Source organism: Haliotis rubra, unplaced genomic scaffold (assembly GCF_003918875.1).
Source record: "Haliotis rubra isolate DU_JTF1 unplaced genomic scaffold, ASM391887v1 Scf722, whole genome shotgun sequence".
In the NCBI taxonomy this organism is placed as follows: Eukaryota; Metazoa; Mollusca; class Gastropoda; order Lepetellida; family Haliotidae; genus Haliotis; species Haliotis rubra.
The window spans coordinates 101,644-173,732 of record NW_025767438.1 but is presented as its reverse complement, the minus strand read 5'-3'; the positions used below and the strand labels follow the sequence as shown (position 1 = coordinate 173,732).

The 72,089-nt window shown below is 39.1% G+C and overlaps 2 protein-coding genes and 1 pseudogene across 2 annotated transcripts; all 3 read right to left on the bottom strand.

Annotated features, from left to right (window-relative positions):
* Positions 1-18,060: 18,060 nt before the first annotated feature.
* LOC124259463 lies at positions 18,061-21,215 on the bottom strand (annotated as a pseudogene).
* A 6,817-nt stretch (positions 21,216-28,032) lies between these two features.
* LOC124259462 lies at positions 28,033-37,931 on the bottom strand. The gene is given in 2 exon segments (XM_046693598.1): positions 28,033-28,117; positions 37,186-37,931. Coding segments are annotated over 2 exon segments (804 nt in total). The 5' UTR covers positions 37,905-37,931.
* A 4,286-nt stretch (positions 37,932-42,217) lies between these two features.
* LOC124259461 lies at positions 42,218-44,597 on the bottom strand. The gene is made up of 2 exons (XM_046693597.1): positions 43,294-44,597; positions 42,218-42,243 (listed from the first exon to the last, which is right to left on the bottom strand). Exon 1 carries the CDS (start codon positions 44,569-44,571, stop codon positions 43,867-43,869), a length of 705 nt encoding a protein of 234 aa, XP_046549553.1. The 5' UTR covers positions 44,572-44,597; the 3' UTR covers positions 42,218-42,243; positions 43,294-43,866.
* Positions 44,598-72,089: the final 27,492 nt, after the last annotated feature.

The window sequence follows — 72,089 nt, the reverse complement described above, 5'->3', positions numbered from 1 at the left end:
GCGCTCCTTCACAGGTACCATATATGTCCCTTCCGAGAGTTGTTTGATAACAGAGAAAGTTACCTTGTCCAAAATGCAAATACCTTTCCTGCTGCATTTTACAGATATCAGGAACAACAGGAACACCACGATGTAGCCGCGTGTTTTCATTGTGACAATATCAACGTGGGTTTTCCCGGAGAATGGAATTCAATTCGAGGTTGAAAGATCATAACTGTTATTCCAAAAGTCAAAAGTTTGGATCGCATGATTTTACGAACGTTTCAATTAATATGCATACCACATTATTTACTCGAAATTATCACTTTGGCATAAGCTTACCTTAGACCAATACATTTTAACCTTATTATGTCTACCAATGTCATATAGATCGCCTTGTAACATATTTAATCACGCAAAATATCCAAATGCCAGAAGGGAAATGAGCTAGTACAGATTCTCAATACACTGCATAGACTGTAGGTAATTGTAATTGTATTCATATTTGTATCTTTAAGTCATATCAAGCATGACTTTCAATACAACAATAAAACATTTCACAGGTAGGCTACAACTTTTGATTTCACTGTATATACATGGATGAACATGCAAGTATTTTCAGTCACGTTATCATCCCGCTTATTTAAACGTACATTTCTATTAGGAATTGGAGATTAGAAGCGAAAAATCAAGAACAATCGCAAATTTGGATTATTTCAAAGTAACAGAAATGATACTGTGACAGGACCTACACAACTGTCTCTGGTATTACTCGATTTCATTGGCAGAAATATTAGCTGTGACTTTATTGAAGGGTATCATATATGATTGGAATTGAAATACCCGAATCCCTGGGAAGGATCTTGCATGTCCATTATACCTAAAACTGCAAGATGGATTTACCATTTCCAAATCAAAGATATTTGTGTACATCGACACATTTATACTTAAACAGAAATTTTCACGATTTGGAGTAATATAATACATGTAAATTCATCATGATAAATATGACATTTTCTCTAAAATCAGGAGCGGTGGGGTAGCCTAATGGTTAAAGCGTTGGCTCGTCACGCCTTAGACCCGGGTTCGAATCCCCACATGGGTACAATGTGTAAAGCCCATTTCTGGTGTCCCCCGCCGTGATGTTGCTGGAATATTGCTAAAAGCGGCGTAAAACCAAAACTCACTCAGTCAGTCTCTAAAATCAAGTAATCCCTATGGGATGTCTCAAACATTTTATCATGATTTGTTGCATTTAATCAATGCAATTTGAGGCAAGATTAAAAAAACACACTATTTGTCTGCCTACCACAAAAGTAATAGACAGACAGACAGACAGATTTATTTGTATAAGTGTAAAATAATATGTGTAAACTAATAACAGTGCATTTATGCGCAACATGTAAATACGCGAGTTATAGGAACATCAATAAATCCATAAGCACCCATTCACAATTTACATTTTCTCTCTCAACATAAGTATGTGGTACAACACAAGTACTACCTTAAACAACAAGTCAATATTTTCTGTGGGAAGTAGCATACAGAATTTATCATGCCGCTTGGACTTTGAAGTTGTGAGCGTTTCATCTAAATTTAGTAAGCGTACGCTTAAGTTGTGGTGCAAAAAGTAACTGATACATCAATTCCAAAAAAGGTGAGGTAAGGTGAAATTGGGTTTTACGTCGTGCTTGAGAATATTTCGCTCATATGACGACGTGCACGCGTGTATATGTGTATGTGCGGCTGCTTGTACTAGCCCAGACTGAAGCTGGTTTTAAAGTGCTAGCCCACTGAGATACCATGCCGCAGTGAAGCATGAATACCCCACTCAGACACAGTATACTGACTCAGAGCCGACCAGTCCTTGTTGTACCCATTAATTCCGAGCGCCAGGCAGGGTCCAGCAAGTACCATATTTTAATGTCTGTTGTGGGATAACAAAAGGTCAAAAGGTAAAACCTTGAACGGGACATGATGAATAATACAACCCATCTGACCATTAATATAAAAAATATCTATGAAGAATACAATGATTTCTTTTGATACTGTCGAATAAAGAATATGACGTAAAGTATCTCTATATCATACAATTATCGGCTTTACCTTGATGTTTAATGACCCTATAGATCAGATTTCAGTTAAATTAGAAATGAGGTTAATTTTGACAGAAATATTGCAATATCTTATTTTGAAAGACAATAAAGTGAAGTTACTAAAAAGTTTCAGTCACCAAGACATAAAAACAACAAAAAAGCTTAATTTTACATATTCTGTTAATCTTTTACAAATTGCGTTAAAAATTGGTTTTACATTTTGCGTAAGGTGTTTATGTATTGCGTTAAAGATATAGTTTACATTTGGCGTTAATTTTTTACCCTTGCGTTAGTTTTTACGTTTTGCGTTAAAGGTCACATGCAACGTAAAACACAACTTTGCAGATTCTGATACCTTTCGGTATGGACTAACCGAAACAAAGCGTCAAAAATGCAAATTCAACTTATAAAGCTGAAAAATAACGCGATGAAAAAAAACGCGCGAAATCTGAGTTCAAACGTTTCACTAATTTTCCCCAGACTTTTCTGGGGAATACGGGTTTCAACAGCTGGGCTGCGCTCATAGCACGTGCGCGATGAAATAGGTTCGCGCAACTTGGAATCGGGCTGTCTGGTGAATACTCGGTGAAGGCTTTGGTGTGAGCTATTTTCATAATGTTTTGTTGATATCTCACAGGCGCGAGCTTTTTATATGTTATGACAGTAAATAAACTGTTTTTATAATTTCATTTGTCTATTTCACCACACGTTCTTCTTACCGAGTCACTTTCTCAGTTCGATACTTAAAAGCAATGTCATTATTTAGAGTTGACACAATTTCTAACTGTGATATAGATATGTCGCTGTCACAGACAAAACTCAATGTTTAGTTTTATTGACACCTGTGTGTCTGCCACCCTGTCTGCTAATGACAATATTCAATACACAACTGCGATCACTGACCACATGCAATTTGAACTTAACACCAATCAGGCTATACACCATAAACAAAACGCATTGATTTATGGCCCGAGTTCGGTCTCTGTCATATTATGTAATTACACAGACAGGCAGGTGTGATACTTGAACACATTACATGTTATGATGTCTGTTGATTTCAAAATGTTATACACAAAAAATGAGCATGTATTTACAAAACCCAACTTTCTATATATACGCACACAATGAGCCGTGAAGGCGGCATCTGCTAATGAACCAGCCGTTACACTTGAGTGCACACCCGCCCGCTCTGACTGGGTTCGGTATCCCGGCTGCTTCGTTTCGTGGGCGGTAAACCCAAGTACAAAATATTGCACTTTTGATTTGCGATTATACGCTTATAATTTTGTTTATTTGTTTTTTCATAATCAGCAATGCATATTAAATGTCATGCAGAAGTGATAATTGTGTTTTAATTATGTTTGATTTTTTGGTTGCATGTGACCTTTAAGCTTTTACATATTGCGTTAGTTTTTACATATTGTCTTGATTTTACATATTGGGGTCGTACAGGGCTTGGCATGACCAGCCGATTGATTGAACCGGGTCCATTCTACCAGCAGTCAAAGTGAAGACAGGGTCGATGTGGTTTACTCGGCAAAGGAACACTATTCCTGGATCCACTGTCCTTAACCACTAGAATCCCATCCTGCACCGACACATGACCGCAACCCATGGCACACGGGTTGCCCAATCTGGTCGCATTTTACGACCAGCAATGGGGTGCTGTGGACGTATTCTGCCCCGGATCAAGACTGGGGAAGAGCTATTAGCGTTACCCAGCCCTCACCACATTGAGGTTGCTCTACACATGGCGAAGAAAACAATGCGTAAAACCCAAGCCACCCAGCAAACAGTTCATCAAACCATTCCCATCACCCATTCCCGTCAGCATTCCATACCAAGGTCTGCTCACCAGAGTGAGTGAGTTTAGTTTTATGCTGCACACAGTAATATTCCAGTTATATGGCGGCGGTCTGTAAATAATCTAACCTGGACCAGATACTCCAGTGATCAACAGCATGAACTTCAATATACGCATTTGGGTTATAATGACATTTATCTTACCTTCTTGTAAAATACTTTAATTTCATTGGTCAATGACGCTTTAACAAGTTTCCGTGTCACCCCTCCTCGGAGGGTAACAACTGGAAAAAAATTACCCGGCGCCACGCTAACCGCCAAGCTCTCCTCGAGAAGATGAACAATCGTATGACGTCATAATATGACGCATGCCGTGCCCGGAGTTCGAAAACCGTTCGATCAGCTGTTTTTGTGTTCACTTTGTACAGATTTATTTCACTGACTTTCACTGCTTTATTGAAGCTATTTTATACATTGAGTGGTTTGCACACTCAACTTAAACATAATTAACCATTTTTATAGCAGTTTTGAGCTTCTCAGAATATGTTTCACTGATTTTAAAAATCCAGTCGAGAGGCAGACGCCATTTCGTTTACATGTCATATAGTCCGTCGCGATCTTTAACATGAAATACCTACCGGGTCGGGTGACACTGCTACAAAGAGGCGTACATCAGACTGTTTTACCCTCGAGAGAAGCATACAACTTATGGTGTCAACCAAATCAGCGAGCCTGACCACCCAACCCCATTAGCAGCTTCACTGAAGTATTTACATATATTTTCAACTACATTAAATTTTCCTTTGTAAAATATAGAACAACAACTGAACTGGGCTAATGATGTTCTGACTGACTAAATGCTAATACAATAGGAGTAGTTTTCTTTCACACACACACACACCCGCCCACACACACACACACCTAAACTATTGTTCTACTCTATTGCTGTACGACTTGTGGTGTAAATTTGTTTTCCAGGTTTTCCACTGGAACACGATACACCAGGTTATAACCACTTGACGATACACTTATCGCGGTTTGGCGTCGGACTGCAGTATTGCCAGAGCTTAGTGTATCAGGTGAAAGGTTGTATGGATCATGGACTGACACTTCAAGACAAAAATGGAAAAGCCCTGGTTAAATATAACATCGGAGGATGGTTCAATTCTCACTCAATGTTCATGTTTAAAAATCCAGACAGGAAGTTCAATAAAAAGTATACTCCGAACATCCTGCATTGTAGCCAATACAGGTAGGTATACAAAAGCATCCGTTCACATTGATTACATATTCAATGTAGTTGTGACGTTCAGAAAATATACTAGGGCTGCGCAATATAACCGGTTTACCAGCATTTACCGGTTCAGACATGAAAACGGTACGTATTGCGATACGCTGATCGAAAACCGGTATTTTGACATGCATTCGGAAAACTTCGTAACACTCGGAAATCTTCGGATATTTCCGTTTTTTTAATTGTTCTTTTCCCTGTTTCACTAGTGCCAAATGTTACTTACATTTTATTTTGTCATGATTAAAGTTTTTATAAAAGGTTAATACATCATAGTGATTTTGTTGTGTTTTTGCTTTATAATCAAGCATTAACTCAATTATAAGCAGTTTTTGTTTTAAAAAATAATCCTTGCAATATATTGCAATACATATCGCAATATATGCTTCCGCATCGCAATATATCGCAATCTGAGATTTCTCAGCAATACCCACCCTTAAACTGTACAGATGGTAAAATGTTGAATAACACCTATATTCTGACGTCGGTAGCCGTTCTGACCTCGCATAGCACAGTATTTTAATATACACCTGCTCGGTTTGGTCATTGCAAATCTGTTCACTACCTTTCAGTTATGGAGACTTTCCCTGCGAAATTGCTCACCAACACCAGCCTCAATTAAACGAGTAGTGAGTGGTTTGACCTGTGTCCGGTCAAACCAGCTCTTTGGCAAATGACACTGTAGCAGCTAGCCTGTGGCGGGCTGTTGTATGACCACTGTACGTCGCCCATTGGTTTTCGTAATGGTCGCAGGTGGAAGGTTCACCGGCTTTTAATTTTTATGTAATTATTTTTGTTTTGTATGGGGTATGGGTGGGGGGTGTAAATATTTTTCAAAGAGTCTTAACCAAACACCATCCAGGCTTGTAAACGTTCCCATAAAGCCCTCATAGATTCTACTGTACATTTCCGATGCTGTACGTCACTAATTGGTTTTCGTAATGGTTGCAAGTAGAAGGGGTCACTGTCACACATGATCCCCACTTTCATGCACTGTTTAAGGTGGCCCCCCTGATTGGATTTAGATAAGACGTCCTCAGTATAGATCAGAGCACGTCCGTGTTGATCAGAAGATAACGTAAACTCAGAAATCCTTCCAGAGGGCGAAATTAATCCCAACTAAGTAGAAAATGGCATCCAATAACTGCTTAGGGTTATCACTCTTAAGAACACATTTTGTCCATAGAAATTCCTCTTTCTCTGGAGTGATCACTTCAGCTTGAATCGGTGGCTGACTTGATGGATCCCTAGCGTGACGTTGCATCACGTTATCCAGGGTATTTGTAAAAAGGCGTCTTCAGTTTGGAACTTGAAGGATTTGCCAATACTGTCCATATGTAATTGGAGACAGATCACAAGTCCATATGACGTGTCTGACGGGAAATCAGTGCCGTCCGTCTTCTTTGCGATTCTCTGAATAAAGTTATAGCCCGTTTCATTTTTGATACTGTGCTGTCGGCAAACCTGAAAAGTCAAATCATCAGATACAGAGTATATCATACCCTAAACAACTACAGACCAAATTTCAACTTTTAAATACTCAAAAGTGTTTGAAACTGACGACAGACAGTAAACTGAGAACAGTCATACATTTTAAACACAAACGCCGACAGAATTAACAAAACGAATCTAGTCAGGTCGTTGTGACATCACTGAAACTTTCTAAGAGACGAGACGATTTAGATTTAACCATAGAAATAGAGAAGAACGGGGATGCCAACACTTGCGAGATTTGCGTGACACCAATGCAAATAGGTACCGTACGCGATACTTGTCCGGGAGTTTGGGTTCTTCACTTCCGGTTATCCGCTTAACACAGTGCGACAATGACGGAGTCCCAAGCTTCTTTTTCCATGGATATGCTCGACGTAAGTGAATATATAGAAAACACCAATATCTATTTTCAATGAAATTTAAATAATTTGAATAAAGAGGAGTAATAACGCATATATCTTGTGTACGAACGGACAAGTAACACGAGACGTAATTTCCAGACTTTGTTTTTTTCGTGTTGTATGAATTATGTTTGTGAATTGAGTTTTGTTTGGATCGTCGTTAAACTTTGCAGGTTGAAATCATTTCAGAATGAAGTACATACACATAATGATACACATTATAATTATTCTACGAATTTTTCAACTAATGACATCCTTCGCCTGTCTGAAGCAGTGATGTTTACATTGATCTGAAAAGAACATTTAACATGTTCATTTTATGTCTTTTCAAGGAATAAGAACCCAAAATAAAACATAATTATGTGAATGTATCTGAGTTAATTCCTCAAACACGTGAGAATTCACAAGTATTTATGGTACGTTAAATTAACATGTACATGTAAAAGTCTGTGGAAATTACGGCAAGTGACGAATACTTATTCCCAATGACCGAAGTCTGTAGATCTACCTTTGGTATAGCCTAGTAGGCCAACATTTTTACTATACGGCCTGTTTGCTGTCACTCTGCATCCCGTCAGTAATTATTGTGCCTTAACCAGTATTAATTCTGTAAGTTCATTTTCAGTAGTTTACTTCACAGTAGTCACTAATATGTGATAAATAAATGAAACGAATTATTAAGAGATATGATTGAAAAGAGATTATGATAATGGAGACTCACTCATCTATCAAAGTCTTTTATTTACTACTTTCTAACAACACATGATGATTACTGTTGATGTCTAAATGTTTGTTCAATTTCAAATGTACAGCCAGAAATGGACGAGATTTTGAATAATCTGATGGACGAATTCGAGGAGAGTGTACACATTGAGTTAGAAGTTGATACATCAACTGAGGTGAGGCTTCTGAGTAAAGAAACTGAATAAAATACATATTTGATATAACAGAAATGTCACTTAATTCAAAATGACACCCACAGAAATGAACGTACAGATATGATCAGTATTTGTCAGGTCATGATTTTCTTTAATACTAGTATTTAAGGTGTTCAGTATTATATAACAATAATAATGTGTTCATTATGTACCATTAATTGAAAGTTGCACAAATAAAAAAATGTACAGGTAAAATCTTTTACAGGTATCGACTGTCCAGGACTGGTTACACTCTGAACTGAAGAATATAACACCTGCATTTTCCTTTTACCAGGCAGCAAAGACATTAGAAGAGAGCACTGAGAATGGTACAAATGTATTCATTACAGCAAAATGTTTCAGTGTCTGCAAGTAGCAGTTAAGCTATGAGTCATGTGTAAAAACAACCATTGACGAACTATCGCATGTTATATTACATCATCTGTATTGTTAAATCCACTGAAATTCAATTTCATTACTTAAAAAAATAATTTTAATTTTCAAAGTCAGCAGCCTATTGCTGCGTGATTTTGAAAAGTGCCTTTCCCAAGAATTCAAAAATCAGTGGAGTGAACCTAGAAAAGACAATGGCAAACTTCTACAAAGTGGCATTTGGTAAGAGGGTTCGAAACAGTTTCCAGAGTTCCCTAGCCAGTTGAGCTAGCTCTGCGTGAAAGTTACTAGACCACTCAATAATTCTCTTACTTGAAGTGTGAATGTACAATGAAAACAAAAGATTACAAAATGGCTTAATACCATAAAGAACAACTAACTAAACACTCATCTATTCCATTACGTTCACTCTTGCATGATTTAAAACTGTTCAATTTCTTTTACAGTGCATATATTTCTTCATGCATTTTAATATTTTTCACAAATTATTCATAACCTAGGAAATCTGTATAGGTGCAAGTTGCTGTGCATAGTCTGTCTTGTTTATAGCCCCGCATGGCAAGCGCAGTAGTAGGCAATTAGCAAACGCATCCACGCCAACCTTAAACTAATTAATCAAAGATGCAGCTAGCGAGCTGTGTCGGCTCTGGCCTTTCTTCTCGGGTACATCCCTTGGTGAAGCAAAGATAAGTTGTCCCATCCCAGCAGGAGCATGTCTACCACCAACTAAGTCGTAATCGAAAATCAACTTTTGTTGAACAAGATCGAGATTACCATCATGCTATCCCCTTCATCCTGCCGTAAATGCCATGGTCAAGCGCTGACAGATATTTTGTTAAGCAGCTGGCTCAAGCTGACGGTGGCTACACCATAAAGAAAATCAAACCTTGTTAGGTAATCATCTTCTTACCACCTACCTCGTCTAGTATACTTTGTCAGCATAGGGTAGATAACGCATATGGAAACTTCAACTGTACAGAAACTTGATAATGACAAACGAGTAGAGCTGTGGGGTATAAAATCCTGGGTTCTTCCATCTCCAGGCACACTTGCTTGAATAAACCCAGGAACTCACAGCTCTGTCTCCTTTCTTGTTTCAAGGTTTCAAGGCTCGCTCCCAATAGCTAATTCCCCAAATCGAGGCCTGACAGCACCTTTAGCACATCTAGCACTAAAGGTCGTCCTAACGGACACAAGGAAAAGCTGTCTTATTACTTTAACAAGTCGGAGAAAGTGGAATATTACAAAAGGACACTGTGACTAACTCCAAAGATTTGCTGGCCTGACTAGCCTTTTACTTGTCACAGGCCAGGGGGCCGGGCACTGTTTCGAACATTGCATATACATCAACTTCATGACATTTAATTTGTAACTGAATGCATCATTGATAAACTGGTTTATTACAATATATGATCAAAATTGAAATCACATGTGAACTTGTTGGGTTTTTTTTCATTCTCATTTGCATTCAATAACACAATCTTCAAAAGAAATACGTACCCTCAATCTGAAAATGTCAAGTTTGTGTTCAGATTTTAATAATTTCATCAAATGCAACTCATATAGGTAAGGATAAATTGCACTTCACTACATGCAAAATGCAAAATACAAAAATACACCATTGGTGAGATATTCAGTTACACATGTACATTGCAAAATATGAGGATAAACCGTTTACCTCCTGAGGCCTACCAACCCAAATCAGCCCTGATCTATTTCCCTTCCGTAGCTCTATTATTGACTCTTTGCTCAATAAACCTATAAAAATGTCTGAATTTCAACATAATGATTGCAAAATAAGAAACAAAAAATATAATAGAAAGCCTACCTGCCCATATTTAAACAAGAGTCAATGACAAATCCCCCATACCCGAAAAAGTTCATAAAGGGTCTTTTATATGCAGACAAAACAAGATCCATCGAATTTGGTCAAGCTAGCATACATAATTTCAGAGAAAAAGTGAGGTAAAACTGACTTGCTCAAATTTAAAGTTAAGTCAAGGTTTCCATGGAAAATGCATAAATTAAAGTTCCTATATAATTCCATTCCCCCCAAAAGGCACATCTAGGGATCATGTTGACATGTGTATCCAGTTTTTTTCAAGCTAGCATGTATCGTTTATGAGATATTGTGATGACCAAATATGATTACGGACAGATGGAAGGACAAGCCGATTCTTATATACCCCTTATTCACAACCAAACAGTTTTGATGCTATAATCACTATAACATAACTATTACATCTTCATTGACCAATGTAATTGTGTTAACTCATGTTAAACCTGTACGAAATATAGGTACCGGGCAATGTTTCCCCAAGACATCAATGTTATCTTATAATCTAAAATTTTGAACTGAATGCATTGAACAAAGAGAAGTAAAAAGGTATGGGGGAGCCCCTAATTGTTCTTACCTATCATATTCTTTAATTTGCATCACAACTTATTTTTGCCTTTAGGTGGATTACTTGAAGCCAAGACTATCACTCAGGATCACAAGCTGACCCAGTGGCTGGCACTTCAAATCTTCAGGCAGTATGTAGATCAACAATCCGGTCATTGTCAGACAAAAGTTATCAGTCCCATCACAGAAGAGGAAAAATACACTGCTCATTATATTGGTGGTTGCATCATTAAGAAACTAAATAGAAAACAAAAATTAAACAGTGATATTCTGTCGACATTTATAGATACATCTTCTCAAGAACCAAACACCAATATAAGCATTGAAGCCAGGCGATGTTTGAAGAAATGGAGCAAGTGTTTAGAGATAGTTTCCTAGACCTGACCTCAAAATCCACAAATGAAATGGAGTATCAGCATGCATGTCTGAAAGAACAGATCATTCAAAACATGTTTCTTTAACATAACATATAATTCTGATTGACATGATGCCCAAAATGAAATGGTGTTTACTGAAAAATACATTTGTATTTCAAAATCCGTGTCCATCATAGATGTAAAATCATTTTGGATGGAGTCCGAGCTAAGACAAGAGTATCAAGTAAGGACAGATATTTGCGTTCTAAACTATCAAAGTAATTCCGACATTTGAAAATTGTGTAGATAAGTAATCAGTTTGAAGCTAGTGGAAAGCCTAAAAAGTACCATTATTAAGTATTGCATTGAAACCAGGAGTCAGTGACTAGTACTGGTGAAGATAATGATAATGTCATATTTAACTCACATTTACATTGAAGGGTTAATCTGGAATTAACATGATCCTTGATGTATGTTGCCTAGTATATCAACACTTATACATGCATGACTGATAAAGTGTTATCACACAGAAGTTAATGTTTTCTCTTTATTTTGGACAAGGGAGTATCATCTACTTCAACATGATGAGCCCTCTTCTGGTGGCGAACTTTTCCCTGTGGCTGAATGGCAAGGGCAAGGTTTCGTTGTATTCTTAGTTTATTTTCTTGATAGCTGTATTGAAAAGACAATTTTCGTCATAAAATACTGTGGCAACATTTGACACAAATGGCTTACCAACATATAAGGGCAAAGGTGACTGTATTAATGTAAGAGTCATTTGATAGAGCAAATACCTCCTTCAAACAGGTCTGAAGTATTAAATAAACACTCATATGAAACAAGTCTGAAATAACTTTTTCTAAGGTACCCAAATGTCCACAGGGTTGGATTCTCAGCCCGTATTACCATGCACCGATGTCTTCCAAAGTGACTCCAGTGGATCCTGGCAGAATTTGTTTGTTAAAAACCATAGGGAGACCACACTGCAGAAGGAATCGGATTGCCTCAATCATGGAGTTGACTGAAACAAAAAATTGGGTATAAATTAATTTTGAATTGTTTTCTTATGTTTTATTAGGAAGGACCTGGCTTTTGTTTAAAATAGTAACCTGTTGTTTTGAGTCCCTCGTAGGTCTGATGAGTCAGGAACATTTTATTCTTTGCTGACTTTAAAAATCCTTCCCTTGTCATGACCGATGCTTGCCACTTTTCAATATACCCCAGGTGCCCAACCTTTAATAATAAAGTAGTCACAATACGAGTGAAAACCAAACAATAACTTTATCTAGATTCAAACAAAATTCGATTTGGATTTGACGATGTTCTCATGACATACTTGGGGAATCAGATAAAGGGTCTCAAATATTCAGTGTTGAGCTCATTAGCATCCCAGTAACAAACGACAAAGGCTCAACAGGCTGTATAGCGACACCAGTGCTCGATATTCTACAAGTTTGCGTGAAATAAAACGATTCATACGTACTCACCGTTGGAATGACAGATTCAAGACTGCTGGACTAAGTGCTGGCTGTCAAATGACAAACGGAAGTAAACAACCCAAACTCATGGACGTGCATGCTCGCCTCAACCTGGCCCGCGAAATTTGAAGTTGGCGTTCCCCTTCTTCTCTATTTCTATGGATTTAACGTAATAATAATCATCACTCAATCATTGTCTCAATACCAATTCCGTTTCAAGGTCGGAGAAAGCGGACAAAACCAATTAAGTACAAATGTCAAAATTCGACATTTGTCGTTACTTTTCAATGAAATTCTCGAATTATCATTGTAAAGTAAACACCCGAAATGAACGTTCACTTACTATTTGGTTTGCAGTTCATTTAGTATGTTGTCAGGAACGGGTCGTGAAAACGACTCCCACTGTGGGTAACGTTTTCCCTCCCTTCTTGCTAGTTTCATATGTAGTTTCATGCGCTGATTGCTTGTTGGCGACTATACAAGATGCCACTCGTCATCCGACTAAGTGCTTTTGTCATCAAACCCCTCCAAAACGTCACCAACAAGAACTTCATCAGCAATTTCATCTGAACATATGTCCAATTATTGCATTCTGTATGTTGACAGTAAAAAAACATGCCATTATCTGAGCTAGCGATGTCCATCCGTACCACTGGATTCTAACACGTGGTTCAAAATTTCGCGTTTTCGCGCACAAAATCACGTTCATTTTATACTATTATAAAGTAATTGAGATATACGCGTCTACACGCATACAAAGCACGTGAAAAAAGTGGCAGTTCGTTCATTGACGCATAGAGGGTCAATATCACAGCGGGAGACACCAGAAATGGGCTTCACACGTAGTACTCACGTGGGGAATCGAACCCGGTGCTTCAGCGTGACGAGCGGACGCTCTGACAACTAGGCACACACCACCCTAGTTAATACTGACTTCAATAACCTCTCTGCTTCACTACCTCACACCTCTTTGACATTTACATAACCTACCTTTTCAGACAACGTGTTAGCAAATTGTTCCAGTCACATACTACAGCGTCTCTTAAACTGTTTACAGGTATGTCACGTCTGTAAACATTTCGATAAGTCTCGTCCCAAACATGCTCAGTGGGGTTTAGGTCTGAACACTTGATTACTCAACACCGTATGTTCTAACGTCTTTTTTGTGGAAACGTAAATTTGCTAACTTAATCTAATGAACTAAACGTGATAACACTTATTGCCTACAATGTAAAACTGAGGAACTAAATGTGATAACAATTATTTCTAATGAGGAACTGAAGAACTAAATATGATAACAATTATTATTTAACTAAAAATGCATGTTATTGAACTTTTAACCATCAGTATATATTATATACTTTGTCGCAATATAATAATATGGACATACATCCTAACACAGGTATATTTTGCAGACTTTGATGTCGTATTCCAGAAGATCCAAGATTATGCACAAACTGAAAACTGCAAGGGTTAAACTTCGTCTATGTTCCCTCTTTGTGACAGGTCGTTTTGGGTACGATGGGGCTATGGTCGTATCGCGATTGGAAAAGGAAACATACTTGGCTGGGATATCCTCTATGACGAAGAAGATGTGACAGGCAATGTCTCAATTCTAAACGTGGGACAAACAAGTTATAACGGCAACCCTTACAGAATCCGGCTGGGTAACGATGAAACGGCAATATGCTTCACATACCTGTGAAATGTTTACCACTATATATTGTATAAAATGTGTACGTTTTCGTCATGTAGGAACAGCAGCTGAGCACTTGGTACAGATGTCGCACAAAAAAGGACAATATCATATCACCCCAGTCACAAATTTGATTAGGACAATTTGCATGTTGTGTAATTGTAGGATGACGGTCACTCTGTTGCATGACATGTATGGCTTTTGTCCTTTTTGGAACAGCAGTTGAGCTCCACTAGTTATACATGTCAGACACATCACTTCGATGATCACAAATTTAATTACCCTTTTCGTATGCCATGTAATTGTTGGATGATTGTTTCTCTGTTTTCTCTGTTATGGTTTTCGTCATGGCAGTGGAGCTGCACAATTTACACAGTCAGAAAAGAGTACAATAACATATCACTCGATGATCACGAAGGGACTGACATATTGACATACCATCAGAGGATTTTTTTTAACTATAACCTCTTACTGATTAATCCTGAAATATTAACATTCAGTGACAAAATAGCCACTGGCTCGCTAGTAAATATTCACAGTCACTGGCCCGACTGGCTAGGGAATTTTCATGGGGTCATTTTGTAAATATATCACTCTCTCCGACTTGATAAGATATAATGCACTTTTACATCATGTTAGATTATGGCCGGATAACAATGTTCCTTTAGATTAGCAGCTTAATTGCGACTTGTTTGAGTTGTTTGAGCATAAACGAAATATTTAAGAAATTCAAACATGTTTTCATATTTGTTTTTGATGGTGTGTTATCTTTTTGTAATCTTTTGCTTAGTGTCTTCATTCAAATTCCGGGCAAGTAAAATATTTTGTGACGTAGTAACTTTCAGGCATAGGTAGCCGACTGGCTAGCAAAATTTGGAAACTATTTCGCACAGTGGTTAGAATTGATCTTGAGCAACCCATGCTTGTCGTCAGAGGTGACAAACGGGATAGAGTGGCCGGGCTCTCTGACTTGGTTGACATATTTTGCTGTGTACCAGTGGCGTCGAACGATGCTCATTCTTGCGTCGTTCATATCCGTTTTCGCAACTAACATTCACGATCTTCTCGGATAATACTGTTCCCAATTTCTTTCAGTTAAAAAAGAAAAATGACATCCATCATTTTCCTCCTTAAATTCTGATATTAGAGTGCTCAAAGAAATTATTCCGATTCTTGCTGCTTTCTTAGGGTCGGCTTTACCAGAATGACTGTCAATAATATTATTGTGTTTCTATGTTCAAGTGTTACTGATACAAAATCAGAGATTCCATCCCTTTTCGGGAAAGAGTAATGAATGGTAATTCATTGTCTAGAATGCTACATGCATTATATAGTACTTTGTCTCCCTACAATTCGGCCTTAACACCATTATTAATAAATTACTGTTTTTATGTTAATTGAAGGTGATCAGGAAAGAGGAAGGTTTAAGCCAGAGGTGGGCACTGTCAAGTGGAAGGATGGTTTAATCATCCGAAAGAAGGTCCACCTCATTCAGTGCAGCGTCGCATGCTTTCAGCACGTTGACTGCGGGATGTTCAGCCACAATAAAGGTCAAGGTATCTGTGAACTCTTCAACAGGACGTCCTCGACATTTACAGTGACGTCGCAGAATGGGTGGAAGTCGTGGAAGCTGCTCTACTGTTAATCGGTTACATTGAATCCGAGTTAAGTTATAAGCATAGCTCGTTTGGCACCACGAGGGTGAGTGAGTTTAGTTTTACGCCACACGCAGCCCTATTCCAGCTATATTGTGGCTCTATGCCATATATGGTTAAAATGTGTTAAGTTCATTACTAGTTTTTGAATTGAAATCTTTAATAAACTAGTTATTTTACTGCCCTTCTTTGACAGAGTTTTATAATTTACCTGTATTTATTATGAAATAATACCTTGTTTTAGTCACGATATGGCTGAAATTTTTAATCTCAACTCACTTACTCACGAGTCTGGACCTGGACATGAGCATCGATCTCGCAATTGGGATACGATGACATGTGGCAACCAAGTCAGCAAGCCTGATCACCCGATCCCGTTAGTGACTTCTCCCGACAAGAATGGGTTACTGAAGATCATGTAAAGCCCATTCCTGGTGTCCCCCGCCGTGATCGCTTTGTGAAAAGGGGTACTGTTTATTACTCTCAAACATAAATTGATAGAAACTGCCTACAGTGTTATGACGTCAATGGCGGGAATAAGGTGACGTTGGAGGATTTCATCACCAGGAACGTATACAACAGTTAAATTTACCTGCACGTGCTCCAGATCTGTCCCACAATTCGTCGATATTCTCGCCCACATCATGACACTATCACCGCCGTATATATCGCCTTCACGAATACAGTGTCAAGAATAGCGTTGATTTCTCCGTCTGTAGACACGCCTCCTACCATCATGGCGATACAGCAAGAACCGCGACTTATCACTAAACCAGATCCTCCTCCAGTTCACTAGGGTACATGGTCAAACGTTTCTGCTCCATTGCACACGTGCATGACGATGTTGATGCCGGTGAACAGGCGTTTTATATGGCAGGGATAAACCTGGCTCAGAAAAGATATGAAATAAAATCTCACATGGGATCAAAATCTTATGAGATTTAACTGTTCATGATCGTTCACAAGAAAAGGAATAAACGACAAATAGGACATTGCCATATGTATTTAATCAACTTCAAGTCACCCAGTCATGAATTGCAATGAATTACACAACAAGAAATTGAATTGTAAATTATAGAAATATATCTTACTCTTGAATGACTAAACAGGTTAACACACTTGTAATTTATATATGGGTGCTCAAAGCGCTACAAAATAATAATAATGTTTGAATGGAGTTAATAGTGTAATGAAAAGAGATGCGTTTTAAGATGTGATTTGAACGCAGCAAAAGATGGGGACAGTTTTAAGGCGAGGGGCATATTCCACACCGATGGAGCACAAACACTGAAAGAACGCTTTCCATAAGAGGCCAGTCTATGAAAAGGAGTTTTCAAAAAAGAATCTGCTTTCAGATCGCAGTTGTCTGGATGGTTTGTAGGGCGTTAGCAGTTCACTTAGATATTCTGGTGAAATGCCTTTTAGACTCTTGAATGTGATACAGAGTACCTTAAACACCATCCTCGCCTCAACCGAAAGCCAGTGTAATGACTTCGATATCGGCTCAATGTGAGCGTACTTTGGGAATGTGTAACGATTCTTGCCACTACATTTTGAAGTCTCCTCAGAGATTCTTTACTGATGCCTAGAAGCAAACTGTTTGCATGGTCAAACCTCGAGAGTACCAAACACTGTACTAATGTCTTGGCTCCATCAAGTGATATCAGATGACGAATTTGACTGATACATCTGAGATGATAAAAACAGGTCTTGCACAAATTGTCAACTTGAAAATCCATGGACAACCCGGAGTCAAAATAGACACCAAGGTGTCTCACCCGGGATGAGAAGTCTACCACAGAGTTGCCAATCACAAGTTTTAAAATCTTGTGAGTTGACATCTGAAGCTTCATTAGTACATTCAATGCCTAAGTTAACTCCAGTGTTCGCTGCTGTGATGAAAGTTGAGAAACATTAACAATAACTGAACAATAAACATGGCATTTAATACATGATAGGTAGCATGCATTGTTGGTTCAAGGACAGGTCAGGAAACACCACACTGGTGTCAGGTGATTAGTTAAAGATAGCCCTGTGTGTTTTTTCCCTCAAAATTTCCAAGGCTTTGATGAAGTTAAAATCATTTGAATCCTTGAATCATGACCCTATCAGTTGATCACAGTGGTCCCTTGACAGTCTATTTCTCTGTGCAGAGAAGGCTCTTTCACAATCACTTGTATGCACTTGTATGTGTCGGTGCATGAGCTGCCACTGCCAACAAGTTAGGGAAGTCTTCACTGTGGTACTGTTTGATGAGTCCCCAGAGAACAGCTGTTCTGAGAGTTTCGGTTACCCTTGTATCTTCACAACTTGCTTGAGCTTCATCCACTCAAGCCTGCGTTCTTCTTGGTCAACAATGGCTATACTTTTAGTGATGACAACTTCCCCCAACTAATTTTTGAAGGTATGGCTTTTCGGATTTCCAAAGTGATCCAGCAGGACTTCTAGGGATTCATTATCCCAAGACTCAAGCTCTTCGTCACTCAAGAAGGTGATAGGCCTCGTGCCAAAGATGCACATGCTTGTCATTAACTGCTTGACGGGAAACCTTGAAAGTAATAATAGAAATCAATTAAATATCTGGTATGCCAAATTGATGGATGTAATTTCTTTTAGGAAATGTTTATTCATTTTACTGACATATACGTTGCAGATAAAACGGAACATGAAAGAGTCAAACCAGATCAGTCTCACTATCTGGCTTTCTAATTGAAGAAATATGACTGGATATACCTCTTTGTGGTATTGTCAATTAAAGCTTTGATGAAGTCCACCCTGGATTTATTGTGACTGTAATGAGACTGTGTGATGGTGTGATTTCCCTTGTAGATTCCATCTTTTAGATGATCCTGAAGCTGGTGTCTATAGGAGGTGGGAGCTGGCTGTTCATCTTCTGTCAACATTCCCTCCAGGTCCCTCAGACAAGTGTCTACGACAGCCTGTTAAAAACCAAAACCTAACAAAATTAATATGTTGAAACAGATTATAGAAAATGTAAATTTTAAGCAGAACACCAAATACAGTCCATCTAAATTTCAACAGTGAAATCATGTGCATATACTCAAAAACACAAGATTATATTTGGAACCAGAATAGTAATTAAAATTCAAAGCTTAATAAAATAACTTACAATACAATAACATTATGACTTTCAAAAACAATTTCCGTTAGTCCTCGACCCTGTATTGTACACATGTATTGAAAACTTTCTCTCCGATTGAATGAATTGATTAATAATTGTACCTGAACACTGCCAATGTCAATGTCCTTCCTCTGGAAGAAGAGGTATAGCTTCATCACGGTCTGTAGGATGTCCATTAGTTCATACGTCATCTCAAGGAAGAAGTCTTCTCCCATCTTCTTCATCCCTTTTGCCTTCGGGTCTGTTGCGGTGCTGAAGAAGGAGAGGGGGGAGTCTATGGTCCTGTAGATGGCGTCAAGGGCGTGATAAAAACTGAGCCAGCGCACTTGGTGGACTTCCCGACATTTTACTTGAGGTTCGTCGAGAAGTTTCTGGATAGCGAGGAGTTTGTCATTCCTCACAGGAGACTTCTTAAAATAGTAGCACAGAGCCTCCAATACGCCTTGGTAATACTTCATACCTGTAAAGAGCAAAATTGAATAGAACAATTGAATTTCAAAAAGAGAAAAAGGTTTTAACATCAAAATCACTGTTTGAGGTCTTGGGTCAGAAATTACTTGTTCAAGATACTCATATATAAATTATATCAGTGATATAATTATAAAGCAATACTCATTTAGTCATTCACATGATTTATCCATTCTGCTGACATAACAATATGTCTCACCTGGGGCATTTTCAGCTGCCTGTTCTGAGCAAAGGACCAGTCTGTGAGCTGAGCAGTGGATGTTAATGACATGAGGATTGTTTTGGAGAAATTGTCCTGTCAGTCTTTCTTTTCTCCCTGTCATCACCGAGGCGCCGTCTGTGCCCAATCCTACAAAGAGGATTAATTCAGGAACTCCTTGATTATATTATTTTAGTTCAGTTTATATTAATTAGATGGAAGGATCCAATTGCTTTGATCTTTCCTTATGTTTAAAGTGCTTATTTCAGTTACATATTTTCCATTTGTATATCTTTTGCTAGATTTGCTCAATAAATATTATTTTTAAAATGTGTTTTATATAACAACTGCCCATTGAGATATACGAAAAAAACTATTACAAATAATTTTTAATACGATAATTTCAAATTCAATAAAATATATTTAGAAAAAAGAAGTATTATTATCATTGATAAAATTCCTTCTGAAACTTATAAAGCAGTTGTATTTGAAATTTCAAACCAATCTGAAACTCTTGTGTAACAAACAAAGAATTTTGGCAACTTCTATGTAATCAATGTCATTGCATTTATTTGTATAGACTTTATTACAAAAAAAATATAAATACAAACCTGTTACTTTCGTGATGTTTATTTTCCTCCAAAATCCCTTTTCCTGTCGCAGATGTTATTCTCAGATCAGTTAAGAAAAGAGTTGATGGGGACATGGTGTCTGGCTCTAAGACCCGTGCTGTCACACACAACTTGTGGTGTACAGCAATATCTGTACTTTCATCCATGAGAACAGTTACGACAGGCGATTTCTTCAGTTTGTCTGTCACCTCAGAATCTATTTTTTCTGACAAAGATTCCAGCAGGCTTAATGCAGTTTTGTAACTGTCATAAGACACATGTTAATTTACATGCAATGTCTCCAGGTTTGGGGTTTCAAGTTCACTTAACAATTCAAGTAGGCTTGTGTATTTCGACATAGGTATGCTTTCTTTCACCATCGAGTACACCACCTTCAAGCATGTAATAATACTATGTTCTTCTTTTGTTATTGCGGAGGAAATAGCCTTGTCGAAGTTTGTTTTGCTCGATGGGCACTGCGATGGCACGTTGATGGTCCGAAGACGTTATGTGTCTTGTGATTGCTGTCGTTTTAAAATTGTCAGTTCCAACCGAATTTGCATTTTCTGCATAACTCACAAAACATTACGCTTTTGTTATGATCATACTTCAACCACTCACCAAATTTAGTTTTCCACGTATTTTGAAATATCAGTTTCGGAACTTGGTTTGTAATTGAATCGGTAGATCTACTAGCATCATCATTGGTGTCTGTTTTCTGGTTTTCATCAAGGTCAACGATTTCAGTTGTTTCCTCGTTTTCATCTGTAGTCTTTAAATTTTTTAGTATCGAATGAGATGGTTTCGTTAGCAAACGCTTTTTTGGAGGCATGATGTTGCAATACACAACTTCCGAACGCGAAATCTGTACAGCGTCGCACAGTGCTTAAACAACACAGTACTGCGAGGTTAAGAGTTTACCATAATCCTTGCAGCGCAGCTCGTTTTGTACAGCACCGTGTAACGATGTTCGAAGTTCCATACTGGAAGTTTTTTTTCGAAGATTAAAAAGAGGTCGAAAGCAACGGGAATATCTTTGACAGAACAAAATAACGACAAAGTCTTTCTCAGTAAAATATATTTAAACACTTTATTATTTCTAACGTACAGGTGAGCAGGATGCTATCTTAAATCGCTGCAGATAAATTTGAGTGCCATTTTATAGCAATTGATGCGAGAAAATCGCGATATCGCGGCCCAAATCAATCCCTGATATGGTCGCATTGGTCGTATCCCATGCTGTCGTAGGCGATTTCTGATGGTTTGTGCTGATACTCTACGAAGTCCAGGAACATTGTTGGCTGTGTATGCTACACTGACTGGCCGGTTGCGAAGATGCAACACCCGGGTGATGCGGTCCTGCGCTGGAGTTGTGATCCTTGGTCTACCAGTTCTCGGTCGATGGTACTCTGCCTCACGTTGAAGTGCCTGGCTACTGGTGACTGACTTTCTCCAGCTTCCTGTCGTCCAATGGCCCTGTTTCTACATTCTTAAGGCTTGGCATCTTGAGGGTCGCATATGCGAAACAGCTTAGAGGGATTTGCAACGGGACTGCCAGAGTTTTATTATACCCACCGGTATGAAGCTTTAGTACCCGTATTTGCACGTGCAACATACAGCTTGTTCTCCATGCGATTTTTCTCCCAGTTTTATTCAAAGTGCTGTATTTTGGCGACAATTCACCAAATGGAGCGTTCGTGTACAATATACTATTGAAAGGGCTATATTCACAGTTAGCAACGACATTTAAGTTGATTTCAAGCTTTCATCTTTTAAAACTTCTACTTTGGAGAAACCTATAGCTATGCGTTTGTTTTTGGGGCCAGTGTATTTGTGAACTATTCAGTAAAGTTTCATCAATGACCAAATTTTTTTAATAGAATGTTCCCCACCAGCATGCACATGCACCCCACTTGAAAATTTGATTGACAGTTGAAAGAAATCATGACAGTTAGCTCCAAGGGTTCTTGTTACCAATAACAATACGCGATGTTTCTAACAAGCAAGTCAAGATCAGAACACCTTTAAGAATACATATTTTCTCAGTACATACCCAGACATTAGGTGTGTACTTTCTTTTGTTCATATATTGAAGCTCTCATTTTATGCGTGAGTGAGTTAATATTTAAGGTCACAATATTTGAGCCATATCGTGACTAAAACAAGTTCTAGATATATGATACATACAGAGATGAGTTTTTGAAAACCTATACTAGTACCAAAATTTAAAGGAACACAGGGATTTTTGGTCATGGTGGAAGTTATTGGAACTAGATTTTGACATTTTGTGGGCGAAAGTCAGTATCTGGTCCAGCTGCCTCGGACATCAGTACATGATTGGCATCTTCTGGGCATGCTTGAAATTAGATTGCGAATTGTCTCCCTTGGAATGTGGCGCTATTCTTCTTAGAGGACCCTGCGTCCCATTTCATCCCACAAATGTTCAATAGGTGAGAGATCTGGTGATTTGGCAGGCTAAGGGAGACTGTCTATCTGCTGCGGCATGAGATAATCCAAAGCAACTCTTGCTCTGTGAGGCTGAGTATTATCGTCCTGGAACTCAGAGTTTCGACTTTACGAGAATGTCATCACTACTGGTCTTAAAACTTCATCCAAATAACCTGGCCTGACAATCACAAGACCAGTTCTATGGCCATACGTTATTCCACCCCACAACATTACACTTCTACCACCGTATCTGTCATGCCTTTGAACATTGACGTCATGATATCGCTCCCCGCGTCTTCGCCAAACCCGTTGTCGACCCTCTGTGAATCTCAACAGGAACCTTGACTCGTCAGTAGACATCGTGTAAAGCTAGTGTAACAATTACCAAACTGTCGAGACCACTGAAATCTCAGCCTTCTGGGTTGCACAGGAAGTGGAATTCCGCGGAAAATGCGCCTTGACTTCAACTGGCCAGACTTCAGTCTGTTTCTCGCTGTACTGCAGGAAATAAATATCCCTGTTGTTGCTCGGTATTGTCTCTGAATTTCTGATGTTGTCACGAACCGAAGTGCAATTGTTGTAATGAAGCGATATTGTCTTCTTTCGTAGCCTTCCTCTCCCGTCTCGAAGTGACAAGTCACATGTTTGTTGATATCTTCCATTAGGAGGGAAAACACACTTTTTGACTATCCATAATAACGTGCTGCCTCATTTTGAGATCTGCCACCATCACTGGTTTGGACGAATCACACCACGTCAACTCTTTTTTGTCATTGGGAAGTATCTGTGACAATGAATGAATTTTCCGTTTCATTAGTTTCGTAATCACAAAGTTTCTGTGACATTAGACCCATTCATGGAAATTGATATGCACGGTGTTTTTGCTGATGAAGCAGCACATGATTTATGATGAAAGGGGATACACCCTAATCGGAACACTTTGTAATATTTGTATACTTCTGTATGGATCTATTTGTCACAATATACCGATTATTTATCAAAAAGTATTCGTGACAAATAATGGTTTTACATGATTAGCAGTAGCTTTATGAACAACATATATACTGAGTCAAAAAAAGAAACTTCACATTCTTTCTTCAGGGCACTATAAAAGAACAAGAGATGGTAATATGGTTAAATTGTTATTATTTTATTGCTGAGATCTGTGTGATGTACTCGATACACTGACAGTGCCATAATCATTTCCAAAACATGGGTATACAGAATGTCAAGTCACAAGAATAAAAATGCGAAATTTCTCAGTTCAATATCGTGTATGGCCGCCCCGCGCATTCACCACTGCCAAATACCGTCTCTTCATTGACTGCCTGATGCTTGTGAACACGTGGTTTGGGTTTCTGCGCCATTGCTCTTGCAGGGTAGCGCCAAGTTCCTGCAAATTCTGAGGGTGGTTCCTAAGACCACGAAGCCTTCTCCCAAACGTGCTCTATTGGATTAAGGTCAGGGGACCTCGATTGCCAGTCCATGACGTTGATTCCAGCGGTTTGAAGGAAATTTCGTGTCAACATCGAGGTATGCGGCCGAGCATTATCATGCTGGAACTGTACACCTGGGCCATGAGCCGTCATGAAAGGAACGAGTTCAGTGGTGAGCACCTGGTCGCGGTAAGCAGCAGCTGTGAGGTTTCCACGGATGACCAGAAGTCGGGAACGGTTGTTCCCACAGAAAGCACCCCACTCCATGCAACTTCTGCCCCCAAATCTGTCCACTTCCTGTACACAACATTGGGCATACCGTTCACGACGTCGTCTCCAGACTCTATGCCTGCCGTCCGCGAATCTGAGGGTAAACCTGGATTCATCGCTAAAGACGACTCGATTCCTGTCTCTCTGGGTCCATCGGAGGTGACGTTGGGCCCACAGCAGACATTGACGTTGATGAAACGGCGTGAATATTGGCCCCCGATATGGACGTCGAGAATGAAGATTGGCAGCCCGCAACCGATTTCGAATGGTCTTTGAGGACAGTCGACCTCTAAACATCTCAGCCCTGGTTCGTGTAGCCGGCAGAAATCTGTCACGTAGGTGACGTAGGACGATTTGACGGTCTTCTGCTAATGACGTCACACGTGGACGACCCAACCTTGGGCGATCATAAGTGGTGCTAGTTTGTTGTGAACGACCTCGCAAGTCATACACAGTACGACGGCTGCATCCCACTGCTCTTGCGACGTCTATAACTGATCTTCCCGCTTGCAACATGCCAACGGCACGTTCACGTTGCACATTTGACAATCGTGGCATTTCAAGTACCGTTAGAACTGTGGTTTAAAAGTGTTTTCTTAATTTCTTGAGGCCAATGCAAACACGTGCATATGAAGAAAACTTCGATGCGAAGATCACGTGATCGACTGCACATGCAAAACCTGATTTGGCACTAACGTCATTTGCACGACGAATGGATGGGTTTGAGTGGGTATCATCAGAGAAAAAATTATTCATTATTTTTCAAATTACATTTTGTGAAGTTTCTTTTTTGACTCAGTATATGTACTCGTTACTGAAAGAAACCTACTGTAAGTAAATGTGGATTCAACTCTATTGTAATATTGATTCTGTAGGGATACTGGCCATTTATCGTACCTTATCCTTCCCTTGTTGGTGCTAAAATCACAAAGACTCTGAAACATATCGCAAAGTTTCCGTCGCAAAAATCACAATGACTATACTCTCACTGTAACAAAGTTCCCTACCAGTTACCATGTACCATGCGATAGCTTTCCATCGCTGTTTTCCTGTTAGGCATCTTGATACACTGGTAACACTGCAAATAATGCTTTAAAGATTGGGATTGCTGATCGGGTTCGAATCCAGCATATGCATCGTCTTAGTGAGTGAGTATGGTTTTACGCCGCTTTTAGCAATAGTCCAGCAATATCACTGCGGAGTACACCAGAAATGGGCTTCACATATTGTGCCGATGTGGGGAATCGAACCCGGGTCTACTGCGTGACGAGCCAACGCTTTAACATAGGCTACCTATGCATTGTCTTAAAAATACACGACTTACTGTTGGTCTTCTTATAAAGGTGTTCCCTTCAATTTTGTTTCCAGTACATTTTTGCAGACAATTCCGCCTTGTTGATTTGTGTTAAGGTTCAGACTATGATGGTTCTTTCGACTTTGTATGAAATGAAATTGTGTAGATTTGCTGTAGAGTAGCATACTCTATAGAAATTAAACACATGTTCATCTACATATGCTTTTCTGTTCTTTTCAGGTTTTGTGAAACACTGTATAATTTCTTTCCATCACTAGTTTATATCATGTAATATTCATACCTCGTAATGTACACTGTTCAACACTGGTATAGTTATTCATAACATGAGAGTCCCTTGTGTGGTGATCTACCTTCAGTTGTTGGTGATCTATCGCCTGTTTTCATATTATATTGCATTAATAGCAAACAAAGTTTTGGATACATAAACTTGTGTTATATCTTAATCTGTGTCTACCTTCAGCCGTTGGCAGTCTATAGTTCATTACCAGTTTTGAATTGAAATCGGTGATAAACTAGTTATTTTACTGTCCTTCGTTTACCGGGTTTTATCATTTATCTTCATTTATTATGAAATTACTTTTATAATTAACCTGTATTTATTATGAAATTATTACCCATTGTTAGTCACGATATGGCTGAAATATTGCCGATGTGACTTAAAATCTTAACTCATTCACTCTGAATCTGTGATCGTCTAGTGGTTTTTACTGTACGTCGTTGCCAGGTTTTCAAAATTCAACTGATCAGCTCCGGGTTAGAATGAACCTTCAGTAACCCATGCTTGTCGTAAGAGGCGACTAACAGGATCGGGTGGTCAGGCTCGCTGACTTTGTTGACACATGTCATCGGTTCCCAAATGCGCAGATCGAAGCTCATCACTGAATTGTCTGGTGCAGACTCGATTATTTACAGACATTCGCCATACAGCTGGAATATTGCTGAGTGCGGCGTAAAATTAAACTCACTCACTCCATTTAAAATTCATGTATCATGTATTGAGAACGTGTTGTAGTCAAGTCATGGTTGAAATGTTGCCGATGTGTCTTGAAATCTTAACTCACTCACTTAATATTCCATAGTTGCGACAAATGAAACAGGGTTCGGTGGTATGGTACGTACACTCACATTATATTCAATCATGTTTACTGAATGGTGATATTCCCGTCAATGTATTCCGTATCACATTCCCGTTACTGTCAAGAATCTTTTGTTTGAATGTGTTTTAAATTACTTCGCTCACTTATCAACTATTTTATGTTGTTCAAACAATTTCTGAACTTTTCAATACATTTTCTAATCATTTATTTTTAGCATTTTTATTTTATAATGGATATTAAGCTGTTTTATAAGTTGCTCACTAGTCATAGGGGAATATAGGTTGATGAACCCTCTATGTTTGTTTACATTCCCTGAGCCCGAACGAATTGTGAGCTGTTTAAAGCACGAATATCTGATCATTATGAGGTGCACCAGAGTTCGGCAATTAGCCAATACCGATAGACAATAAAAACAAATTTAGAGTTATCTCCCATACACCGATTTGCATTCGCAAAACATCGGTAATTTCCGTACATCATGCGTGACTCAATTATTTAGATAGAATTAGCACGAAGTACCAAATGAATTCCCACAGTTCGGCATTCGCAGCGGGTAACATAGAAATTGTCACTCGCTTGTTAGGGGAGTACATCGAAAATAATAGAAGAGTGCTAAGCCAATAAATAGTAAATAACAGCCTCGCCTGAGGTTGATATTTATCATACACGAATCAGAAAAGAAAAGTCTATTTTGTTAAAATACACGCTGGTAAAAAGTTAACCTAAACGATTCTAAAATTATTCCAATGAATACAATATTGTTATGAAAAAAAAGAGATTAGGTCTTACTTAGTCTCAAAATCCCGCAAACACCCCTTGAAACAACATGAGATCGTCCCACGGGAATGGGCATGCGCACAGTCCTGAACGCAGGACCCGGGATGCGTTCAGTTGTAGATACCTCGCCACGGGTGTCCTTTTTAACATGGGATGTTGGCGAACGCTCACGAACATACCGGGAACTTTCGCTCAACTGAATGCAGAACTGCATTGCTTGAGCACTGCATGAGCCCGTGTCATAAAGTCAGATGTCGACAGAGTCTGACGAAGTAATAGTCGCTGCAAGCCAGGAAACAGAGGCTCTCACTGCTGTTCATGGGCCTGGAGGTACACAACGCTGATTTCCATCATTATTCTGACATAAGCAACGACGATGAAGTTGATGCCACTAAAAAGAAAGAAAGAAAAAAAAAAGAAAACGATGAGGACGTGCCATTCAAGTTTATTTCTTCTAATGCAAACATCAAAGACGGTGCCCGCACTGCTGCACCCGTGAACACCCGTCATAGAAACACATGGGCCATGAACACTTATAACACATGGGCAATAATGCGAAATAACAACAGTTTTAATGAGAAGAAAATTATCAAAACTCAGTACGGAAGAATTAACATTCTGGTTGAGTAGATTTGTACTGGAAGTGAGAAAGAAGAATGGAGAGATGCACCCGCCGTCTTCACCTGTGTCTCTTGTGATGGGACTTCAGTCTCACATTCGTCTTACCTCCAAGCGAGATCTGGACATTCTCAACTCTCCAGAATTCGAGGAATTCAGGCACGTTTTTGATGGCGAACTTAAGAAAATTACTAATACTGTATTGGGACAAAAGAAGAAACAAGCTGAGCCTATCAGGGATGAGGAAGAGAACCAACTGTGGAAACTAAAACATCATGGAGGTCACAACGAGTTCTTGTAAATACCATGGTGTATCTAAACGGTAAACATTTCTTCCTGAGAAGTGGATCCGAGCAAAGAAGCCTTCGTTACAAGCCGTCTCAGAACGCCTTGCGTGAACCTACCGGAAAGCGAGCATATCTTAAGTACAAAGGGGATATTTGAAAAACATCGCAAAATAACTCCTAAAGAAGTAACACACCATGCAAGTGAATGTAGGAGCGTTGTCAGATAGAGCTGTACAAGAAGTACACGAGCCTGTGATGAGATGAACTCTACCTGACGCCACTACGGCGCCCTACAGATACATGCTGGCCACAACACATTGCAGGACGTGGTTCCCGAACTTTGTCGTAAAGCCGGTATAACTGGACATATGTATCGCACTTAGAGATGGTTTTGCTGTATCTCTAGTGGATGTCCTTGCATGAACAACACAAGTCTGTCTGCGGATCCACAACTGTTTATTCAGAGCTACACTGTCAGGCGTAGGCTCCAACTCCTCTCGTCCCTAGACATATTGCCTGTCCTGTTATATACCCAGGGTTGGTCCTTCTTGGTCCTGGTCAGTGATGATAATTTTCCCCACTTGACATGTAAACTACGGGTCAAACTGCGCTTTGATTGATGATGTCTTAACTTTAATAGCTTTGTGCCATTACCGAGACGGGTATCTGCAGTGACTTGGCCAAAAGTCCTTTGACCCGTGTTCTGCTGGTCAGGGTTATTGTAACTGGACATGTGAACTACTGGTCAAATGCGCTTTTATTGATGTTGACTTAAACTTCATAGCTTTGCTCCGTTACCGAGATGGGCACCTGCAGTGACCCGGCCAAAGGCCCCTTGACCCGTGCTCTGCCGGTCAGGGGTTATTGCCTGTTCCCCTGGCCATCCCCATTGGGCTCCCGGCATCGAGTGTTTGATAAGTAAAGTCACTCAATGCGTGGGGGCCAGCTGGGCATTTGATAGTCTGGCTTGGATACACTTCCCCGGCGTATTGTAAGGATGTGACCTCGCGTCCTTACGTGGAGAATATGACCAAGTGACCGTGACCAACCCTGAGACATCATTATGTTACCAAATATTGGTGATTCCAATTGCAGTGTATCATTACACTATTTACATATGAGTTACAAGGACAAGTGTACATTTGGTGCCATTATCTATCACATTTACATTGTAAGTTTCATGAAGTGATGGGCATAATGGGAAAACAATGAAAAAGTTGTGTTATAAGATGGACATTCATGGAAGTTATGATATAGTGTGGATTCGTGTTTGTCATTTTTCAAACTAATAACATATATACAAATATACAAGGCTACAATTATATTCCAATAGATATAATGCGACCTAACAGAAGTATGGTGGTGTGTAAAATGTTTGTGGAATCCAATGATGTATATGCGAGAAACCATCATCGGTGTGTATGGTGTGTGACAGTAGCAGACTTTAGTAAAATGTACGACCATGGGGGTTATTCGGGGGGAGGGGCCAGCTGGGCATTTGATAGTCAGCCTTGGATATATGCAAACTGTGTGTTTAAATTCTAAAATTAAACCCAAAATTTGAAAATGAAACATCAAGGCGGTTATAACATGCACATAAAAATAATGGTAATTGTAAAAACTATTGAATGATATTGTCTTTAGTAGACGGTCCAATATTTTGATTTATGACAGCGTCGGTCTTAAAGTGGATTTGTTTTCCATCGTAACCGTCGTCAAAAACAAATAACGTCACTATAGTGAAAGATTTCAGTGTAGTATCACCCATGTTCCAGTTCCAGCCGATGCTCGTAGGTTTCATCTCACCACAAACCACATTGGCGGTGCAGGCTTTCTTTCTGAAACAATACTACCAGGCGCGATATACACTCACCTGCAAAAGAAACGTCCCCAAGTACTTTTTCAACTACCAAACAACACAAGCACAAACACGCGAATAGATATGGACGTTTAATATGCATAACGAAGGTGTATGTAAAGCATGTCTGACATAAAGAAAGAGAAAGTGGTAAACCTAACAGTGGTACAGGGAATGCTGTGACAGGGGCCTCGATTGTCCAGTATTCGAGCGCAAGCCAAAACAACAAATGACAAAACAGACGATGAAATGGGAAGGCAGATCGTCGATACTGCACATGTCCACCCCTTACATCACTGCACGTCAGAACACGTCGTCGGACCGAGTGTGTAGGTCTCTTGATCACGTGACTGGGGATCCGACGCAATTCTGTTTGTAATGCCTGAACCAGTGCATTTCTCATCAATGGAGGGTGTGGAAGCTGTAGAATGTGACGTCCAAGATGGCCTCACAAGTGTTTGTCGGAGACATGTCAGGGGATCTTCATGGCCAAGGCTGGACGGGCACGTTGTTGACGTTGAGGAAGGCCGTTGTGGCAAAAGCGGTGTGAGGTGTTCTATTGTGTTCTTGAGACAAGGTTCCTGGATATTGCGGGAGGAAAGGCAAGGTATGGGGCCACAGATCTTCATCAATATACCGACGGGCTGCCATTGATGATAAAAAACGTCGGTCTTGGTGTTACCGCATGCCACCCCAAACCGTCACACTCCCTCTACCATATGGTTCCGTTTCCTGAACGAAATAACGTGCCGTCCGTTCCCCACGCCGGTGGTAGACACGTCTTCGGTCCTCAGTTCTCTTCAAATGGAACCTACTCTCGACGCCGAAAAGGACCCGTTGACGGTTCCGTTGCTGCCACTGACGAATATTCCTGGCCAAAACCAATCTCTGACGTCGATATTCCGGCGGTAACGTCATGCCCCTCAATGGTCTACAGGCTCCGACCTCCATGTTGACGTTGTCGTCTGGACACTGTCCGCCTGCTGACGCGATGACCGAGGCTAAGCACTGATGATGACGCCGCGGTGAGGAATCTGTTGATTAAATGTTGCCCCCAGCTGCAGCATGCCAATCGCTCTTTCTCTCTGTTCTGCTGTTAATCGAGGCATCTTCTGCTGGTTTTTCAGATGATTGTGATTGCAAAGAACAGTTTCCAACATGTTTTATAATGGATCTCCTCACGGATGAATAAAGTCATTTTTCACGCTTCTGGCATACAACACGTGCATTTCCTTTGGGTGTCATACATTTGTGTGTTTGGGCAATGTGTTCCGAACTGTTTTTCATGTGTTTGGCCATATTCAGCAAATATAATATAACTTAAATTTTGGGGACGTTTCTTTTGCACATGAGTATAAGTGAAATACTCTTGAAAGCGGCGTGAAAGTCCAACTCACTCACTTACTGTTGTGAACACGGCAAAAGTTTTTGCACGACACAAGTATATACACTGTTTACATATCAAACATTCTGTTTTCAGGTGTGAGGACCTATAAACGAACTTCGGAGGACCAAACGGATGCCATCAGCTCAATATTGAATGGAACAGAAGATCCGACTGTGGATGCGTCAAGCGTTCCCGACACACCTACACAGGAGAATTTGCTTTCTCCAACCTCTTCTGGCGCAATTATCGCTACGATTTAATGGTGTGGTGAAAAAGTAATAAAAAGTAAACTTGCCCATCCTTTTTGTCATTTTGACAGAGGTAAATCTTGAATATTTCCCGAGACGGAAGAGAAATATTCAAGAATTGCCGATGTCGTTTTTTCGCGAGGGAGAATATGGCCATGGATAACCGAGGTGAACCTGTGGTTTTCGATATTCGCCCGAGTAAACATTGGTATTGTAAGCCCCTTGAATGATATAATGATAATCCCCAAAGGGGGATATTTGAAAACAACCGCTAATGACGTCATAAGAGGTTGATATTAGGATGAACCAATGCAAAGTGAATGGGAACATGTTGTACCAACGTACGTATGCTAAGATGTAGTTTTCGTTATGTTCGTTTTCATAGGAACACATTTGTTTTCTAGGCGTGAATAGCTGCAAAATTGCTGATGCGGCTTTAAGCAGCACTCACTCACTCACAAAGTAAGCTACAAGAACGCACACGAATGAAGCTTTAGATCTGCAGCACTCAGAAGCTGCTTAAGAAGATCAAGTGTTTAGCTTCTTCTGGAGAAATGACACAGATGACTAACTTAAAGGAGGCTGTGTTTATGCCCGTCGGGCCAGTGTTCGCGTTAACGCAGAAACCTGCGTATTTCATGAAAAAAATATTAAAAACATGCAAAAATATTTTGCGAGCGTGTTTTGCACGCAGAGATTCTGATTTCCATAATTTTAAAAACAAGAGTCATCAAAAGATGACATATCCCCCGGCCCCCACATATTTGAAAGAACAAATCATCTGACAGTTACTTAAAGTCCAGCTTGATGTTTTTTTGACTAAGTCCAAATCGTTTTCATGGAAATCATGAAAATATAAATGCCAAGAATCTGTAAATGCCAAAGGCACCACTTCAAGACCTGTCTCACATGTCTGTCAAGTTCTGTTGAAAGATAATGAACGTTTTTCGAGTTGTGTACGAAGCCCATCCCTCCCTTTTGAGACTAAGTTTAAGTCGTTTCCATGGAAACCGGGAAAAATAAAAATGCCAAAAATCTGCAAATAGCAAAAGGCACCACTTCAAGATCTTCCTCACATATCTGCTATGTTTTTCTGAAAGATATTAAGAAGTTTTTGAGTTGTACTCCGGAAACGAAGTCCCCCTCTCCCTTTTGAGACTAAGTCCGAATCGTTTCCATGGAAACCGAGAAAAATAAAAATGACCCAAACCTGTAAATAGCAAAAGGCGCTACTTTGGGATCGGCCTCACATATCTGCCAAGTTTTGCTGAAATATATTAAGAAGTGTTTGAGTTGTGCTCCGGAAATGGGGCCCACCCCTCCCTTTTGAGACTAAGTCCGAATCGTTTCCATGGAAACCGAGAAAGTAATATACCACAAAAGTCTGTAAATAGCAGAAGGCACAACATAAGGTGCTGTTTGATATATCTACCATTTTTTGCAGAAAAATATTGAACGGTTTTTGAGTTATGCTCCGGAAACGAAGCCCACCCCTCCTTTAGAACTAAGTCCAAAAAAGTTTCCATGGAAACTAAAAAATAAAAATGACAAAAATCTGTAAACAGCAAAAGGCACCACTTTAGCTTCTGTTTGATATATCTAACAATTTTTGTGGAAAAATATTGAACAGTTTTTGAGTTATGCTCCGGAAACAAAATGATTACGGAAGGACGGACGTACCAACATTTGACATATATATACGAGTATAACGAACTTATGAGTTTAATAACACATAATTGTGGATCAAAATAAACAAAGTTCTAACATTTGGGACTTGTGAGCTTCTGTGTCCATAAAGATTACAGGATAAGGAGCTTTTACATGAAGTTTTGGCATTCAAAGATTATGTTTTGTGATGCATATACTGGTTAAGTTTGGAACAAAATAACACCAAGAACATTTTCAAATATCTTAATTAGAAAACCAGCATTTGTAATTGTTGAAATAAATAATAATTTAAAAAATAAAAACATTTTAGGCAGGACGATGAAAGTGAAGAAAAGATTGAATTTATTCACCGCATTTTACTCATAAACATTAAAGATATGCTACTCTTTTACTTCTATTTCTACATGAAAAAAGGCTTCCCAAAACAGTCACAGTGGCCATACCTCACATACAGGAGCACAAGCGTCCATGTTGCATGACTGTAAAAGGCATTATTTAGTTCACTGAAGCTTGACCTTACTTCCTTTTACATTCAGACCAAGCATATAGCGAGTGAATTATTTTTACGCTGCTTTTAGCAATAAGCAAGGAATATCACGGCGGGTAGACCAGAAATGGGCTTCACACACTGTGCGCTTGTGGGGAACCGAATCAGGGTATTCAGCATCACGAGCGAACTCTTTAACCACTTGGCTTCTCCAACGCCCCCAAGCATTTAGTTTTGTCATAGGAAATTAACACTCGCTCCACACATTGTCATGTTCACGTTATTGTAATATGTTCTAACTTCTCCTGTTTGAAAAATTAATACCAATTTTTGGTATTGTATTGTCAGGTTATGAATTATAACACCCTACACACCATCTAAATAGTAGTAACTATGGCTGCAGTGGCAGCATCCATGCTATTATGTGCTGTAAAGTTTGTGTTGCCTGCAAGATGTAGTGGTCATGTTGATGAAAACGCATTTCAACATCTTCATGATTTGAGCAGCTTTAGATTTGATATTATCACCAAAACTGAAAAACTACTCCAAAATATTCACAACAATATTTGCACAAGGTAATATCTGAAAATGTCCATGAACAAGTATAACATTGGCTCTTGACACAGTAGGCCATGCAACAGGCCATGCCACCAGTATAACACTGCAGTAAGCTTTTACACGAGGTAGCAACCCTTGACAAGTGCAGCAGGCCATGCCACCAGTATAACACTGCAGTAAGCTTTTACACGAGGTAGCAACCCGTGACACAACAGGAGCAGGCCATGCCACCAGTAAGCTTTTACACGAGGTAGCAACCCGTGACACAACAGGAGCAGGCCATGCCACCAGTATAACACTGCAGTAAGCTTTTACACGAGGTAGCAACCCTTGACAAGTGGAGCAGGCCATGCCACCAGTATAACACTGCAGTAAGCTTTTACACGAGGTAGCAACCCTTGACAAGTGGAGCAGGCCATGCCACCAGTATAACACTGCAGTAAGCTTTTACACGAGGTAGCAACCCTTGACAAGTGGAGCAGGCCATGCCACCAGTATAACACTGCAGTAAGCTTTTACACGAGGTAGCAACCCGTGACACAACAGGAGCAGGCCATGCCACCAGTATAACACTGCAGTAAGCTTTTACACGAGGTAGCAACCCTTGACAAGTGGAGCAGGCCATGCCACCAGTATAACACTGCAGTAAGCTTTTACACGAGGTAGCAACCCTCAAGTGGAGCAGGCCATGCCACCAGTATAACACTGAGTAAGCTTTACACGAGGTAGCAACCCGTGACAAGTGGAGCAGGCCATGCCACCAGTATAACACTGCAGTAAGCTTTTACACGAGGTAGCAACCCTTGACAAGTGGAGCAGGCCATGCCACCAGTATAACACTGCAGTAAGCTTTTACACGAGGTAGCAATCCTTCACAAGTGGAGCAGGCCATGCCACCAGTATAACACTGCAGTAAGCTTTTACACGAGGTAGCAATCCTTGACACGTGGAGCAGGCCATGCGACCAGTATAACACACCATTTGTAAATGGAACCACTACAGAATTAATTCTATAGTTCGGTTCATAATTATTGAGAATTTTTCATGTCAGTTTGAACTCCTAGGTTTTTTCATGAGCTCCACTGATGATGAAATTCTGCTATCAGTCCAATTGAATTGGCTTTGCAGTTACAGAATTTGTCTTTCCTATAACAACCTTTTACAAAAATTAGTGACCGCCTCCGTTGTGTAGTGGTTAGAGCGTCCGCCCGGACTGCGGAAGGTCGCGGTTCGATCCCCGACCGCGTCATACCAAAAAGACGTTAAAATATGGTACTTGTTGGTCCCTACCTGGCGCTCAGCATTAATGGGTACAACAAGGACTGGTCGGCTCGGAGTCAGTATAATGTGTCTGAGTGGGTATTCATGCTTCACTGCGGCATGGTAATCGCAGTGGGCTAGCACTATAAAACCAGCTTCAGTCTGGGCTAGTGCAAGCAGCCGCACATACACATACACACACGCATGCACGTCATCATATGAGCGAAATATTCTCAAGCACGACGTTAAACCCAATTCCACCACCACCACAAAAATTAGTATGATTGCATTCAGAATAGAAAGTGAGAAAAATGTTTCAGCTTCAGCATATATAAACCTTAGGACATTACCACAATTCAACGGCTAATGACATTGACATTAAAATAAATAGGAATATGTGACTAATCAATATTGATGTTTGTTTGAAGTAACACTGATGGTCTTTCCAATAACAAAAAAGCTGTTACAGAAAAGACTGTTATATGAAAAACAAATTGTAAGAGTACATAAAGTGAGTGAGTGAGTTTAGTTTTACGCCGCACTCAGCAATATTCCAGCTATATGGCGGTGGTCTGTAAATAATCGAGTATGGACCAGACAATCCAGTGATCAACAGCATGAGCATCGACCTGCGCAATTGGGAACCGATGACATGTGTCAACCAAGTCAGGGAGCCTGACCACCTGATCCCGTTAGTCACCTCTTACGACAAGCATAGTCGCCTTTTATGGCAAGCATGCGTTGCTGAAGGCCTATTCTACACCGTACCTTCAAATATCCATGCGACTAGTGCTTGCTCAAGGCGCTGCAGAATAATGGAGAAATATTAAAGTAACAAACAACTGAACAACAGACCATATTACGGCCCATCAAAATATAAATACAATTTCCATATTGTGAGTGGCAAGTTAAAGTCCATAATTTATACTCCAAATTCTAATTTCCCTCCCACACAGATTAACTCCTCTATGGGTGATGTTGCAGTGGTAACAAAACCTTCTATAAAAGCATAAAATTATCTGGACAGTGCTTAACAGAATATTGTTTAATGTCAGTGAAAACAAAATAAAAAAATTAACATTACTTACCTGAGGCTCTCTAATTCTCCTGGTCGCCGTCTGTTGTACAGAAGAAGCCTGCTTTCAGTCAAGATGACAACTTCCCTGAACAGGTGAGCATTGGGTTCAGAGAGATCTAATTCCTCCAGGGCGTGCACCAGATATGATGCGAACTGTACTATATCTTCAGGCAAGGGCAAGGACTTCTCTTTGTTGAAATGTCTTTTATCTAAGAGGACACCTGCACTTTTTTTAACTTCCACTGACCATTCCATCTGAATGAGGCGTTTAAAATCCAAAGCCTCTTGTTTTCCCGTTTCATTCTGACTTTTAATGCAGAATCCAAGTTTGGCAGAAGCCAGTCGTGCCAAGTCATACCCCAACTTGATTGCTGTGCTGGGGTTCAGGAGATCATCATCAATACTTTGCTTGCATGCCTTAATTGCACATTCGTCAGCTAGGTCAAATTGAGATGGAACCAACAAATCATTCATTGAAGCATATGCCATGTTTTCATTTCCACAACCTTCCCTCATCAACATCAGAAGTCGTGCTGCTAATCTCATTCTGAAACTTGTAAAATTCCTTCTTCTAAGCCTGTTGCCAAAGTTCTTCATAAGCCATACTTCCCCAAGAGAAACAATAAGCTCATGATTCTAAGCTACTTCCGTGATAAGGTCTCTTTTCATAGACGGAAAAACTTCTGTGACCAATCTTTTGGATGGATTAGTAGAGATTAGCCCTTTCATAATTTTTGACTGTATGATCGTTGATCCTTTGGTAAATCCTCTTCTTGCACACGAGATTGAGATTATTTCTTTGGGAAAACAGCTACTAGACATATATCCCTGTGTCTAGTCATGTTCTCCAACAGTAACCATTCTTTACAGTCAATACATGGACCATACTTGGATACATCAAATGAACTCATTTCCTTCCGTCTTGCTAAAAGAATCTCACCCTTCTTGCTCTGGCAGACCTTTGTGTTATGGATGTTGTCCCCTTTAAATCTTAACAGAGTCTGGAGCTGATTTAACTTGAGACTGAGGTCATCCTTTTTCTCCCCATTTTCTTGTGCAATTTCTCTTTTCAGGTTAACAGTTGCCATTATTTCCTCTGATGTTTTATGAGCATGTTCAAAATGAGTCGTGTCCTTCATTTACACCTTGGTCAGGCCATTCCGTCATGTCTTGGACAGGTGCTCCTGATATATCTCGGTCAGGTGCTACGGGTAGATCTTGGTACATCTTGGTCAGTCTCTCCTGGTACATCTGGATCAGGTGCTCCTGGTTTATCTTCGTCAATCGCTCCTGGTATATCTAGGTCAGGTGCTCTTGGTACATCTTGGTCAGTTTTTCCTGATACATCTGGGTTAGGTGCTCCTGGTACTTGTGGGTCCGGTGCTCCTGGTATATCTAGGTCAGGTGCTCTTGGTACATCTTGGTCAGTCTCTCCTGGTACATCTGGATCAGGTGTTCCTGGTTTATCTTCGTCAATCGCCCCTGGTATATCTAGGTCAGGTGCTCTTGATACATCTTGGTCAGTCTCTCCTCGTACATCTAGGTCAGGTGCTCTTGATACTCAATCGCCCCTGGTGGTCAGTCTCTCCTGGTACATCTGGGTCCGGTGCTCCTGGTACATCTGGGTCAGGTGCTCCTGGGTCACATCTCGGTTAGGTGCTCCTGGTTTATGGTGATCACGTCCTTCCTGTATGCTTTTGTTTATGCTTTGGGCTTTTGCCACATCAGCCTTGTATTTTTTCAGCAGTCCTTGACGTTTCTGTTTTACCTTGTCTGGAAAATTAAAAACAAATCTTAGCAAAAGTACTTAATGCATTAAACAAATACATCATGGTGAAAATGTTAATGTAGTAACACATAACATATAAACGAACCTATGAATTGTACTAATAAGTAACATAATTTCAATACTTTTTAATGTATCCACATTTTGCTATTATATGATAAGACTAGTTACCAAGTACAGTGTTTTGTAAGCAATTGCATACACTGCATAGATGCTTAATTTTTCAAATATTCTATATTAGAGTATTGTAAATAACACTAAAACAATAGATACTGCTTCCCTACAACATGATATTACATATTTAATTGGTTTCAATTCAAAATATGACTGAATATAATAGCGTAAAGCAAATAGATGAATTTTTATATAACATAACAAAACATCAACTTCATGATTTGTTTGGCATTCAAGAAGTTGCTGATACAGAGATGACACAACTTTATGGATTGTATTTGAAGCCGAACGCGTAGCGTGATGTTTCAAATTATTAATTTAGAGACTATCAATTCGATCTAACATTCATCTAATTTCCAAACACAGGCCAATTGAACTCGTCTGATAAAGGTGTGGTAGGTTCCGTTCGTATTGTTTTTAACATTGCAACATAAAAAATATTCTGTCCAAAGAAAACAAACTACTGTTTATTCAATGCAATAATGTAACACCTAAGAGCTTGGTTTTTATAATCATAACTCCACAAGACCAAAACCAGCCTATTGTTTTGTGTGCCGTATTACTGTACCCCCCTGGCCACAGTATAATGGAATCGTCTGACCTACTTACTTTCTTGGAAGTAGACAGTTACGCAACAGTTTGAAATGGCGGACGAGCCAGTGTTTACATTTTTTGCGAAAGGTTGAAATTCGAAGTGACAGTGGAAAATACTTGACTGACTGTCGAACCTGAACCCTGCAGAATCGAAGAATAGATCCTTTCTGATCGACCTATAACCTGTAACTCATCAAAGACTGTTGATTTTTTATGACCGGCGAGTGTCGATCATGATTTCACGTACGTGCCTCCACCCCGGCATGCGAGGAAGAGTGACAGTGCAGCTTTGTGTACATGCAACTAACTTGGGATTCCTTGGAACATTGTTCTCATCATTTGGGACTGGATTGTGGCCAAGCTTTTCAAAGTGTACGAACATAGCAGTGACATCCTTCGGGGAAGGTGGCAGAGAACTGAATTCTCATGGTTCAGTTTTTGACATTTTGAACGATGCAACGGGACATGATGGAGTATGAGTGGCAAATTTTGTGTTTCGCCTGACCATTATCTTGCGAATTTACCATTCTAAACGGAAACAACATATACCATTTTACCAGGTAGGTAAATGTTTACAAACGTTTTGCCGCACAAATAGGGATAGACAGGGATGTATTTTTACAAGGTTTTCTGATTTATATGTTAGATATTGTTTGTTTATGTTTGGGGCTGTGTATTGTAATTGAGTTTGAATATTTTTATAATAGAAGAAGGTAATAATTATGATAGTGAGGTTCCCTAATAATTGTGGAGGAGAAATCATATAATTGTATTTTTTGAGTTTTAATAAATGTTTCATCTGCATTTCCATCACGTCTGTTGTGTTGATATTAGTCATGTTGATGGTCAAGCTGAAGTAGTGCGGCAGTGTTGTATACGTGCGCAGTGAAGCGCCGTGAAATCAGACGCATTTTCAATCCAAATTGATACCGTCTGATTTTATGGCTTGACCAATCAAATTCTAGCATTTCACGTAGCCATGGTAGAATTGTGCTTGACAATATTAAAGCCTCTGATTCAGCTGATGAAAATGGGAGTAATTTTGAAATATATTTAGTTGTCCTGCAAAGCAAGGAAAACAATATCCATCACTGCCTTAATAATACAAACTAATAATAACTAATTTAGCTTCAACATATAGACAGATGAGCTATTTCAAGATGAAAATGCTTATCATGTAAGAAAATATGCCAAGTTCACATATAACCAATGAAACTATGCCAAGAATATGGATTTACACTAATGTCATTTTCATTTAGACATCGAATATGACTTATATGTGTTGTTTTGGAAATTACCAATACATTCTCACCAAGACGGGTAACAACGATTTGATTACCTAAGGGAAAAGGGGAATACACAAATACAGCTGAAAACAAGTGGGTAATATCCAATCATTAAACAAGTTATCTGGAGCTGTGAAACATGCCATTGTAATGTTACAATGGGTACAATATCCAAGTTATTCGGCAGGTATTTTTATAATATACATATATTTCATTTCAATATCAAATGGTCTCGTCACGATATGGCTGAAATATTGCCGATGTGACGTTAAATATTAACTCACTCACTCACTCACTAAGTAACCAATGAAAATGTTAATGTATAAAGTCAGAAATGCATGCAGAATAGATATATATGCACCTGCAACCTATTTGTGCCTTAAGCTAGTTCCTGATCCAATCTCCTAAAAATGAGATCCCGTCTTCTGAAAGTGAACCTCAAAACCACTGCTATGAAAACCAGTACAACGAAGATAAGCAGCAAGATCATCTGCTGAGGCAACGTGTACTGCCAAGTGTTCTCCATGTTTATATGGCATTCTGGGTACAGGTGCATGATGGGATTTTATAAATGTCCATATGTAGGGCCTAACTCAAAACTAAAGAACTCACATAGTGTTATAAAAAGTTTACATGTGCAGTGTTTGTACAAGTGAAAAGTGTGAAGCTTCATTTGAAACAAAAGTCAGGTTTGAACAAGTATAAATGCTGAGTTATGAATAACAATATCGTGGAGAAAATTTGTGAAAGACTTTGGAGCTTACGTAATGTCCAGAATATGTGTTAATAGTAAATAAAGTATAAATGTGAAAACATAAAGGTCTTTAATTTACTTCAAAGATTAGTACACATAATGTGAGCTGAAAATGTGTGTTAACAGTACAGAACTAAAGGGTTAATGTTCTTTCATTAATGCTTTTCATTCAAAGCAAAATTTGGGAGCCAAAGTATTACCCAGAAATTGTGTGTTAATCGTGCAATACTAAAGGGTTAAGGTCTTCTATTATTTCTGAAAACTTAATGTTATATTATTGACTTCAAAAATATGTCCATCATTGTGAGCTGAAATGCAGTCCTAACACGTGTGTTAACAGTGCAATATTTAAGGGTTAATGTTCTTTGATGAACGTATTTGATACAACGCAAAATTTGACAAAGATGTGGGACCTAATGTAATATGCAGAAAATGTGTATCGATAGTGCAAATGTAAGACCCTCAGCAACCAGCCTAAAACAACAGAGCAGATTAATGTCGATCCAATTTTATTATGGCGGGCTCCAGACACATGTGTCATACAAGCTACAACCACTATTGCGCCCCGGATATAATATCCTGAGTACATCAGATTCTCACACCATTTCTATTATAAAATGTTTCTGACTTTTCACAAAGGATTCAACTGGAAAATTAACTGTCAAATTTTAAATGAATTAATCACAACAAGGAAATTGTAAAATAACTCATTCTTTTCACCAAGATAATACTCCAACGGATGACAATATCAAATCCAGGCATTTGGTGATAATACATTATGTCACCCAATATGATATTTTGAAATATTGGAAATACTTATTCATTTGTTACAAAATCACTAATGTATGATTACGTCATGCATGAAGAGCAGTTATTTCTGATATACATATTCATAGAAATATCATTTTATACATGACCCATAGTCACATAAAATATGTTAACAATACTTTTGCTTTATTCAAAATTACAAAATGACTTGACAATAATTCCTATAGAATACCAGTTACATGTGTTTTACCAATTTGCAAGTGAAAATACATTGAGATAATACATAGTCACAACATTACCCGTAACTCACTTCTCGATGAGTAAAATCAACTTCCACTATATAAACAGATTAGAGTTACTTCCCCTATGGCGGGGGGTGGGGTGTATACCAGTCACGTGACCCACGAAACTAGGAGACACTCAAACTTCAATCAAAGTTGGCGGCTATTTACTATTATTGGTTTTCCTACAATAACATATGCCTAAAATAATTGTTTTGACTATTTAAATAAGTAAAACACCTATTGTAAGTACGAGATCAATAATAATTGAATCTAAATCGAGTGTAAGCGTTACTCGACAACTTGACCTTCACAAAATCACGAGCGTTTCACCTCGACATTGATAAATTACCCAAAACATCACATAAACAGCATTACAAGTCCCTAAATGACTATTTTCCGGTACCCGGTAATGTTACAAATACGTAGTTGTGTACAGAAGACTTTATTTCGACCTACAGAAATGCATACATACCTAAAACAACAGAGCAGATTTATGTCGATCCAATTTTATTATGGCGGGCTCCAGACACGAGCATGACGCTGCAATCTGATTGGTCCGTTGACAACGGACGTCCCTCAGCTCTTCGGGCAGAGTTATCCCCCTTTGACCATTGGCATATTACCGAAGGTAGCTAATATTCTACATTCTTACACTCGCCCCCATAAAAAATGTCGACCCGACATTTCGAAACATTTGTATGCAACTATCAATACAATTACAAGTAAATATTAACCACTAATCAACATTCAATTTGCCACAGATTAAAATACCTTTGGTTCATAGCCATACACAAGTTCAGTAATCCACAATACCAACATTCCCACTCTAAATTCCAATATACAACCCGAATATCGAAACCGCTTGAGAACCACAATACTATGAGATGGCCAGTCAACATAATACTGCAAGTCTACATGGAACATATAGTTAACCCAGTGGGATAATTCTGGTAAACCTGCATGTCTACAGACATAAAACTTGTAATTCAATAATATTCTGCAGTGCTTGCTTCATATGATCATTCAGTGTATCCGATATCTTGGTTTAGTGGCAGTTGACCATTTGCACAGGTCTCCACACTACCTGATAGGTCCATGGGTTCGATATCACTGGCGATACTACAATCTGATAGAGGCGCTGTAGTGGGGCTGATAACACCGGCTGGGGGTTACTCAACACATTCATTGTCGGTCGTAGTTCACACCTCGTCGGGTTCCCAAGGGTGTCATATGTCAGTCTGGTTGGGTACCTTCTTCGTCGACGCTGCGGTCGGGGGTCCCTGATGTTGGTCTCATCATCAGCGTCCTGCATTGAGTCGTCATCACTTTCAACCTTTTTTTGCGGTGGATCAGCAGACTCTGTACCACTTAAGGAACCTTCACCTGCCTGTGATTCTTCGCTAGACGCTTTACTAGCTTCTCCATCCTCATCAGTGCAGTTACCATTACCGCGATCCATGGACTGACTTGACACTTGATTCGGTCTTCTTTCAGTCTCTTGCGGGTGACCGGGGATAATCACTTCAAAGTCCTCAAGATCACTGCTAACAGAAGAATCACTTTCATTTTCTGACTGTTGATAGTCTACAACTTTTTTCTTCACTGGAGCCTTGATTTTTTTCTCTTCCCTTTTAACCTCCGTTTTTTCAACTGGCAGTCCATCACAGGGGAGCAACATATTTCTGTGCAACACTCTAGTCCTACCGATTCCATCCTCAGGCTTCACTTCATATACCGGGCTGTCCTCCATCAGTTGTTTGTTGACTATGTGAATCTTCTGTTAACAGTGTAGGATCTCAGCTTCCCAGGCCCTCCTCTCTCCGTCATATTTCTGACGAGCACTCTATATCTCCAGGCAGAAGGGTGGTACTTCTCACCTTCTTGTCATACTGTTCTTTTTCTTTAGCTGAAGTCTTCTGGGCGATCGTGTTCGCTTGGTCATATGCTTGCTGCATGCACTGTTTCCACTTCTGAACATACGCAGAGTGATTTCCCTTGGACTGGTTGTCATATAAACCAAACATCAAGTCAACTGGTAGTCGTGGTGACCGAGCATACAGAAGATAGAATGGCGAGTAACCTGTCAAATCGTTTCTTGTGCAGTTGTAGGAGTGATCAGGTAATACCGCTGGGAATCATGCAAGAAGCCGACGCTCTATAGGTCCCCATGACCCCCAAGGTCTACCTTTCCTGCTTGTGGTCTGTAGCCTGGTATATAATGTATACTAAATATGTGCTGGAACATGATTTCTTTCAATATTGATGTTGTTCAAGTGATCCTTCCAGTTACTTTTCATTTTTCTCGGTAAGGTACGAAGCATGCTGAGCAGGGTCCTGTTAAAGCGCTCGACTTGTCCATTACCTTCAGGGTGATAGGGGGTAGTCCTCGATCTGGCCATGCGACAATATTTCTGAAGATGATAAAACAACTGGTTTTCGAATTCCGCACCTTGATCATGATGGAGCTTAGTTGGAAATCCAAACTTGAGCACAAAGTCATTAAAAAATTTCTCTGAAGCAGTCTTTGCCGATTTGTTTCGTTTTGCATATGCCTGAGCAAACCTTGTGAAGTGATCACAAACCACTAAGATGTACTCATAACCACCTGTGCTTCTTTCTAGATGGAGGAAGTCAATAGAGACTAACTGGAATGGTGCAGATGTTGATATTGGCTTCAGCGGTGCTTTCGTCGGGATAGTCGGTTTCCAGTCTTTCAAACATGTACACTCCTTGGTAACATATCTTTCCACATCCAGTTGCATGTAAGGCCAGTAAAACCTTTCCCGGACCAAGGCGATGACTCTGTCTGAACCCAAGTGTCCCATCTCGTTGTGAAACTCCTCCATCACAAGTCGTCTGAACTTTTTGGGAAGAACTATTTGAGTTCTTTCTTCAGTGCCATACAAGACAGTCCGCCGACAGAGAACACAATCACTGTTGAGAAACAGTTTCTTCCTTTCTCTCAGAAGATCAGTCGTTTCTGTTTTGTTCTTTTCATTGATCTTCACACTACCTTTTCGCTTCCTGTGCAGGCTACGAAGCACCGACCCAGCATGATCATCATCCTCTTGAGCTCTCCTGATATCTTCAGCGGTGAAGCGACGGAAGTGTGAGGAGTTGCTCTGTGTCAAGCCTACTTCTGATAGGCATAAGTGGTCATCTGTTAGTGATGAAATCCAAACAATATCCCCTTCTCCAATAGCCTTAGAAACTTCAATTGACACCTAAATCGGTTCGTGGTCGATCTCGCAAGTGCATTCTGACATAAAATTGTCAATGTCCAAAGGCATTCTGCTAAGTCCATCAGCATCTAATATTCTTCTTTCCAGGCTTATACTTGATCGTGAAGTTATAGTCGGCCAGCTCTGCTACCCATCTGTGCCTTGTGCTATGTAACTTGGCTGATGTCAGGATGTAGGTTAGCGGGTTGTTGTCGCTGTACACTGTGAAGTTTGGCAATGTTTAAGTGTAAAAACAGCCATGGATATTTTTAATAATTTTAAATGTCATTTAATTACTGAATTATTTAAGGATGTAGAATTGTTCGAAAACGTTTTGTAAATAGATAAATTATATTTATAATTGATTTGTATAAATTAGTCAGTGATAATGTTAGTGGCGATATACTCACGAGGGTTAAAATATCGCAAGATTGTTCTCATCCTGACGGTCTAATCTCACTTTACCACCACCCTGAATGTTGTGTCATTGGATTAGTTGCGACAACTCAGGAATTTCTGTCTCATCTATCTAACGTTGTTGATGTCTTTTGGTTAGGTATATCTACGTCTTTCACATTATATTTAATCCTACCATGTTTATAATCGTGTTTCATAAATTCATGGCTAGATGATCGAATATGAGGTTTCGTAAAACTACAAGTGAAATACAGAAACATTTTATTTTTTTGAATATTTTTATTGACACAAACAAATAAGAAATTATGACAACAATTTTATTACTCTGTTCACACTCATAATTGTATACGCCAACCCTAAACTTTTGAAACGATCAGCTTTTTAGCAGCCACATTCCATCTAAGGTCAAGGTCATTTGTACAACCGGTGTAGTATGCATTGGCTATTGACCAATCAGAATTCGACAATTTTATCCGAGGAGTAATACAATATGATATTAATATATTATGACAACAGAAAGATGGATCTGTAAATGCTTAACAACTACGAAACTTATCACCTTGCAAACAAAAGTATTAAACGTCCGTTTAACGCGTGTGGACGCATACCGTCGCCATCGAGCTATTGCAGTGTATGATGTCTTGTCACAGGCTCTGTTGTTGTGGGCTCGTCTCCTTTGGGATACCTTTTGTTGTTTGGCTTCATCTGGGGCATGGTAAGTACCATTGTATACATCATCATCTTCGACCATTTACATTAGCATAGCGTCATTAGCTTTACTTTCTCAAACACTATTAACCAAAAGAGGGAGGGTTATTGGAAATTTAATACTTCCATACTCTTTTAATACGCTCATTCTAGTTGGTGAATATCAAATGGTCAAATGGTGAAAATGTTGATGACTGATATTAAACTGAAGATTGATGACAGCTTATTCTTGGAAGCATTTCTGATGAAAGTCAGAGGAAATTCAATTTCTTTTTCATGTTTTGTTAAAGGACTATTTACTATTGTAAACACAGCATGTGTAAGTAGTGTAGTAAATTACATCTTTTATGTACTATAATGAATAAGGTATAGAGCTTGAAATGTCTAAATCTAAAGGCAAAACTATTTGGAATCGAAAAATTACACAATTGTCTCAAAGCCAGATTATTCTAATGAGTTTAGTTTACGAAGGTTTTAGTAATATTCAAGCACTACCACGGCAGGGAACATTAGAAATGGGCTTCACACATTGTACCTATGTGGGAATCGAACCCGGGACTTCGGCGTCACGAGGGTACACTGCAGGTGAACATTTTAAAAGATCCAATGACAGTGGTACAAGTCACGGCACCACCATCCTTGGATCCATCTGGAAATAAGGATTTGTATGTATTATAATTATTTCTTTCTTTTATTTATTGGTACCAAAGATTACAATATCACAGATATACAAAGCCGTGATACTTAAGGCTTAAAGTAATACAGCTACATGATGTACAAGTATGATATCAATATATTAGTATATTCATATACATGCATAAATCATTACATTAATCATGTATAGATAATGCCGGGTACACATCGATACAGTTAAGAGTCCTCTAGTGCTGGGGAGAGAAGGCTCCATTTGTGATTGAAATTATGTATTTTATGTTTTTTTTTGTTGATATATGATTTTCTTTTAAAAAGATTTCTTTCAGAGCTTTTATGTATAAAGTTAGATTTGGAAGCATATTTTTAATACTGCAGATGTGAATATGTCACTTCGCAGCAATGATGATGTGATTTAGCATTCTATCTTCATATGGAGTACCCAACCAAATCATGTTTTTAAGATAATATCAATGGTTGTGGGAAAAAGTTGTTGAGCCAAATTTGTAGGTTTATCCAAAAGGTTTGTGTCTCCTGACATTCCCAGTTCACATGACACACACTCTCATTTACATTATTGCAAAAACAACAAAACATGTTATTCGGGTCAATAGAGGGGATTAAAGACACAGTTATATGCAAGGTTCGACTGACTAGAATATGGTTTAGTGATATACTGCAAAGATAATTTGATACGGCATTGGTTAAGAGAAGGCTCGTCAGTCTTCCATGTTGTATTATATACGTTTTCCTGGTAGAAAAAGATTGATACAATGTGCTGAATATTTACTTTGGAATTATTAATGAATAGTTCTGCCTGAACCAAATGGTCAGTAGTGCTACTATGTTTGCGAAAACCAATAAGATAATGAGACTATTGATTTCTAGAAGCCATACTAATCTATCATTGACGTTCCATGGTTTTACTAACGCTGCTACAATGTAGTTAACGAAGTGAGTGAGTTTAGTTTGACACCGCACTCAGCAATATTCCAGCTATATGGCGGCGGTCTGTAAATAATCGAGTCTGGACCAGACAATCCAGTGATCAACATGAGCATCGATCTGCGCAATTGGGAACCGATGACATGTGTCAACCAAGTCAGCAAGCCTTACCACCCGATCCCGTTAGTCCCCTTACGACAAGCATGGGTTACTGAAGGTTCATTCAAACCCGGATCTTCACGGGTAGATACAATGCAGCTACCATGTAGTTAACGAAGTAGGTTCCCAGCTAACACACATTTTCGCAACGTTGTGGGAAGGTTGTAGGTTGGTAACGTCATGACACAACGTTGTCACAACGTAAGTATAGCATCACTTTATAACGTTATGTCACAACGTAATAACAACGTTGCAAATATACGTTGAGGAAACGTTATGCTTTGGGCTCCTCACAACGATACAACAACATTTCATATAACTTGGTGTCACGATAGTTTTCTGTAAAACTTTTCACTTTGAGATTCTTTCTTCAATATTCAGCTACAGCTTAAGAAAACACACGACCAAAACAACATGCTAATTGACGAATAAAAATTGAAGTGAATTTCTCCTCTGTTTCATATGTACTGTTCTCTACTGGGAAAGCTATCAACGTATTTTACGTTGTCTTAACATTCTATTTAATTAAACAGAATGTTAAGACAACGTAAATACGTTAATTAACTAGATGTTAAGACAACGTAAAATACGTTAATTAACTAGAATGTTAAGACAACGTAAAATACGTTAATTAACTAGAATGTTAAGACAACGTAAAATACGTTAATTAACTAGAATGTTAAGACAACGTAAAATACGTTAGCATCAGATAACTTAACCTTGTGGCGACGTAAACATCAGTGGACACATAATAACGTTGTGACAACGAGAATTGTTAGCTGGGTCTGGAGTTTGATTAATTTATGTGATCCCGGATAGTCTGAGGTATTGGTAAAGCTATGTCATGGCGCCACGAGGGAGGAAAGTGCCCTCCAAATTTCATCAACAAGACGACAAAGTCATCAATATCCCCCGCAATGGTAAAATCCTCGGAAAGGAGCCCTATAATTTCTGCCTTTGCCCTTGATTCTTTGTATCACGTTCCACACCTTCGTCGTCGGTGTACGTGATATTTGATACACAGTTCTTCCAAGACTGACGTTTACTTTGTTTAAAAATACGTCTAGCCTTGGCATTATATATGTTTACATTATTTAAATTGTGAACTGTAGGATGGTGGCGAAAGTATGTATCTGCCTTCTTAGTGTTTCCCCCAGGAATATGAAAGGGCAGGGTAGACTCAGAGAAAATAGGGCACTTTAAAATTCAAAAGGGCATTCAGCAAACAAAAAAGGCACAACAATTAAGGGTTCAGTAATTTACTGTGGCTGACATCATTTGGATCTGTTTGGCATGCTTTGATGCAAGTTCATAAAATTATTCGTTCATATTCTCCTCTTCTTTCGTGCCACGAACTTGGCCACACACTTCCTCAAATCAATGTCCGTAGAAGAATGAGCATTCATGCTGACCATAAATAGCTTGGTGCAATTATTTACTTTCAGCCTGTTCCTATGGTCTGTCACAATGAGTTTCACCCTGGAGAAGACTCTCTCAACCTCTGAAGTAGAAAGGACCACAGTAGCATGGATACTCAGGAGCTTCACAATGTTTGGGTGGAGGTCTCCCAGTTGGGGCTTGAGGCTTGTCTGAGTATATATTTCGTGTGGAATTATTACTTCGGTAATTCGTACATTTACAAAGAGTAAATAAAATTTCAACAGATATACCCAGTGCAAATATTAACTATAGCAAACGAAAGGGTTTTGTGTATATCTAGAAAATCGAAATGAAAAATACATGCTTCCGAAAACCATCTTAGAATCTATTCACAATCGTAATATTAGAGAGGATAATAATCACCGGTGTGTCTAGGGGTATCCAAGGCATTGCCGATGATGTGAAGAACATAAAAAGATAATGTTCAGGGCCTCCTTTCACAAAGCACTAAGGTGATCGTAAGTCACTAAGGTAACCTTAGTGCAATGTTAAGGAATGGGAGAAAAGGTTAACCTTAGTAAAGGTTGCTTCGTGAAAGGAGCCCTTGGTGCGCTGTTGATTGAGTGTGGCAAAAGACGGCAGTAAGCCAACCTGTTGAATACTTTTGTCGGCGTTCCTGTCAACGCCATGGCTCACAACACCTTAACATGAGCGCGGGAATCGTTAGAGATCGTGAGTAATCGCTGGCTGACATGTCGGAACTAGATATCGTCTCCGAGATGAAGGATCAGGGTGTACTTTATGTTAAACGTTTGTCAACCCGTAGAAACGATACAACCATTAAAACCAACACCTATCTCTTTTCCTTTTCTTTAACTAATGCTTCAAAATCTCTTAAGGCAGGCTATTGTAATCTCAATGTGGAGACATACATTCCAAACCCCCTTAGCTGCTTCAAATGTCAAAAGTTTGGCCAGGGCGTAAATCCTTGCACATTGCACATTAAAGACACACCCAAGAGAAGATTGTGACAGTAAGGTCAAAAAGTGCACTAACTACGCAGGGAATCACCCATCTTACTCTAAAGACTGCCCCGTTTGGAAACAACAAATGTTAATCAATACAATATAATTCACGCAAAATTAGTCCAAAGCTCAGGACAGACCGAAAGCTATGCTGCTTCCATTGCCAGACCAACAACTGAGGCCACATCTAGAGTAACTAAAGTATCTGCAGGATGTCAGACAAACAGATTCTCATCAACTTTTCTCGCCTGCTGCATCTACTCAAACAGGAGAATCACTTCCTGATACATCTCGAATCCAATCAGAGACATCCCCCGATCATGAACTATCTTCTCAGTCGTCAACAAAGTCTCGACAAGGTCTCATTAAGACCAAAAGGAAAAGGCCAGATTCTTAAAAAAAATCTAAGTGGCAGAGCCCCAAAAGGGTAAGAACATCTCAACGAGAGATTCAAAAAGAGATATGGATCTTTTGAGGATATGGGCGTGTCCGAGAACGTCCGTTGTAGGGCACACAGCTTGTCGCCCCCCCCCGTCAGAAAGATAGAGGACTAAGGACTAATTTCAGTGAATTGAAGCATTTATTCAAGGATTTAACACCATCAGCATTCTGTCTGCAGGAGACATATTAAAATTAGACGGATACGTTTGACCCCTGTCATTACAAGGCATATCATTGTTTTTCCCCTGGGTGATAGGGCCACTGGATGATCTTCGATCAATTAGTCAAACATAATGTCATCCATAGCCCTATTACACTTACTACTAATCTCCAAGCATTTGCAGTGCGACTTACACGTTGCATTTACATTATGTTCTATGTATATCTCACCATCTTCAACCTTTCAGAAGACTGATATTCAAACTTTACACGACTAACTACCAAAACCCTGTATTATTATGACCACAACCCACTTTGGGGTGGTGCAACTACTAATACTAAAGGTAAACTATTGGAAGAGTTCTGTTCAGAAAATGATTTATGCATATATAATGGCGGTTCCAACACATATTTACATCCTGGCACGGAAACTTATTCAGCACTTGATTTATCAATTACAGACTCAAATCTATTGAATGAATTTGAACGGTCAGTCCACAATGACCTCTGTGGAAGTGACCATTTTCCAACAATATTAAAAGCTGTGAACCCATCTGATGTTATCCCATCCTCAACTTTAAATAAAGCTAAATGGAATATATGTGTTGCGACAGACTTAAACCTGAACTTTGTATAGAAGTTCATGATGCCATAAAGGATTTTTCTGATGAACGTAATAACATAGCTGATGAGTGCATCCCCAAATCCTCTGTAATTGCACATATCCGAAAACCATGGTTCAATGATTACCATACTGATACTTCGAATACCTAAACCCTGACGTGATCATACGGATCCGACCAATTATCGACCGATCTCACTAACTAGCTGTGTTTGGAAAACCATGGAACTCATGATAAATAATTGACTTGTTTGGTACTTGGAAACCAACAACCTTATAACAGATATTCAATGTGGTTTCCGTAAAAAGGTCACGTTATTTAGCATCAAGATGGACAGTTTATCCAAGACTTTTAAATGATTCAATCGATGGATCACTTTTTGTGGATGATTTTGATATTTCTTGTCACGGTAAGAATATGCATACTGTTGAACGGCAACTGCAGTTGTGTTGAAATAAAATAAATAAATAAATGGTGTCTTGAAAACGGCTTTAAATTTTTTACGTAAAAAACTAATTGTCTACACTTTTGTAAGGACCCAGAACTAACTTTAAATGACACTCCGATCAAGGTTGTCAAAGAGGCCAAGTTCTTGGGCCTAATTTTCGACTCCCTTTTAACTTTACTTCCGCGTATCAAATATCTTAAAACTAAATGCCTGAAGGCACTCGATTTATTGAAAGTAGTTTCTAATTCAAAGTGGGGAGGGGATCAAGCTACCCTCCTTCAGCTATATCGATCATTGGTCTGCTCAAAACTTGACTATAGCTCCATCGTGCATATGGTGGAGCCTGCAAAAACAACCTACAACTGTTAGATTCAGTACACCACCAAGGTCTAAGGCTTTGTCTTGGATCTTTAGAACTTCTGTTGACAGCCTTTACTTCGAGGCAGATGGGCGTTCTCTCATTCAACGCCATATAGAATTATATTATTACAATATATTACAGAACTATACTCTAACGAATCTAACCCTGCATATAACTGTGTCTTCAACCCCCTCTATGAGGATTTATACTACAAGAAACCTTCCCTTGTTCTGCCTCTTGGGATCAGAATGAAACCATTCATTTCTGCTCATTTGAGATGGAAAATATATCTCCTTCCCGTCTTCTCGATTGCGTGATAACAGCTCTATTTTCACAGCAGAAGCTAACGCCATACTGACAGCCCTGAGTGGATGTGTATGTCCCCAGTCCACTGGTCATGGTCAAACTCTTGTCATGGCTCTGTGGTATGTCATAGATGTGGTGAGAGCCACGACAACACAGACTGTGACAAGAGTTTTAAGTGCGCTGACTGCCAAGGCCCACATGATGCCTCATCTAAATCCTGCCCTGTGTGGCAAAAGGAGTAAAAGATAATGACATTAAAATGTGAAAAGAACATCTCGTATCTTGATGCCAAAAAACTTCTTGCAAATAAGGTTTCAAGTCCAGTAAATATGATATACTCTGCTGCTGTCACCCGTCCTGTAGCAACGTCATCAGTTACATGCCAGACATATTTGACATGGGTGAAGTCAACTTCAGTTGTATCACTCCCTCTCCCAGTAACTCAGTCTTCCTCTGGATCTCAGACTGAGAATCAGCCAGAGAATCAGCCTAAGAATGATCCTGAGACATCACCTTAAACATCGGACAAACAGCAAAGTTCACGTCAATCAATAAAAAAGAAAGGAAAAAAATCCAATAGGAAACAAACAACTGTCGTCCCTTTACATTCAGAGCTTCCTCTGGAGAACCCCTTTGGACCTCTAGATATGGAGGTCACTCCGTCCTCACAGGACAGGCGGAGGAACAGTTCCCCCTCACATTCACGAGGGCGATCACCAATTGAGGCAACATGACTCATTTGCCCAATCTAATTCAGTGGAATTGCAGAGGTCTTAAACATAACTTTAATGAAATACAAATATTGATACAGGACTTTCATCCATCAGTATTTTGTCTTCAAGAAACCTTTCTTAAAAATACAGATACGTTCAACTTAAGACAATACAGTGATTATCATTTCTTTTCCCCTCCAGGACATAGAGCAACTAGAGGTGTTTCTATTTTTCTACGCGGGGTATTATACATAGCCCTGTCCCTCTTAATACCAATCTCCAAGCTGTAGCTGTTTGTCTGACTTTACACATTGCGTTGACGCTGTGCAGCTTGTATATCCCACCGTCTTCTGATACCCGACTGTCAGATATGCAAAAACTGTATGATCAGATTCCAAAACCGTGTATTATCATGGGTGATCTGAACGGACACAACCCGCTTTGGGGAAGTGTCCATACTAATAATAAAGGTGAAATCATCGAGGAATTAATTTCTGATAATAAGTTATGTATCTGCAATGACGATTCAGCCACTTATTTACATCCAGCTACGGGAGCATATTCTTCCCTGGATCTATCACTTGTTGACTCCATTTTATATAATGAATTTGAATGGATGGTCGATGATGACCTATGTGGGCGTGATCACTTCCCCCCCACTCTCAAAACAATAAGCCCTGGAGATGATCCACCTTTATCCAGAAGGAACTTCGCCAGGGCTGATTGGTCATTATATAAAACACTATGTAATGATCACTTAAAACATTATGTTTTTGCGAACAGCGAAAATCATATACAGTTGTTTTCCGATATACTCAATGACATTGCTGATCAAAGTATACCCAAGTCCTCTGCAATTCCACATATTCGTAAACCATGGTTTAATAATGACTGTAAACTGGCCAGAAAAAGTAAGAAGAAAGCAGAAAATATTTTCGCCGACATCCTACAGTCCATAATTTAGATAAAGTTAAAATTTAAATGCCAAAACTCGACGCGCATTTAAGCAGACTAAGCGTCAGTCTTGGAGGAGGTATGTTTCTAAGATAAATTCCCGTACACCAATTTCTAAGGTTTGGAACATGATCCAAAGAATTAAGGGCAAAGGTTCCAAATCTACTGTTTATTAACTGATAAGTCTCACATTGCCAATAAGCTTGGTGAAACTCTCGCCAAACATTCTTCTTCGTCAAATTACATCCCAGAATTTCAAGATTATCAGAAAACAACAGGAGAAGAAGAGAATAAATTTTAACTCAGACAATGGCGAAGACTATAATGAATTATTTTCATTACATGAGCTCCACACTGCCCTTGAGCAAGCTCATGACACAGCAACAGGAGCCGATAATATACACTAACAGCTCTTGAAGCATTTACCGGAATCATGTTTGGAAACACTTCTAACTATTTTTTATGCAATATGGACTTCAGGGAATCTCCCAACTTCGTGGCGTAATGCCATTGTAGTCCCTATTCCAAAACAAGGTCGGGGATCATACTGATCCGTCTAATTATAGACCAGTCTCTCTAACGAGTTGTGTCTGCAAAACCATGGAACGAATTGTAAACAATAGGTTAACATGGTATCTTGAAACCAATAACCTTTTAACAAATATTCAATGTGGTTTCAGGTACCATTGATCATTTGGTACGTTTATAATCCTTCGTCAAAAATGCAATAGTAAGTAAACAACATGCAGTTTCGATATTCTTTCACCTGGAAGCATGGCATTTTAAAAAAATTACATGACTTTGGATTACGAGGCCGTTTGCTTCAATTTACAGCACAGTTTTTAACAGACAGGCAATTTCAAGTCCGAGTGGGTTCAACCCTGTCTGATCATTATAATCAAACTACACTCCTACACCTGTATGGTGGAGCCTGCAAAAGCAACTTAAAACTATTAGATTCTGTCCACCACCAAGGTCTGAGACTTTGTCGTGGATAATTCAGATCATCTCCTGTTCACAGTCTCTACGTCTTCTCCTCCTTGGCAATTGGTTAAGCCACAAGTCGACATAACACTCACTACATTTAAAAAATCAGAAACTAACGAGTTACATTATAAACAAGAATATAATCAATTAAAAAGTAAATATAATACATATAAATTCTTATTTACAGATGGGTCCAAGGATGGTGGCGCAGTAGCTTGTGCCACTGTCATTGGGTCCAAAACAATATCTTTCAGATTACCCAATGACAGTTCAATTTTCACAGCAGAAGCAAACGCAATGCTAGCAGCTCTTAAATGTATAAATAGACACCCTAAATATAAGCAATACATATTTTTTCTGACTCTCTTTCTTGTCTACAGGGTATTAAAATCTTTCTTGCAAACATCCACTTTTAATAGAAATTATAGAATTAAATAATAATCTTGCAACTGGTCAATACGACATTGTCTATTGTTGCTTACCCAGCCACGTTGGCATTTCTGGGAACACAATGGCCGATCTTGCTGCCAAGGCAGCTCTCAACAAATCTGTGACACCACTTCTTATCCCATACTCTGATTACAAAGCTAGCATTAGAACCTACATCCGTGATCTGATGCAGAAGAAGTGGGACACCCAAGAAGGTATCAATAAATTACATGAAATAAAACCCTATTTTGGTCACACCTACTTGGGTTGTTGGTCCAGATTTGAGGAGGTCATCATGCGACGATGTCGTATTGGCCGCACTAGATATACTCATGAATACCTGTTAAAAGTTGAGGATCCTCCGTTTTGTATCCCTTGTGATGAAAGAATCACGGTCAAGCATGTCCTTCTTGACTGTGTTGAATATTCCATCACAAGTGATATCTATTTCAAATCACGAATTATGAAGGATCTTTTTACTAATATAAGTTCTCATTTAATTATTGCATTTTAAAAGACTTAGATTTGTTAAATGATTTGTAAATAGATACATATTTTATTATTGGTAGTTGAGATTTGTAACTGAGATTGTTAGTGGCTGTACCGTCAAAGGTGGTTGAGGTAGCGTAAAGTTATTGTCCTCCTGAGAAGGTACGTAAGTCCCAGAAACATTCAAAGGAAATTAAAATTTACCAGCTGTTTTAAATGTAGTATTTTGTCATTTTAATTTTGGCTTAATTTGACTTCAATCGCCAGCGGCTGAAGGGATGGTGTAGTCAAAGTCAAAAGATGTTTATTGTATGAAGGCCTCCGGCCCATATACATGAGAGTCACAGTGATAAAGGAATATTCTGGATATTTACATATATATTTAAGGGTATACAATTCGCTTTATAAGAAGATCTCTTTTTAGCTAATGTATATTTTATATATAAGGACAATTGAGCAAGAATATTTTCATTATTGGTTTGTAACAAAGATATATATGCATAAAGGGGCTGCTTTGTCTATTGTTGCTTACCCAGCCACGTTGGCATTTCTGGGAACACAATGGCTGATCTTGCTGCTAAGGCAGCACTTAACAAATCTGTGACGCCACTCCTTATTCCATAGTCTGATTAGAAAGCTAGCATTACAACTTACATCCGTGATCTGATGCAGAAGAAGTGGGACACCCAAGTGGGTATCAATAAATTTATGCAATAAAACCCTATATTGGTTACGCCTGCTTGGGTTGTCAGTCCAGATTTGAGGAGGTCATTATGCGATGATGTCGTATTGGCCATACTAGATATAATCATGAATACCTGTTAAAAGGTGAAGGTCCTCCGTTTGTATCTCTTGTGATGAAAGAATCACGGTCATGCATGGTTTTTTTGACTGTATTGATTTTTGGTAATGGCTAAAACTCAGCATAATCGCCAGCAGCTGAAGGGATGGTGTAAATCACGCTAGGGTCCATGCAAGTAGCTAAAGTCCCCATGGAGCCTAGTATGGTGATCTACCTTCAGTTGTTGGTGATCTATAACCAGCTTTTATTTTGTACTGTCTATGCTGATTTAATTTATGATAGCGTACTAATTTTAGATTTATATCTGTGATGCTCTAGTTGTTTATGTTTCTATTGTTACTATTTAGTAGGGTTTTATGTTCTAAATTTATTGATTTTAATATTGATATAAATTAACCTGTTCTCGTCACGATATGGCCGAAATATTGCCGATGTGACGTTATATATTAACTCACTCCCTCACTCTTTTGGTATGACGTGCCTGGGGATCGAACCCGCGACCCTACGCTCTAACCACTACTCCACGGAGGCAGGAGACAGGATCCAGGATACAGGCTATAGTTGTGTTTTCAACAAGTATCATGATGGACATGCTACATTTGATAACAATAGTCATGAACTCTGCATAATTCTCCTGAACAGCTTACCAGGATTTGTCTAAAAACACTTCTGGGGGTGCTGGGGTACCCTAGTGGTTAAAGCGTTGACTCGTCACGCGGAAGGCCGGGGTTTGATTCCCAACATGGGTACAATGTGTGAAGCTCATTCCTGGTGTCCCCCGCCGTGATGCTACTTGAATATTGCTAAAAGCGGCGTAAATCAACTCAATACGACACTTCCATCAGTCTTGCAAATTTCTGATGTACAGATAATCTCACCTCTTTAATTTGTTTTGTAGGTTTTCCACTTGAAAGATATACACCAGGCTTACAGTACGGGACGACCGACTTATCGAGGTTTGGCGTTGGACTCCAATATTGCCAGAGCTTGGTGTATCAGGTGAAGGCATGTATGGATCATGGACTGACACTTCAAGACAAAAAAGGAAAATCCCTGCTTGAAGTGAATATTGGAGGATGGTTCAATACGAAGTCTATGCTGGCTTTTATGAGTCCAAGGAGGAATGAAGCGTCACTGGCTACGCCGGCCATCCTAAACTGTGACAAATACAGGTAGGCCCGCCCACCCGCACACACATGTAGTGTGTTGGTAACTTTGATTAGTCATTTAATAAACTTGTGACGTTCTTTAACCAGGAAATGTTTGTTGTGTAGTTGTAATTTTTTTGCATTCCAGAGAGGATACGTAAGTCCCAAAATTTTCAATTCAAGTCAGTTCCAAGTCAATTTCGACCTACAAAATTTTATTCGTAGAATAATGGTTGTTTTAAATAATGGCTAAATTTCACTACAGTCACCAGTGGCTGAAGGGATGGTGTAAATCCAGCTAGGGTCCATGCAAATAGCAAAGGCACTGTAAGTCCCCATGGTCCCTAGTATGGTGATCTACCTTCAGTTGCTGTTGATCTATAGCCTGTTTTTAATATTGTAATGTCCTAAATAGTATATACTTTGAAGTCACATGCTAGTTTTAAATCTCTTACTGTGACATTCTAGTTCGTTTACCGTCTTTAATGGACACATTTTAAGATATAACATTATAGATTATTTAATATGAGCCCTTTAAGTCACGATATGACTGAAATATTGCCAAAGTGACTATAGATTTTAACTCACTCACTCATTGATTATTCAATCAATACACTTGTGACGTTCTTTGTCCAGGAAATATTTGTTGTAATACCCACCCATCCTACTGAAATACACACAAACAAATTTAGACCCGTGAAGGTCCCGGTTAGAACTGATCTTCAGTAACCCATGCTTGTCGTAAGATCGGGTGGTCAGGCCTGCTGACTTGGTTGAAGCATGCCATCGTATCCCAATTGCGTAGATCGATGCTCATGCTTTTGATTACTGGACTATTTACAGACCGCGGCCAAATGGCTGAAATATTGTTGAGTGCGGTTTCAATTTCAGCTCACTCACTCGCTCACTTTGTCCAGATATTTGCTGTGTTGCATAATAACAATATTGAAGTATCCACAAATACAGTTGAATAATGTATCGGTAATTATGCACATGCTGAAAACTGCAAGGGTTGCTCTAAGTTACTTCGTCTATGTTCCCTGTTTGTGACAGGTGGTTTTGGGTACGATGGGGCTACGGTCGTATTGCGATGGGAAAAGGAAACATACTTGGCTGGGATATCCTCTTTGACGTAGAAGACGTGACAGGCAACGTCTCAATTCTAAACGTTGGGCAGACAAGTTATAACCACCACGAGTACAGAATCCGGTTAGGTAACGTAGAAACGTCAACCTGCTTCATATAGCAATCCATGCTTGTCGTAAGAGGTGACAAACGGGATCGGGTGGTGAGACTCACTGACTTGGTTGACACATGTCATCGTATGCCAATTGTGTAGATCGATGTTCATGCTGTTGACGACATCTGTTTTGTTTCCATATTTGTATACCCGTGAAGGTCCGGGCTAGGATATTGATCTTCAGTAACCCATGCTTGTCGTAAGAGGCGACTAACAGGATCGGGTGGTCAGGCTCGCTGACTTGGTAGACACATGTCATCGGTTCCCAATTGCGCAGATCAATGCTCATGCTGTTGATCACTGGATTGTCTGGTCCAGACTCGATTATTTACAGACCGTCGCCATATAGCTGGAATATTGCTGAGTGCGGCGTAAAACTAACCTAACTCACTCATTACATATTTGTTAATAGTGGGTCAGTGACCTCAGTCGTTTGTTGTTAGCGGTAAATGCTTCAAAACCGGTGCCGTTGTTTTGACGGCGAGACGAGCGAATGCTTTGACCACTTGGCTACGCTACCGCCACTGTAGAATTTATAGACCATCCCACATGTGTAAATATACAAAGTATACAAGTAAAATAGTATTGATAACCAATATGATAGTTCACCATATCAATGGCATCGAATTTTAAGGGCTTTGTTTCGGGTGTCTTTAAGTATAAAAGATCAGAGATTGCATCCCTTTTTGGGAAAAACTAGAGGATGGTGATCATCTTTCTTATGGAATTAATTTGTTAGAATGTTATATGCATTATATCGCTTGTCTTCCTGCAATTTGGCCTTAATACCATGGTTATTAATAAACTTCTGTTTCTATGTTAATTGAAGGTGATCAGGAGAAGGGAAGGTTTAAGCCAGAGGTGGGTTTTGTCAAGTGGAAGGATGGTTTAATCATCCAAAAGAAGGCACACCTCATTCAGTGCAGCGTCGCATGCTTTCAGCACGTTGACTGCGGGATGTTCAGCCACAATAAAGGTCAAGGTCTCTGTGAACTCTTCAACAGGATGTCCTCGACATTTACAGTGACGTCACAGAAGGGGTGGAAGTCGTGGAAGTTGCTCTATTGTTAAATCCTTGCAAATGTCGTTTTGAGTGAGTTTAAATTCCAACAATATCAAAAACAAGAAGAAAGGAAAACTATTAATTTCAATTCAGATAATGGGGAAGATTATAATGAAGCATTTTCTATTCATGAACTCCATATTGCTCTTGAGCACGCTCACAATACTGCTACAGGTGCTGATAACATACATTATGAACTCCCGAAATACTTACCAGAATAATGTTTAGAGACGCTCCTACACATTTTTATTGATCTTTGGACGTCAGGGAAATTTCCTTCCTCGTGACGTGACGCTATAGTAGTACCAATACCTAAACCTGGACGTGACCATACGGATCCGTCCAATTATCGACCGATTTCGCTAACAAGCTGTGTTTGCAAAACCATGGAACGAATGATACATAATCGACTTGTTTGGTACTTGGAAACAAATAACCTTATAACATATATACAATGTGGTTTCCGTAAAAACAGAAGTACTGTCGATCACCTAGTGCGTTTGGAATCATTTGTGAAAAACGCTCTAATTAATAAACAGCACGCAGTGTCTATCTTTTTTTATCTTGAAAAAGCATATAACACTACGTGGAAATATGGCATTTTAAGAGATTTACATGGCTTCAGATTGCAAGGCCGTTTACCTCAATTTATAGCTAACTTTTTGAATGACAGACAATTTCAAGTCCGCGTGGGTTCTACCCTGTCTGATCATTACAATCAGGATCAAGGTGTCCCACAAGGAAGTATTTTGTCTGTGACTTTATTTAGTATCAAGATCAAGATAGTGGCTGTATCCTCAGAGGGGGTTGAAGTAGCGTAAAATTATTGTCCTCCTGGGAGGGTATGTAAGACCCAAAACTTTCAATGTCAAATCAAACTTACCAGGAATTTTAAACGTAGTATTCTTGTTATTTTAATTTTGGCTAACATTTCTTACAACCGCCAACAGCTGAAGGGATGGTGTAAATCCAACTGGGTTCCATGCAGGTAGCAAAGGTACTGTAAGTCCCCATGGTCCCTGGTATGGTAATCTACCTTCAGTTGTTGGCGATCTATAGCCTGTTTTTATATTGTATTGTCCAAATAGTCCTATCACTTTTAACTTTCCACACTAGTTTTAGTTGTAATTGTGATATTCTGGTCGTTTTACTGTCCTTCGTCGACAGGTTTTTATAATATACATAGATTCCATTTCAATGTCACATATGTTGTCGTCACGATATGGCTGAAATATTGCCGATGTGACGTTAAATAATAACTCACTCATCCCAGATTAAAACTAGGTCCCCAAATATCCAGATTCAACTAGGTCCCCATGATACCGCGATGGATAAACATTGTACTAGTGAGCGAGTGAGTTTGCACTCAGCAATATTCCAGCTACATGGCGTAAATATATCTGTAAATAATCGAGTCTGGACCATACAATCCAGTCATCAACACCATTAGCATCGATAAAAGATGGGGGACCACTTGCTGGTAGAACAGTCAGGTAATCAACAACGTGTGTTGTACAATTCAAGTTTCACATGTGCAACTCGTACACCTGGCTGTTCTACCAGCATGTGGTGCCCCCTCGTACAAAATAGCGGTAATTTTAAAACGTTTTAACAGAAATAGTCATGAAACGGTGACATATCTTTTGTTTTTCTATGTATTGGTATTTTAAGGAAAAAAGAAACACAATCGTCAGTTGGGGTGTGTTGTAGATAAAACAGTCGGGCAATCAATGAATTTTTGCAAATGTTAAGATTCTAGTTTTTAACAATGTACGATTTCTGAAAGTACGTTCTTATAATTGAAATCAACAAAACAATTGATTAAGTGAATCACAGATTTATCACTGTTCAGACAAGACCTATCAGCATCATTAACATTTCGGATTATTGTTTATATATGGACTTGCAATTGTTTATTTATTTAATTAGATAAACTTTTGGGAGCTTGATAACGCTCTACAAAAAGCCATAATCTGAAAGAAAATACACTACATGCCAAAAGAAAAGTTACCCTCCTACCTTTATGAATTACTTAAAAACTATTAAAGATATGTTAGAAGGTATTAGTTTACAAGAAAGCCTAACAACACAGCTTTATGCAAATCACGAAAATAAGTTGACAAATGCATTCATATTTACAGTCCGTTTGAGTCAGAAACGGACCGATGAATTGCAAATTGTATCATTGTACAAAATTGCCACATAAATATAAATAGTAAACAACTTTTGCGTTTTCAATGATGATAGTTTCTTAAACAACTTTTTCGGTGGAGTCCGGACAATTTTCAAATATAAGAAAGCTGTTGGGTATTAGTAAATGATAAACATGTGTACTATTTATATTTATGTGGCAATTTTGTACAATGATAAAATTTGCAATTCATCGGTCCGTTTCTGACTCAAACGGACTGTAGGTGAAATGGAACTGTTTCAGAGAAGTTAAACTGTCCTATTTTCGTCCATGCCGAAATAAACCAATAACAGTGATTTAGATGTCCAAACGAAAGGTTGAAATAAAATGCTGCTTTGGGACAAAGATAAACCATTTAAGGTCACCATTTTTCAACTATTAAAACAAGAAACAACTGTTGTAGAGTGTGTAAAATTGTAAAATAATCTTTCCTATGATTTCAGTCTTTTAAAACATTTTCTGCTGATTTGTATTAGTGAAAACAAGTAAAACGAGTCTTTGATATTTTGAAAAAATGTTTAGGAACTTCTACAATGATCTTTGTTACTTTGGAACTAGATTTTGTCAAATCATTCATTGTCGCCTCAAGCTCGGCTGTAATGATCTAAACGCAGACAGTTATTATCGGCATATATCGGACACACCGAGGTGCTCATGTGGTTATTATAACGAAGACGTTATTCACTACCTTTTTACATGTCAGAACTATCAAAATTTAAGAACAACTGTGTATTTTTATATTCAATGATATGATGTTAAAACTACTTTATACGGTAACGGCGCATTGAATAACTCAACTAATAGTGACAATCTTAACTCATTACACCAGTTCATTTCTAAAAGTAACCGCTTCCAGTGATTATCCCCTCAACAAATATATTCAGTGTAAGACAAATTTTATATAACGTGATTTTCTGTGGCAGCCCATTTCGTTGCTAGGCATGACCAACACCAGAACGAACATATTTGTTACTCAATCATTAGGTGTGATGGTATGATGGTATTATTCTTTTGTTGTCAAACTATTTCATAATGTATCTAGCTATTAATTTTGAACAATGTACTGGAGCGGCGTTAATATAAGCCACTAGGCTTGTTCACCTATCCAGGTTTCTGCTTTGTCGAAATAAAAATATGTTTAAACCAAATCCAGTGGCGCACTCGCCGATTCTATATTAGTTGGCCTAAAGCTTCATCAAGTTGTTCATAAATTAAAAACCCTCGAAAATCACCTGACGTTTTGCCCAAATAGTCAAATGAATTTCTGTGGTTGGGACAAACATCGTCAACTGATGGGGTTGTCACGTTTTGCACAGCGTGTCCAAAGGCCGGCCTTAGTAGACTGACTGACTGAGTTTAGTTTTACGCCGTTTTTAGCAATATTCCAGCAATATCACGGCGGGGGACACCAGAAATGGGCTTAACACATTGTGCCCATGTGGGGAATCGAACCCGGGTCTTCGGCGTGACGAGCCAACGCTTTATCCGCTAGGCTACCCCACCGCCCCGGCCTTAGTAGAAGAGTAACTGAGTGAGTTCAGATTTATAGTCACATCGGCAATATTTCAGCCATATCGTGACTTTAATAAATTACAAATTCATAATAAATGCAATTAAAATGTTTCAAAATAACTAGATTATCACAGATAGACAATTAAAACTAGCATGCACCTGTAAAATTCAACAAAATTTATGAACAAATTAGAACAATACAATGTATAAAAACGGGCCAGACATCACTAGCAACAGAAGGTAGGTCACCATACTAGGGACCATGGGGACTTACAGTTCCTTTCCTTCCTGCATGGAACCTACTTGGATTTACACCATCACTTTAGCCGCTGGCGATTGTAGGAATATTTAGCCGAAATTTAAAAGAACAAAATTATTACGATTAAAAAGTATGGTTGAGCGAAATTAACTTTGAATGTTTTGGGACTTACGTACCCCCACAGGAGGACTATGATTTTACAGTGACTCAGTGAGTTATTTAACGTCACATGGACAATATCTCAGCCATACCGTGACGAAAACAATTAATGCAATACAGATAAAAACATTCTGAAGAGTAAAACCTATCGACGATGGACAGTTAAACATTTTAATTAAAGAAGGCAATACAATATAAAACATGGGCTATAGATCGCCAACAACTGAAGGTAGTTAACCATACTAGGGACTATGGGGACTTTTGCTACCTACATGGATGGTAGATGGATTATCATAATCCCTTCAGCCGATGGCGATTGTTGTCAATTTAGCCATGATTCAATATCACAAAAATTATGCGCTTAAAATCCTGGTAAGTTTTAAATTTACTTTAAAAGTTTCAGGACTTAGCACCCTCTCAGGAGAGAGGATACAGCCACTAACACCTTTACAAGAGAGTGCAGGACATATCAGCGAAATGCTCTTGCTAGGCAAAGTGTCTTGGCGGACCACAACTTGCAATCAGTTCAGAAACAATAGTCACTTAATATATATTGTTAGCGTTAATGTCAACATAACAAATTATATATCTTTAGCGTCGCCTTAGAAAGTGATTTTGTGAATGTCGCATTTAAAAAAACCTAACCTCCACAACACTTGTTTCTTCCTGTAAATGTTCAGTTAACAAAGACTGAATTTACTCAATAAGTAATTCATGAAAGAAGACTTAAAATATGTAACCTACACGCGAACATGGTCCCGGGTTTTGTATTCAGATATCTGTGATGAAAAAACCCCATAACTACCATAGCCGTAATCTATATATATCAACGCAGACATTATTTCTTCACGTGTTTCATCGCCAGAAATGCAGACGACGAAGTTTGCAACCTGAATCAAGGAATTTTGAGGATTATTCATGTGACATTTACAAGAACAGGTGGTTAATTATAAAGCTTGAGGTAGGTATTGTAAGATGAACTTAAGGTGAGGTATTTACCAAAGTCACTGTTGGAACATCCTTACAATTGTTGTTTAGAAGCAGACTGACATTTTATGTGCGTGATGCAGAGAAGAGACTTTCAGTAAGCGGTGTCATAGAGAAAAATACTCCTATTCACAAAACGTTCAGAAATGTTACGGAGGTGAGGTGAGGTGCAATTGGGTTTTACGTCGTGCTTGATAATATTTCGCTCATATGACGACGTGCATGCTTGTGTATGTGTATGTGCGGCTGCTTGTACTAGCCCAGACTAAAGCTGGTTTTATAGTGCTAGCCCACTGAGATACCATGCCGCAGTGAGGCATGAATACCACACTCAGACACATTATACTGACTCCGAGCCGACCAGTCCTTGTTGTACCCATTAACTCATTAAGGCCGAGAGACGCATATATTGGGCAAATTAATCAGCTCCTCACAGCGAGTGACGTGTTTATGGGGCAGGTATTTGGCAGTTTCTCACAGCGAGAGCCACATATATTCGTCAACGGAGAGCACCTCTTATTCAGCGAGAGACGCACATTTGTGTTGTACTTTTAAAAATCGCACTGTACCTATTATTTCAACCAATTCAGTAGTACTGAGCAAATATTAGCTTTTCTTACGAGAAATGCTACCTTTAGTGTCAATCAGAAGAAGTATTTAAAGTGTTTTGATAGCAATAACTAATCATTATCATAGGCTTGTACACTAGTTGTGTGCGTAAGATGTATATGAAAATAAATACTATCTCTACTCAATGGTTGGATTGCAATCGCTTTGTTTTAATTATCGAAAAACACTAAAATGAGGACAAATAACCTCGCCAAAGTGTCTATCTACTCCTATTTGTCTTACGTGTATATTTCATAATCGTTACCAGTGTGTATGTTTACAATACACAAACTGTTACATGATAGCTTGAGTTGACAAAGCCGAAACCAAGCATATCGACTGGTCAACGATATAGCCAATAATCAATCTCTATCCAAGCTGTTGAGTGACCAAACGTGCTCTTCAGAAATTTCGTCCACGCCCCATCACCTGTTCTTTCCTCTGTGACAGGTATCTCATGATACGATTGGTCACAGATAACATATGTCCAGCCACTATATTGAACAGTTGAGATACAGAACGTTCTATTCGGGAAATTTGATGACGCCCTATCACGTGACTCTTTGTTTTATGTCTATGCAAGGAATATGTAGTATGCATTTTTTTATATGTATGTTGGTATGGACACGTTTTCTGCATTACATCTAGATGAAACAAAGTGCCAAGCTATGAATGTGCTTTATGTTAGTCACAGACTAGCGTTATTTAGTACTTTCATTAAAATAATTCGTATACACTAGAAATGTATCGGCAAAACGCTATTTTCGTCGAAGATTATAAAGTATGTAAGTAAATTCTTCTTTACAGTATGTCATTGTCATATGTTTTGTAAAATTAAACCTCACACAATGATATGAGGGAGAATTTGTTTATTTGTGTCTCATCTCGTACATACAAAGAATACATGCATATTGTGATACAATATAAATGTACAGGCCGCCAAAGGTCTACAAGAGAAGCTTGCAATAAAATTACATAAAACTTTGCAATACACGATATGTATTCACACCTGCTTTCTTTCAACATATATCTTTACGAGACAATTATACGATCAGGACTTGTTTGTACGACTAGACAGTTTCCTGTCATCCCCGAAACCTGCCACGGAAATCAAGTTTCATTAGCACTAATTAGTCTCGGGACAGCGAGTGGGCAATCAGCGAGGGGTTCCAGGTGTTGAGTAGTGAGGTGGCTCTCGGGCTTAATGAGTTAATGCCGAGCGCCAAGCAGGGACCAACAAGTACCATATTTTAACGTCTTTTGGTATTACGCGGTCGGGGATCGTACCCGCGACCTTAAGTACACCACGGGGGCGGTTGTTACGGAGGTTATGCATCTTAGTCAATAAGTATTATTGTGTCTACTTTAGTATCCTTTTGGGTTTCCAACGTGCTGTTGGTTATCTGTAAGCTATTGGACGTCCTTTTTTGGGAAAATAATGCAGTTTAAAGGCTTTCCGAAAATGTTAGTGACAAAAGTTCTGTTAAGGAGGTTGTTATCATTTTAAAAATATAAATGAATATTTTGTTTTATATTTTATTAAGTATAGCTGATAACAGTGTTGATTTTGACAGAATGAATAATAAGTTTTACAATAAGAGAAAATGAAAAGTGGCCAAACTAGAAGGCTGACCTTTGCATGACAGATATGTATATTCTTTTACTCTACAAGAATCTCCAAAGACTGCTAATAAATCTGGTAGACTATTGAAACTCTCCCCTGAAGAAGTCAAACAAACTGAAGAAATGGCATCTCACTGTCATTAAACTGGTTAATTATGAAGTTTACCCGCTTTGGAAATTCCTATGGACACAAGATAGATGGATCGATGTTACGTTTGTCTGGTTTTGATAAAACGGACAGTTTTAATATATGTTTCAAGTTCAACTGCTAGTGTAACCTCTGTAATGTGTTGCAAGGTATAACATATACTGGTTTTAGAATTACAGAGTTATTGCATTTTCTGAATTATTGCATTGATAGTAATGGCATTGTTTCATGTTTATGCTTAAATTTGAGAACTTCATGTAACTTGTCAAACTATAACCTCCATAACAGAGGTGTAAATTTGACATTATTGACCATGTAGTTTGTTTTGCAGTTAAGTAAGCTGTAATATTCTTAAAGTTCAAACATGTGAGATCTTGATAAAGTTATTATTTTGACCGATTATGGTGTATGTTTTATATAAACACATTTGGAATGAAGCATTTAATCCATCAGACACGAATGTTTTCACTTAGCAGAATCCGATTACAAAAACACGAGGTACACAAAGTTTATTGTGCTTTAACAGAATACATATTCCACTTTAATTTGGCAAATATGTAACTGGCTTGTCATAATTTGGAGAGATTAATTCTGAAGTATGAAATAATTCTTACCTCTTTAACAGAATTATAACAAGGAACATTTGGAGGTGATATATCTCGAAAGCCAAAAAATATCTTATGAGTGAAATGTTTGTTTTGAATTGGTTTGATGTTTGTTTTCAAGACATAAATGTCATTTTATAAATATGAGACTTTTTATTTTTGGTGTATGTGTAATCCTAAGTGAGTGAATTATTCTGGAATAACTGTGAGTGTGATGGGTATTTAACGAACCTCAGCTTCATGCACGGTATGGCCGTGTTTGGAGCTAGGCTGAATGATGTACTGCTGACGTGAGTAAGTGAGTAAGTGAAACATGAACATCACATCGGCAGTAAGTGAGTGAGTGAGTTAATATTTAACGTCACATCGGCAATATTTCAGCCATATCGTGACGAGAACATACTTTAAATGGAATATATGGCTATTATGAAAACCTGTCGACGAAGGACAGTAAAACAACTAGAATATCACAATTACAACTAAAACTAGTGTAGAAAGTTTAAACCAATAGCACTATTTGGACAATACAATATAAAAACAGGCTACAGATCGCCAACAACTGAACGTAGATCACCATATGTGGGACCATGGGGACTTACAGTACCTTTGCTACCTGCATGGGCCCTAGCAGGATTAACACCATCCCTTCAGCTGTTGGCGATGGTACGAAATGTTAGCCAAAATTAAAATAACAAGAATGCTACATTTAAAAATCCTGGTAAGTTTGTATTGACTTTGAAATTTTGGGCCTTACGTACCCTGTCAGGAGGACAATAACTTTACGCTACTTCCATCCCCTTTGAGGATACAGCCACTAACAATCGAAGTTGATAATCTGAACTACCAATTATAAAACCTAATCTACTTACAAAACATATATCAAATTCATTTAGCAAATCTATCTCTTTTAAAAAATCAATAATTAAATGATAAATAACTTTATTAAAAAGGTCCTTTATTGTTTTGATATTGAAATCTTTATCCCTTATGATGGAGAATTCAACACAGTCAAGCAGGATATGCTTGACCGTGACTGTCTCATCACAAGGGATACAAAACGGAGGGTCCTCGCCTTTCAATAGATATACATGAGTATATCTTTTGTGGCCAATACGACATCGTCGCATGATGACCTCTTCAAAACTGGACTGGCAACCCATGTAGGTATAACCAATATAGGGTTTTATTTCATGTAATTTATTGATACCTTCTTGGGTGTCCCACTTCTTCTGCATCAGATCACGGATGTACGATGTAATTAGACCTTTGTAATCAGAGTATTGAATAAGAAGTGGTGTCACAGATTTGTTGAGTGCTGCCTTGGCAGCAAGATCGGCCATGTTGTTCCCAGAAATGCCACATCGGCAGTAAAGCGACGAGTCCAAGTTAATACAAGTGCACAAAGTCATACTAAATCTTTTTCACATACACATTTTAACATCGGAATATCGTGTAATTAAATGTAAAAGATTAGCTATAACAATAATAGTTACTATTTAACTAACTGGTTATACAATACTGTTTACCATCTAGAATACGGGCGAAACAAAAAAATAAACTGACGATCAAAAGAAAGTTGTCACCTTCTTTGGGGGACTCTACTATATATACAAACACTCACGTTCTGTTCATGCAAACAAATATTTTAATTATGTGTAGTCAATCTTGCACAATATCGAGGTGATGGATTTATAAGATCATCATTAACCGTTACTGTAAAACACTGGGGGTACAAAATGTCTTTTTCTCCCACAACCTGTGAAAGCAACTGTGGCCAATATCTTGGAGAAATCCTGTGATCGGGGACTTGAGACACCCATCAATACCTTGTGTGACCTACTCTGCCAAAAATGCATGCGTCACAACACCTTTTTATGAATGACTTCAACTGTATGGTGACATGCCATGGCTACATTAACGTTGTTTAGGAAGTTCTGAGTGATCCTGGCTGTGCAGTGACGTGCATTGCCTTGATGCAGAAGGGCCTCCCTTGGTTGTTGCTGCAAGGATGACACTGCTATCGGTCTCAGGATCACGTCAATGTGCCGTTGTGCATTCAGGTTGCCACGGATTACTACCAGTTGCGTCTTGTGGTAATCCCAAATCCCAACCCACCATGAGACCACCGCCTCTTTGGGGTGGACGTCTTGGGCACAAGTTGGAGCCAATATTTCGTTTCTACGGTGGTACACCAAGACTCTCCCGTCAGTATGGAGCATGCTATATCTATTATCATCAGTGAACAGAATACGTTGCCATTCTTGCAATATACGTCTTGGTATACGTCGGACCTATTGTAGTCTGGCGAGGTGATGTTGGGCGCTCAGCGCCATCCCACGGAAAGGTCGGTAAACCTAGATACCTACATGACGCAATCGTCTCCTCAGTATGTGTCGGCTTACCGGTGACCCAGTCCCGTTGCTGCAGCTTCCGTCACTGTCAGGAACCGATTGCATACATGTAATGTGCGTAGAAATGTATCTCGTCCTGGTGTTGTGACGCGTGG

What these genes read in the sequence shown, in the direction of transcription:
- LOC124259461 (XM_046693597.1), bottom strand. Translation starts at nt 44,571, where the DNA reads ATGGAGGACAGCCCGGTATATGAAGTGAAGCCTGAGGATGGAATCGGT.